This window comes from Sciurus vulgaris, assembly GCF_902686455.1.
Source record: "Sciurus vulgaris genome assembly, chromosome: 4".
NCBI classification, from domain to species: Eukaryota; Metazoa; Chordata; class Mammalia; order Rodentia; family Sciuridae; genus Sciurus; species Sciurus vulgaris.
Window position 1 is genome coordinate 146,793,239 of NC_136464.1, and position 72,089 is coordinate 146,865,327.

General features: G+C 40.6%; 1 protein-coding gene across 5 annotated transcripts; it reads left to right on the plus strand.

Moving 5' to 3' along the window:
* The first annotated feature begins 9,795 nt into the window (after nucleotides 1-9,795).
* On the plus strand, nucleotides 9,796-49,884 carry CYSLTR2 (cysteinyl leukotriene receptor 2). Of its 5 annotated transcripts, XM_079136547.1 has the most exons (4): nucleotides 9,844-9,916; nucleotides 18,183-18,237; nucleotides 42,496-42,525; nucleotides 47,686-49,884. In XM_079136547.1, the coding sequence occupies exons 3-4, from the start codon at nucleotides 42,509-42,511 to the stop codon at nucleotides 48,716-48,718; spliced, it is 1,050 nt and encodes a 349-aa protein (XP_078992673.1). In that variant the 5' UTR covers nucleotides 9,844-9,916; nucleotides 18,183-18,237; nucleotides 42,496-42,508; the 3' UTR covers nucleotides 48,719-49,884. The 5 variants fall into 5 exon arrangements, 4 of the variants coding, with proteins under 4 accessions (XP_078992674.1, XP_078992672.1, XP_078992673.1 ...); XM_079136546.1 differs by lacking the exon at nucleotides 18,183-18,237 and having other exon boundaries at nucleotides 9,804-9,916; XM_079136549.1 differs by lacking the exon at nucleotides 42,496-42,525 and having other exon boundaries at nucleotides 9,849-9,916.
* The last annotated feature ends 22,205 nt before the right edge of the window (nucleotides 49,885-72,089 follow it).

Sequence of the window (72,089 nt, forward strand, 5' to 3'; positions counted from 1 at the left end):
TTTATTTCTCTTCTGTGTCTCTCCTAATCATTGAAAGGGTACTCTCCAACTTAAAGATTCTAAATTAAATAACTGAAAACAGATGTCTCAGAAAAAGAACATTAGACAGGAATTATTATAGGATTTGTGCTTGTTTAGGTAATTTTGGGATAGAAGTCAAGGAAACAGGACTTTTTAGAAAACAAACGTGGTCATTGGTTCTTATAACAGATTCTGAAAATGAAGACCCAGATTCTGAAATTTTTACACCCAAGCAATTAAATATGTCCCAAATCTACCTGCCTTTTTTTCTGGACATGTGGGAGGCCTTTGTCCCCAAGTTACAGACTGCTTTGTAGTATTTATGCAGGTGCAGCCAAAGTGTTTACTCTAACATAGGTTTTTCTTTGGTTAGCTAAGAAGAAATTAAGGATGACGTGATTATCCATGACAACTCTGCTTAATGAACTTAAATTTAAAACTGGGCTTCCGGAGCAGAAGTTGTATAATTTGTGACTTTTTCCAGGCTCAGAGACAAATTTTGAATGGTCCTTTCCACTTGTGTAATCCCAGCTGTGGTTGTCATTGTGCACAAGGCAGGCAGTTCCCAGAGTCAGGTGCCCCTCCTTGGGTACTCTCTAGTAGCCTGTGCTTGCCTTGGAGATGTCTATGGATTCTTTTAGGGGAAACATGATCCACTGAAGGGGTGATTGTTTAGAACATCTGAAATTCTCTAACAATTATCCTGAATACACAGATAAGTTCATGTGGGGGCAGAGAGGAATAAGCCTAACTTCATCCAAGGACTGTCCTAGTGGGGAAGACTGGATTGGTAATGGGCATTTAAGAATCATCAATCACATACAACATCAATTTGGTATTGATTGTGGGCGATGTCACTTGAGATGGACAGATTCCTTTAGAGAAGTTGGAATGTCCGTCAGGGAAATGGAGTGACTGTTTTCTATTCCAAGGAAAGGCCAGATCTTTGTCCCCATTCCTGCAGGGTTAGGTTTGCTGATGGCAGAAGTCTTTGGTGGATGAGGGAGTCAATGTACAATGTTTATAAGATTGGCATCTGGGATTAATTATGTAAGAGAAACTTAAACATCAGAGGGATATAGAAGAAAATTTATCTTTTAAAGTACTTAACCCAGTTATTAAATTTCATCCACAATTCAAAAGTTATGTACTGTCTGAACAAAATGCACCAGAGAGTTTTGTTCTTTTCTTACCCTAAAGTGACTAAAGACCACGATGGGTCAAAAGTGGTAGGATAGAAGATAAGGGAGGTCATGTCAGTTAAGGGAGGTGACCCAGGTACAAAATAGGATCGGCACAGAGAAAATGAAAGAACAATGTGCTAACAAATTGGAAATTCTCTCTCTCTCATCTCTCTCTCGCTCTATCTCTCTCTCTCTCTCTCCTCTCTCTCTCTCTCCCTCTCTCTCTCTCTCTCTCTCGTGTAAAAGCTGTTTCTGTGGTCAGTGGGTTGCATGCTGTTTTGGACAGGAAGCGTCCTCTTCTGTAAATTAACAGCTTCTGAGGAATTTCTAAAAGTCTTAAGCTCAAGGACTCTTAGAAGAACAGGCTTCCAGTAGTTGGAGTGCATGTCATTTTAGCTGGAGACATGAATCCAAGATTAAACTACTGGAGGTTTTATAACAGTACCTTTATAACAGTACCCAGTGATGTTGTCCCATCAGGGTTGAAGGGCTTTTCTTTGTTATCCTTCCCAAAATAATAAACATCTGGGGTTCAGATCACACAGAGGCTGCTTTGGGGGATAGTTCAAAACTACAATTTCCCTGCAGTCTTCCCCTCAGATTATAACAGAATAGAATCAAGAAGTGGAAGAAATCCTGAATGCATGAGGCAGTCCCTTCTGTCCTCAGAAGGGGACCATGGGCTAGTTCTACAGGAGGCTGAACTCTCCAACGTCAGGCCAATGGAATACAGTGGCCCTAGGTCATTTGAGGACTTTAGAATTCCTTTAGTCCTCGTCACTTTTCTTGGTGTTTGTGGACGATAAGCACAGAGAAGTTTCTATGTGAAAGGTAAAACTTGACTGTTCTTTAAAATTACAGCAGTGAAATGCGTGCCTGCCTCTATTCCTGGACAGGAGAGTTGGAATTTCCCAAATTGAGAAAATAAAATGAAGCAAAACTTTTGCCATCATAGACATAACTCTAAGCTTTCTTTTCAGCAAAGAAAAGCCTGCGTACATTCTGAGAGACAATAACCAGAACATCTCCAGAGCCCTAGGGAGAAGTTCAAAGTGGTCTCCAGACTGTGGTCCTCACCTTCTACTTCTGCAACCTTAAACTGCAGTGGTGCCAGGCTAGCTCAGGCGCAGGTAAGGGCCACAGAGTCAAGCCCCAGACTCCGGGAGTTGGGTGGAGCAGGCTTGTGGCGAGCAGCCTGCAAACTCGTTTATTGCGGGAATAGCCATACATTTTATAGGTTTCGTGCCCAATCACAATGTGCCATGGGGGATCAGACCACCAGTCTCCTATACAGGTTCCCTTGGTAACACTAGGTCAACTTGGGGCAATTGTTTACTTTCCTAGGTGCCCAGAGTGGAATGCTCCTCTCCGCAAGTTTTCCCGAATGTGCGTGAATGTGCGAAGGTTTTCCTTTACACACTTGAGACAGTCACTGCTGTGAGCCAAGAACTAGGATTTCTCCCAACATTAAACGACTGTGCCAGCGTGAGCAGGGCATGCATGGGGACTTCCTTGGAAATAGCCTTTAGTGATCCCTTCAGTGTTGGGTTAAGATCATGGCCAGTTTATTTTTGCTGTTGTAGGAACATCATGAAGCAGTTTTGCTGAACTTTACTTTCATTGTGGCTCCCTCCTTAGGCAATGCCAAAGAAGCTCACGGTTCCTTAATTCATCGTCTATTTTAGAGGGTTTTTTGTAGTCTCATGAAACCTTTTTATTTTTAAAGTGTCTTGAATCCATGGACTGACATTTAAATTCATGTACCTTATATCAGTGTAAGTAGTTTTTCTTTTATCTTTTGTCAGCTGGCAAGCCTGTGTGAGGGCAATTGACTTAGCTGCTGGAACTTATTTTATTTCTAGGAAAAGCCATATTTCAAGGGTAAAGTCAATAATAGTATAACCTACTTGACAATTTCTACCTTTTCTTCTTTAGTATGAACCAGCAACAAACAAAGTTAAGTCAGAAATATCCAGAGAGACTCTAGACGTTTCCTGTAAGGTATGGACAGTTTCCTCACAGAGGTCCCAATCACGGACGGGCCTGCTTTTCTACAGATGGGGGATGAAGGATCACTGGGTTTAGAGTGTTGGCAGTGTGTGACAATGTTTCCTGAATAATGAAACTTATGGAAGACTGGGTGATTAGCTAAACAATCCAGAATCATCTTCCTTTTTTTTTTCCCTACTGGAGGTTAAACTAAGGGACACTCTACCACTGAGCTACATCCCCAACCCTTCAATAAAACAACAAAAAATTTTTTTTAGATAGGGTTTTGCTAAGTTGCCCAGGCAGGCCTTGAACTTGTGATCCTGCCTCAGCCTCCTGAGTGTCTGGAATTACAAGTGTGTACCACTGCACCCAGCTTGTAATAGTTTAGTAGTTACAAATATCAAAGAATACTTAGAAACTCAGTGTCCCCTTTGTCCTTCTTGTCATAGGATGAAGGAGAAAATCTTTGTTAGTGACCATTGTAGTAAACTCAAAGAAATATAGTTAAGGCTCCAAAGAGCTTGATTATTTGCTTTGGGAGCCTGAATTTATAAACAAAAGAATCAAGAATTTCTCAAGGGCACAAGATATATGGTATATGTTGTTTAGGGTCAAGAAATAACTATAGGCCACATTGTGAAGACACATGTTAACAATAGTTAACGGGAAGTTAACTTTTTTTTATTAAAGCAAGGAGTCTTTTAAAAAGCATGGAAAGTTAATGATTTTTTTTGTTGAGAAGGAATCTTTACTCACACAGGCATTAAAACAACTTAATCATTTTATATTAAAAAGACCCAAACTCTAATATTACTTTTTGTACATTATTCAGTAAAAACTGCAGTAAAGATTATAGTAATATGCCTTTACATGTATCCATTTAGGCATACACAGATATATAAGTAAACAAATAAGTAATGAATTTAAAGTGTTAACTACAGCTTTAAGATTAAATTTATTAAATAAATCAATGTGTGTCATATTAAATTTACTCTCTCTATAGTTTCAACTTTACTAAAGTTTCTAAATAACCAGAAAATCATATTTACTATCCTATATATTACTTGTATTTCTTTGTGTATTAGTCACCTTTCCGTTACTATAATGAAATACTTAAGGCAATTAACTTATAAAAGAGAAAAGGTTTATTTTGGTTCATGGCTTTGGTAGTTCCAGTCTCTGATCAAATGGCATCATACTTTTGGGCCTTAGAACATTATGAGAGGAGCACATGGAAGAGCAGACTGCACATCTCATCAGGCAGGAAGGAAAAAAAAAGAAGAAGAAGAGGCCAGGGTTGATAATCCCCTTCCAGGGCTGGTCCCCACTGACTTAAGGCTCCTCCACTAGTCTCTACCTCCTAGAAATCTGTGGCATCTTTCAATAGCCCTACCTTGGGGAAAAAGATTTTAACCTATGGACTTTAGGGGGTTACTATCCATATTCAAACCTTAGCACTCTGAATTAATCATCTATATTAATAAACATCTTTTTTTTTTTTTTTTTTTTTTACTGTGGGGGATTGAACCCAGGGCCTTCTGCTTGACAGGCAAGCACTCTGCGGACTGAGTTATATCCCAGCCCCTTAGTAATCATCTTTTACCCAAGTTGTCAACTTTCTTTTCTACACACACAGAGAAATTATTTAGATGATAAATGTCTACTGACATTTATTTCATATAATTTAAGCAATTTTGATATATAAACATATACTGTCATTCAAAGGCTTCTGCTTATTTTGTTAGTCTATTGCCATTTTCAGAAATAAAGGTAAAAATGATACTTAATGGTCAGTATTTGTATCTGTTCCTTATTTAGAAATCATCAAGGCATAACTTTTTTTTTTTTATTGTAAACAAATGGGATACATGTTGTTTCTCTGTTTGTACATGGGTGTAAAGGCATACCATTTGTGTAATCATAAATTTACATAGAGCAATGTTGTTTGATTCATTCTGTTATTTTTTCCCTTCCCCCCACCCCTCCACCCCTCTTTACCCTCTATACAGTAGTCCTTCCTCCATACTTGCCCCCCTCCCTAACCCTAACTCTAACCCTTCCCTCCCCCCCATTATGTGTCATCCTCCACTTATCAGCGATATATTCGTCCTTTGGCTTTTTGAGATCGGCCTATCTCACTTAGCATGATATTCTCCAATTTCATCCATTTGCCTGCAAATGTCATAATTTTATCATTCTTTATGGCTGAGTAATATTCCATTGTATATATATACCACAGTTTCTTTATCCATCATCAATTGAAGGGCATCTAGGTTGGTTCCACAGTCTGGCTATTGTGAATTGAGCAGCTATGAACTTGATGTGGCTGTATCTCTGTAGTATGCAGATTTTAAGTCCTTTGGGTATAGGCCAAGGAGTGGGATAGCTGGGTCAAATGGTGGTTCCATTCCAAGTTTTCTAAGGAATCTCCACACTGCTTTCCAGAGTGGCTGCACTAATTTGCAGCCCCACCAGCAGTGTATGAGTGTACCTTTCTCCCCACATCCTCGCCAACACCTGTTGTTGCTCGTATTCTTGAATCGCCATTCTAATTGGGGTGAGATGGAATCTTAGGGTGGTTTTGATTTGCATTTCTCTTATTACTAGAGATGTTGAACATTTTTCCATATGTTTGTTGATTGCTTGTAGATCTTCTTCTGTGAAGTGTCTATTCATTTCCTTAGCCCATTTGTTGACTGGACTGTTTGAATTCTTGGAGTAGAGTTTTTTGAGTTCTTTATAGATTCTGGAGATTAGTGGTCTATCTGAAGTATGATTGGCAAAGATATTCTCCTACTCTGTAGGCTCTTTCTTCGCATTGCTGATAGTTTCCTTTGCTGAGAGAAAGCTTTTTAGTTTGAATCTATCCCAGTGGTTGATTCTAGCTTTTATTTCTTGTGCTATGGGAGTCCTGTTAAGGAAGTCTGGTCCTAGACCAACAAGGTGAAGATTTGGACCTACTTTTTCTTCTATAATCTGCAGGGTCTCTGGTCTGATTCCGAGGTCCTTAATCCATTTTGAGTTTAGTTTCGTGCATGGTGAGAGATATGGGTTTAGTTTCATTCTGTTGCATATGGATTTCCAATTCTCCCAGCACCATTTGTTGAAGAGGCTATCTTTTCTCCATTGCATATTTTTGGCCCTTTGTAGTATGAGAAAATTGTATTTATTGGGTTTGTGTCCGTGTCCTCTATTCTGTACCATTGATCTACCTTTATTTTGGTACCAATACCATGCCGTTTTTGGTTACTATTGCTTTGTAGTAGAGTTGAAGATCTGGTATTGCAATACCCCCTGTTTCACTCTTCCTGCTAAGGATTGCTTTAGCTATTCTGGGTTTCTTATTCTTCCAGATGAATTTCATAATTGCTTGCTCTATTTCTGTAAGGTACAATTTTGGGATTTTAATTGGAATTGCATTGAATTTGTATAGCACTTTAGGTAGTATGGCCATTTTGACAATATTAATTCTTCCTATCCAAAAACATGGAAGATCTTTCCATCTTCTAAGGTGTTCTTTAATTTCTTTCTTTAGTGTTGTATAGTTTCATTGTAGAGGTTTTCACCTCTTTGTGAGATGATTCCCAAGTATTTTATTTTTTTCGAGGCTATTGTGAATGGGGTAGTTTTCCTAATTTCTCTTTCTGAAGATTCATCACTTATGTATAAAAATGCGTTGGATTTATGGGCATGATCTTGTAACCTGCTACTTTACTGAAATCACTTATGAGTTCTAAGAGTTTTCTGGTGGAATTTCCAGGTTCCTCTAAATATAAATCATGTCATCAGCGAACAGGGATAGTTTGAGTTCTTCTTTTCCAATTCGTATCCCTTAAATTTCTTTGGTTTGTCTAATTGCTCTGGCCACAGTCTCAAGAACGATGTTGAATAGAAGTGGTGAAAGAGGGCATCCCTGCCTTGTTCCAGTTTTTAGGGGGAATGCTTTCAGTTTTTCACCATTTAGAATGATATTAGCCATGGGCTTAGCATAAATGGCCTTTACAATGTTAAGGAATGTTCCCACTATCCCTATTTTTTCTAGTGTTTTGAGCATGAAGGGGTGCTGTATTTATCAAATGCTTTTTCTGCATCTATTGAAATAATCATGTGATTCTTGACTTTAAGTCTATTAATATGGTGAATTACTTTATTGATTTCCTGATGTTGAACCAACCTTGCATCCCTGGGATGAAACCCACTTGATCATGGTGCACTATCTTTTTAATATGTTTTTGTATGCGATTTGCTAAAATTTTGTTGAGAATTTTTGCGTCGATGTTCATAAGGATATTGGTCTGAAATTTTCTTTCCTTGATGAGTCTCTGTCTGGTTTAGGTATCAGTGTGATATTGGCTTCATAGAATGAGTTTGGGAGGGTTCCCTCCTCTTCTATTTTATGGAATACTTTGAGAAGTATTGGAAGGAGCTTCCTTAAAGGTTTTGTAGAACTCGGCTGAGAACCCATGGTCCCGGACTTTTCTTGTTGGTAGGCTTTTGATGACTTCTTCTATTTCAGTACTTGAAATTGGTCTATTTAAATTGTTTATGTCCTCCTCATTCAGTTTAGGCAATTCATATGTCTCTAGAACTGTTGATGTCTTCGAATTTTCTATTTGTTGGAGTATAGATTTTCAAAATAGCTTCTAATTATGTTTTGTATTTCCATCCTGTCTGTTGTGATATTTCCTTGTTCATTCCGAATTTTAGTGATTTGGGTTTTCTCTCGTCTTCTCTTTGTTAGTGTGGCTAAAGGTTTATCAATTTTGTTTATTTTTTCTAAGAACCAACTATTTATTTTGTCAATTTTTGTATTGTTTCTTTTGTTTCAATTTTGATATCTTGTCAAAAATCATTTGACTGAATTTATTTCTGGGTGCCCTATTCCAATTCATTGGCCTATGTATTGGTCATTATACCAAACCCACACTGTTTTGATTGCTGTTGTTTTGTAGTAATTTTTGAAATCAGTAAGTGTGAGACTTCCTGGCTATTATTGTTTTCCAAGGTTATTTTTGCTATTCAGAGGTCACTTTAGATTCCATATGAATTTTAAGATAGATTTTTCTATTTTTGCAAAAGACATTATTGGGACCTTGGACAGGAACTGCATTGAGTCTGTATATCAGTTTGTATAGTATTGACGTGTTAGCAATATTGAAGTTTTTCAATCCATGAATATAGGATGTCCTTCAGCATATTTGTGTGTCTTCCTTTAATTTCTTTCTGCAGTGTTTTGTAGTTTTTAGTGTATAAGTCTTTCACCTTTTGGTCAAGTTAGTTCCTAAGTATTTTATTCTTTTTGATGCTTTGTGAATCGAATCATTTTTCTTTAATTTTTTTTTTGGATTGATCATTGCTATATAGACGTAACGGATTTTGTGTGTACTTTTTGTACTCTGCATGTCTGCTTAATTTGTTTATTCAACAGTTTTGTGTGCATGTTCTTTAAGTTTTTCTACATAAAAGATGATAGGTACATAGATAATTTACTTATTTATTTCAAATTTGCTAATATTACTGCAGTTTTCTTTTTAAATTTTTTTCTCTGTGTGTGTGTGTGTGTGTGTGTGTACATTTGCACACACTAGATGTTGAACACAGGACTTTGTACATTGCAGGCAAGCGCTCTTCTGCTGAGCTACATCCTCAGTCCATTACTGCAGTTTTCTATCCAGGAAATTATAAGGGTTTGAATAGGGATAGGAATGGTGAGAAATGGATGGATTTGTGACACATTTCTTCAGGCAAAACAAATGGACTTTATTAGGTTGGATTTGGGCTGTGGGAAAAAGAGAGGAATTAAGAATGGCTTCTAAGTTTGTGGATGAATTAACTGTATGAATCATGTGGTACCATTTGCTTCAATGGGGGAAGATGGGGGAAATATAGGCCTGGGATGGGAAAAGAAAAGTTCTGTTTGGGTCATATTAAATTTGGCCATGGTTGTGGATAAAGCAAGAGAAGAAGTTGGAAGGAGGTCAGGAGACAGATCCCTGCAGAAAATTCACATTTGGAGAACTGGTGGAAAAAGAAGCATCAGATAGGCAAAAGAAGAAGCAATCTGAGCGGTAGAAAAGAACCAGGAACAAGAGGGAGAAAGTCCCAATAAAATATTCATGGTTAACTGTGCAAAGAAGAAGGAAAGGGAGATGAAGACTGAGAGGACATCCTACACGAGCAACAGGGAGGTGATCGGTCAGCTTGTCGGAGAATTTTCAGCAGAACGAGTAAGGCCTCCACTTGAGCGGAAGTGAGAAAGCACGTGGGCGATGGGAGTACTCTGCACGACACCACAGAGCCGTCCGTATGCAGAAGGCAGCCCTGGTGCCACGCCTGTCATGGAAACAAAGCTTTTAGGAGAACTAAAAGCCACTTAAAACCCCTGACTCTAGCCCATCTCATCCCCTGATCTCTTGTGAAAGACACTGATAAAAAGAGAAAGGAGAGTGAGAGGGAGAAAGAGACAGAGACAGAGACGGAGACACTCACTGAAAGCCTTCCCCTCTTAAGAAAGAAGCCATTGCCAACACCCACCCCAGCTCCCACAAAGCCCGGGTGACCCATTGGCCAAGGTTCCTTTTCTTGCTATTGGCTGACACAGCTCATAAGCACAATCTGCCGTTTCACTTTTCCTCCAAATGAGCAAGCTGAATTACTTGGAGGAGAAAGGCAGGAGAGAGACCGAAGGCAAGGAGCCCAGGACAGAAGCCTACGTACAGGTGGGCATTTTTACTGTTGCTTTGTTAATTCATTGTTCAGAATTGTGCCTGGATTATCACGTCTTCTTTTCTACTTTAAATGTTTTTTTTCTATCATATATGTGGTAGTTTAAAAATATTGAGAAAGTATAAAAAAGAGTAGAAGAAAACAAAAACCATCACCAAGATAAAGCATCTGTTGACATTTTGGGTTATTTCTTTCTGTTGTGTGTGGTGTGTTGTGGTGTGTGTGTGTGTTATTTCTTTCTGTGTGTGTGTGTGGTGTGTGTGTGTGTGTGTGTGTGCAGTTGGTGCATGGAGTTTGATGTTCAGGTTGTATCCATACAGTATGGATAAGTTTATGTTCATTTCTTTCAACACAGCTTTTATTTTATTCATGCTATGAATCTTCATAATCATAATTTTACATTGCTTCATACATTGCATTGAGATTTACCATACATTACCCAAACTTTCTTCTGTGTTTGGCCATTCAGCATCCTTCCTATTCTTCATAAATTGAATCATTTTATTCTAGAAGACGTGTTTATTTTTTCACTTGGATTCTTGCTTTTGGGGGAGAGGAGGTTTGCTTTGAGGATGTGTATTTCAGTAGTTTTGCTCAGAGGCACTCTGGGTGGAAGGGGTGGGGATGAGAGCTTGCAGTCTGTTCTCTGTGGGTCCCCAACAGTGTTTTTCAACTCTGGCTGCACATTCAGTCGGAATCACCTGAATCTGAGCAGATTAAAAAATTGCCCCCAGAACCACTGAAACTGAACCTTTGAGGATCAGTCTGTCCATCTGTAGTATCTTATCTTCCAAAAAAATTCCAAGGTGGTTATAATGAGTGGTCAGCAAAAGTTGACAAAGATTATTTGAAATATTTTCCGTCTTTGACACTTACCTGAGAGCAATATGTATTAAAAGAAAAGGATGCAATTTCAGGCAAGCTATGCAATCAATCCTCTCTTTCAATACGATTTAAAAAGCGTGAGTCACAGAGTTATTTTATGGGAAACAGAAGACTTGTAGAAATCTGTGTCTTTTATCTCAGGCACATCAACTCTCGAGATGAGCATCTAAAACTGAGAACTTTAATTTGCTAATGCTTTAAGGAGAGGAATTTGTTTCTCCTGCTTGGGAAGTTAGACGTTAGAGATATTGAGGCTCTAGAATGTCCAAAATGGATCAAAATTAAACCCAGGGTCTGCTAGTATCTGCTGAGGGAGTCAGGCTTCCTGTCTTTTGCAACCTTTTCATGAAGCACAGGGGGCATTTAATGATCAGTCAGTCATAGGCATACCTAAGGTGGAGCAAAGGCGGATGAGACTGGATTTGGAGGTGGGAGGTGGTTTATCAGGTTTTTCAGGAGCACAACACTTACCTTTTCTGGATCCCAGGTCCTCCGAAGGAAAGTGCAAAGAATTTATGTCAGTATTGTATTCTGGTTTCTCCCCTTGGGAACCAAGGGCAGACAGAAGACAGCTAGACTAAGTTGAAGCATTTACTACTGCTTTCCTAACCTACAGTAGGAATGCACATTTTTTGATTTATCTAAACTTGACCAATAACATGTTAATCAGATTTCTTCTTGTTTTCATTCAGCAGAGGGCAATAAATATTTAGTATCTTCTTTGATGAACATAAACGTTCACATAGTAATTTTCTGTTTAGAAACATGTTTACATACACCAGTTCTTTGGATCCATGAAATAGCCCTGAGTGCTGGAGGGCATAATTTTTATTTTAAAGGTGGTAGATATGAAGACCAGGGAGCACAGGATCTTTCCCAAGGTGGAACCAGCACTGGTGCAGAGGGCACAGGGCTCCTTTCTTATAACTTGAATAAAAGCTAGTGTAGTAAATGGATTACATATTGTTTTATCTATGTAGTTGGATAATCTTTAGTCTGTTAAATGACAACAATGATATTTATTAGTTGGCCAAGAAAGATGACATGACACAGTGACGAGAAAAACTGAAGTACAAAACAGCATTATAATATGTACCCATTTTTGTTTAAAAATAATTATGTATATTTGAAAAAGATGAAAGAAAGAATTCATAAAAATTTAGATGTGTCTAGTTGGTGTTAAAATTTAAGTTTATTTCAACTTGTGTTCCCTTGATTTTTTTTTTTTTAACCAGAAGCATGCACTATGTTTGTAATAAAAATACACTGAATAGAATTGTTTGTGTCTTTCTGGTTGGCTCATTCCAAATGAAATGGTCCCAACTTCTTTCACTTGGCCACACAGAAGCCCCTCTGTTAATTCTCTGAGTGCTGCACATTACTGATCACAGTATTGTCATGGTTAACTACCACTGGCTGAGCTCTTAGCCTGTGTCAGGATCTAAGTCAATCACTTCTCATTCATTTATGTCATTGATTCTCATTTCAGTCCTCTCTTGGCTGTTGACAGTTTTGAAATTCAGAAGGATGATGTAATAAGTGACCAAAAGGCAGAGCTGAGACTTGAACCCAGATCCCTTCTAATTAAGGAGCACATGTTTTCATTTATCATACCATCCTGCCTCCCATCCCCTGGGCTCCTTCCATCATGAATAAGACCTGTTTTGGAGGAGAGTGGGTGCGTTCGTACTCATTGCTATGTGTTGGGATCACCTTGTTTGTGTGTATTCCAGACTCAAGGGCCCCTCCTGCTTTTCTAGTTTGCCCTGCACAGCAAACATGAGAAACCCACTGGCCCCCAAAGCTCAGCCTGCAAGATAAAAGCCCCACAAGGGATTGTGCAATTACCCAGAGAACTCTGCTAATGCAATGGCCAAGATGGATAATGCAAAGAAAGGCAAGTGTTTCACTGTGGTTGCTCAGCTTTGCTAGAGAGGTTTTCACATCCTGTCAGAACCACCTGGTACTGTACAAATGCTTTGCTCCAGGCACTGACCACTTCCTTCTTTGTGCTGCAGTTACTTAGGAGCAGGCCTCATCCCTTCTACTGGACCATGTGTCTCTGCATGATACCCAGGACATGCATTCCACTGCGAGAAATGGGAGAGTGCAAATCAATTAATGCATCAGTGAAAGTGGACTTTTATTTACAGTTTATGTTCATGTTAATGCCTTAATGTTAAATTAAAATTGCGTTTTGAATTTTGTTAATCTCTTTCTATTGAGTGGCCCCTGGAAAACATGTAATCTTTGCTGACATCTAGAGGAAACCCTTTCCAATTGGATTGATGACTTGGTGGCAGTGTAGTGTGGCTTCTTTGACAAATAAGTCTAGTTATTAACTGAGGGGCTCATGATGAGGATCTAAGTAGTAACTTGAAGACAAAGAATTCCAAAATCAGCCAAATCCTTAGGAAGAAATGGAGGTAGACACAGAGATTTCTCCATCTTAGTACAAACTCCAAAGTCCTGAAGGGAGAAAGACTTCAACGAAATGTCGGGGAGCTGACCCCAAGAAGAACAAGGACGGAGGAAGAGAGGAGGGAAGGAAGTAGATATTTAAATCTCTACTTTAGAGATTTAAATATCAATTAAACAGGGAGAATTTAAAAGAACAGTGCTCACAATTATTTCATTCTGTTCATTGTTTTAAAAAGTTTTTTATTCGATCTTGAAAAATAGACTATTTCCCACCCAGCCTCCTCTCATGAGCCTGGAGAGATAGCATTTTCCATTGTCTGCATCTGGTACAGAAAACACAATGGTCTAAGGAGTTCCTGAAGATATCATAGGAACCCAGGGCCTTCACATGCTGGGTGACAGCTCTGCCCCTGAGCTACATCCCCGACCCCTCACAGATTCTTACAGCAAGTCAGGTTATTTCTTTTTTGAGTCTTGCCTTAATAATTCTGCTCTCTAGTAAATTCTCCAAGAGATTTGAAGGCAGCTCCCCTTTTTAGTTATAACAGGCACAAAATCCCTACTGGGAATGTGTTGGCCCAGAATCCGAAAGGCAATTTGCTCTCCTCAGAGATATAAATAGCATCACTTCTTACAGAATCGAGAACAGAACGCCATTTGGGTACCTTTTGTGGTTGCCCCCTGCCCTCATGCCATTGACCCTATATTCCTAGTTCCTAGATCTTAGAATTAAATTTCAGGAACAGAAAGTTTGTAAGGAAAAATGCACTAATAGCATTTCATTACCAAAAAAAAAAAGCAAGGGGGGATTTTTTTTTTCCTCCCAGAAAATATTCACTGTGAGACACACGTGAGAGGGTTGGCTAATGATTTCCTTGGCTTGCTCAGTGGTCGTTTATCTGAGCACCTTTATGAACTGCGTGCCAAGCTAGGGCTAATAGCAGTAGACCAGAGCACTTCTTGCCTGCAGTGGGGGAGTTTTCTGGGGTGGGGATAGACAGGAGGCAGCTGCTGTCCCTGGGAGAAATACTGGGAAGAAACTGTGGAGCTGCACCCAGTTAAGACCTAGAGGAGTCAAAGATGACTTTTTCTGGAAATGGTGTTTAGAAAGAAACTTGAGATTGGTAAAGGATAGCCGGGGCTGAGCTGGAGCTCAGAGAATGTAGGCAATAGAGACACCCGTCCCCAACCCGCCCCAAACCTCTGTCTTCTCTTGCACGTGTGTGCTCCGTATGCACACGTTGTTGTTTGAAGTTGTTGCCCATGTTGCCTTCGCTTGGTCCTCTCATTAACTCTGAGAGGCTGATTACTTGCTGATGATCCTGCAGGTCACAAACAGTTAAATTAGAAATTTGTTTCTAGTGAGATTTTTACTAAAGGTTTTGCATGATATTGCAATACCTCTATATAGTTTAGGAGACACATATGATGTTTAACAAACTACATTTGTAAATAATTCCTTTGCTCTAAGAAATTAATTTAATAGTGATATATAAAATGCCAAGGTGGGAGAGAAGAGAAAGAAATGAGTTTTACATTGAATAAGTGGCCTTTGGGAGGTCTCTGAGTCATGTCATTTCGGCACCAGGGTTATGGAAAGGGAGGGTCCTGATGCTGACTAACCCCAGAAGTTTATTGGAATAAGTTTTGTATGAATCAGTGCTGTGGTACTACAACGTAGTACCAGAGAAAAACTAACTATGAAGAAAAAAGGTTTATTGTGTTCGTACTTTTTGAGGTTTAAATTTCCAGATTGGGCAGCCCCATTGGTTTGGCCCCTGGTGTGGGCCATGGATGGCAGCACATTGTGGTGGGAGTATGTGTCAGAGCAGGCAGTCACTTCTGTAACCAGAGGGGAGAGAATTGGGGGGGTGGCCTGGAGTCTCACAATTCCCTTTCAAGGGCATGCCCCAGGACCTAAGAACAAGGCGCTTCCTCTTAAATGTCCAGAGTACCTCCCAACATAGCCACCCTGCAGACCAAGACTTCAGTTACAGGGGACCTTTGGGGAACATTCAAATTAAATGAATGATGACCAAACCCTACTGGCTTGCTGAGACAGCACTTGCTAATCTGTCCTTTCTTCGGTCTTGAAATCAGAACACTTGGGAATCAGAGACTGGGTTGTGGAATAATTCTGTAGCCTTACTTAGGTTAATAACAGATACCTCCAAGCATCCTCAGCATGTTTCATGGACTCATGTTGTATTAACCAAGGAGAGTAGAAGAAATTTATGAGAGCCAGAGAGAAGACAACTCTTCCTCAAAACAATGTTTTCTTTTTAAAGGAGGTCATATCTCCAAGGAGCTCACAGCTCTCCATATGTGTTTTCTTTGTACTGATTTTGTGTTTGTGTTTGTGGTTGAGTATGGATGAATATGGGAGAGAAGTTGGCATTTGAAGAATGATGGAGAGAAAACAAGGAACTAGCAAAACAGAGGTGGGATGAAGGATGGGGAGATATTGCCATAAGTTGTGTTCTAGAGGCATCTCAAGGCTCGTCACGTGCTTGGATGCCAACCTTCTGCCAGGATTCAGCTTCTGAGACAGCCCTGGGGAGTTTCTGGGAGCATTTGTCCCTTAATATAATGCAAGAAAGAATTTAGGTTGTGAAAAGACCCCAATTTTAAGGGACTAGTTCTCTGCAAATCTGCCTGATTCTTAGGCACCTTTTTGCCTAGGAAAATTCTCAAGAAAGGAACTTCAGTGGAGAATGTGCAAACGGACCAATCAGAACAATGAAGCAGGAAAGTTTGTCAGTAAAAGATACAAAAAAGGCAGCTATTTTTAAATTATCATCCAAACTAGGCGTTTTGGCCACACACATTTTCCATGTGGACCTCTGGCAGCACATGTCTTCTTGGGTATTTCTTCTTCCATCTGTCTATGTACAGTATATTTATGGTGGAAGATGCCATGTTACCACATATTCTATGGGCTGGGCAAAGTTCTTCTTTCAGTGGAAGAAGGCCACAGCCAGTACATGGTGTGCCAGCTCCACCAAGAAGCTGGGCCTAACATTCAAAGTTTGAGAAGCCACAGGAACCTTAAGCAGAACCCAGGCAAGGAAGGGTCTGGTGACTCTCAGGAGTTCTCATGGGTCAGAGAAAGTGCTCGAAAGAGAAGGAAGCAGATATAAGCTGAAGGGTACCTGTGGAAGAGTAATTGGGAGAAATCACTGAAGCTAAACAACCCAAGTTTAAGAAAACATTCTATTTGGAAAAACATATCCTATAACATGGTGTGCCTGGTCTTTAGAACTAAAATAGGAAACCAAGACAATGAAATTCAGAAGTTATATGTGTGTGTGCACACTTTCTCTGGACCTGCTAGAATTTAGTCAGGAGGAAAGTCAGACAAACCAACCAATAACCAAATTAGTACATTTCTGAACCTCCGTCCCACCTCAACCCTGGTGGATTCCTGAGGAGAAATTTGAGGAGAGAAGATGAAGCGGGTATGGGACATGGAATCCTCTACCATAATTAGATGAGTGCATTTGGTGCCCCACAGGGACACTGGTCTGTTGTGGCAATTGCCCACTAAAACTACTCCATTCTTCCTGAAAGGATTTGCTCAGATCTTTCCCCTAGTGGCAAACAGAGACTGCTCCTTAGGGGCTTCAAGCTACCCTGGAAATCTGTGCAATCCCATGAGTAACATGCCAAAATTTCTTTCTACTGAGCATCAGGGTGAATCAAGTCACAGTTTGGCTGGGATCCAAAAAGAGAGGATCTTTGAGTGTTAAGATTTCCAGGGCTGGGGATATCACTCCGTTGGTAGAGCACTTGCCTGGGTTCAATCCCCAGCACTGCAAACAAAACAAAACAAAACAAACCACTAGCCATTTTCCCAATGGGTCAAGGTGGCAACTTCATAGTCATGCAATGAGTGAAAGGAAATTGCATTTAGCAAGCAAAGGGGTCATTAGCCTGGGCCCATGAAGTGGCTTGTACTCTGGGTCTCTTTGAGTGTGACAGACCAGAGGAAGAAACAGAGCAGCAAAATTCCCCAAGGTGCTGAGTCCATGGAAACGGGGCTCTGTGTGGGTCACTCCCCTCTGGGAGCCCAAAGACCAGCTCAGTTCCTCATTCAAAAGATGTTGCAATCTCAGTAGTTTTTGTTTCTGTTTTTTTTTTAAATCTGTATTTCTGTTTTGGTCTCCAAGAACTCAATTCACTTTAACCCTTTGAAAAAATTCTGAAAGCAGAACTTCATTTCTGCTAGTCAGAAACACCTCCAAAGCACTGCATGTCTAAAATGACATTAGGGGCCTGTTACAGTTAAGTTCTGGGTTAGCAGCTTGGATTGCAAGAATAGATTCTCAATGATACTTTCCCTATTTGGGAGACTACATAACTCACACTCAGGGGCCTCTGGGGTTTTGAGGGACAAACGTGCTGTGGAATCTTCCCATCCAGATGGTTGCATTCTCTCTGCTGATTTTTGAACTGATTTTGTGAGTCTTTGCAATAACAATGGCTGACACTTATTGTGGAGATTTTTCTAAAGCTCTCTATTGTCCCAGGCTTTGGCCTAAGTGATATTTATATATCATCTCACTGCATCCTTACAACCAATCATCCTTTAAGCAAGAACTAGCATTATCATTATCTCCATTTCACTGTAGGAACTAAGGTACAGGGAGATAAAAATTACCTGCCTACTGTCATCAGATTAGTCAATGAAAGGACCTGGATTCCAAGTCCCCAGAGTGTGGTTTTTTCCCTGTTTCTCTCCTGCTGCTTCTGTGTGGCTGAGAACAACCACTCATGCCTTCCAAGAATGATTTTTCTCATTAAGTGATCTTTCAGTCCTGGCCTTTTTTTATATGAAGAAAGTTTTGCCTCCTCGGACTTTTCCTAAGTTCCAAATTTGAGGTTTAATAATCATAGTTACCACCATCGTGTGCCCACTGTGTGAGAGACATCACTGTCATTATGCATTTGCAGATGAGGAAACTGAGGCTCAGAGAAGACAAATCACTTGGCCAAGACTCCATGGCTAGTAAGTGGCAGATCTGACTCTATCACTTTCTACAAACTCTCTCTTCTGAACATTTCTATGGACTATAAAAGAATATCTTATTTGTAATTCCACAGTATACACTCTGTCTGGGAGCTAAAATCCAAGTTATGCTCTAAAGTTTTTGGATAAAATGAAGAGCATCATTGTGGGAAGAGTCCATGGATCTCAGGGTGGGTGATTGAAACAGAATCCTTGTACTGTGGAGAATTAAACCCACAATAGCAGGATGGTTATATTTAAGTCTGTGAGGATCTACTTGAAGGACTGTAGGATTGGTCATTATTTATGGCCAATAAATTTATGATTTATGACATCCCAGCCTGAATATATTTGATCTGTAAGTTCCAATGATTTTTCACAATGAAAACCAAGGGTATCTCACCCAAAGTGAGAGAGATTTTTGTCTGCCATTAAATCATGTGCAACATTTTATATAGAATTTGTGAGTAACAAATACTGTGCAACACTTGTTTTCTATGTTTGATAATATAAAATGATCCTCTTAAAGCTGAGGAAAGATGTTTAGTTTTTTTTATACCCACAGATAACACTTGATATTAAGCTCTTCTGAGCCTTCAATGAGAAACAAATTGGCAAGTCCAAAGTCACTGATAGATGGTACTTGGAAAGTCCGTCTGCCAGTCTTTATAGTTTGGGGACCACATGAGTCAGCTTGTATGTTTTGCACTGAGTTAACTAAATGCAGGGAAACAGGAAGATGGATGTCCTCAGTGGGTGTCTGGGCATCTGAAAAGGGGTAGGATCTTCATTATGGGTGATTTCTAAGTCCAGTTGTATATAACTTAGGTTTAAAATGGATAAAATTCAATTAAATAATTCTGGGTGACATTTTTGTTCTTTGATGATGACTTAATCTTGAAAAGCTGCTATCATGTTTTTATGCCTCCAAATTTTGTGCTCGCTTAATGGAAAATTATCCAAATTTCATAACCTTGCTTTTGTGGCCTACCTGGGTAACTTGTTTCCAGGTTTTGTTATTGGGTTTTTGTTTGACATTGTAATCTGGCTAATTGGAAATTTCACATTGATCTTTTTGCCCCCAAAGGTGTTTTCCTTCTTATTTCCATTATAGCTTGGTTTCATTTTTCTCATGTCAAATGTCCTCACTCTTCTGATTTTCACATCTCTAGAAACCAGCCTTTTCCACACCAAAGACCTATTTATTTTTATTTTTATTTATACCAGTATTAAAGATGCCATGCATTTTTAATTCATTTTATTTTTTACATTTACTAAAGTTATTTTGATGTGTCGTTTGTACCTTCTCGCTTCACCAGGTTTCCTCAGATATGTGCTTGGCAGAGAAGAGTATGCAAAATCAGTGACAGACTGACCCTTCCTCTCGAAAACCTGATAATCTTTAGAGAGCAGTGTGATGCATCTGCCTAATCAATATCTACCAAAGCACATGTAGAACTACTCTTAGGCTGCAGTAGTTTATTCATAAGTGTGATAAGAACATTAAAAAAGAGAGACCTATGGGACGTGTCAGTTGGCTAAAGTGAAGCACAGAAAGCAAGACAGATGTTGAAGAGGACTTGGGCCTAGTAAGAGTTAAGCACTTTGCAGGTTGGGAAGAGGGAGATGGAGAGGAGGGGAAGGCTAGAGACTGAAGAGAGTCCTCCAAAAGGCACATGGAGGAAGTGAAAATCCAGGTTTGAGCTGCCTGGTCTCGAGGAGCTGAGAAACAATGACTGTAAGGCCAACTTGTGGTCTTCAAAGTGCCTTTTTTTTTTTTTTTTTTTGCCGTGCTGGGGATTGAACCCAGGGCCTTGTGCTTGCGGGGCAGGGCACTCTACCAACTGAGCTATATCCCCCAGCCCTCAGGTGCTTTTTTCATGCCTCATTATGTCTTCCCTCTCACAGCCTTCTTAAGAGTATGGGGTCAACTGTTGTAACTCCAATCACGTACAACACCAAGAGTGGGAAGCTATGCTCCATGTACGTATAAATATGTCAAATACAATTCTACTATCATGTGTAACTGAAAACAACCGGGCAAGAACAACAACAGATTGGGGTCGGGGCCTTCACTGTCCCCATTTTATAGATAAACTTCCTCAAAGTGTCCTATCCAAGTTAGAAAATGGCAGACCAGGACCCATAATCTCTGTTCTCCTTTCTGCCACCCGTCACCTTGTTGTACAGCTCTCAGGTGTTCGGTGCGGACTCTCATCAGTGAGAATACAGGGACCCTGGGGCCAAGTGGTAGGAAGCCTTATATTTGGTTGAGGAATTTGCATTTGGTCTGATAGGCCAATTTCAGGTTCACCAGTGAAATTAAAATGTTTTTAATGAGTTTCAAAATATAGCAACTCCGTCAAGGTCAGGAGACAGAATCTAGGCATCAATAGACTGAGGTTAGGAATGATGACATATACCTGTGGATTAAAGGTTAGAATTGGAGGCCATAATTCTGCCCAAATTGATTAGACATGCGCAAGAAGAATTAAAGAAAATGCCTTATAATGGTTATTGGCTGAGCAGGAATCTATTTGAAAAGAAGGGTAAATTTAGTCCGACATTTTGGTAAAGGCAGAGCTCAAGGTAAGACTATACTAGACAGAAGTGTGAGAATAGCTCAGGTTAGAATTCAGGAAAGCCTCTTAAATTCTTCTGCCTCAACTTTCATCTTTATTTGTAAATTGAGATAATAATGCAAATCAGTCCTATCTCAAAAGATAGTCCAAGCAGAGCAAATGAGATAGCTGAGAAGAAATTCTTCAACAGCATAAAATGAAAAACAGAGTTATCAAAAGGGACATCTGGGAGTCAGAGAGATGGTGGCAAAGTCCCCAGGGTAGAAGGTAGTCCTTTGACCAGTAGTAGTTTAGCTACTGGTGGTGCACTCAGTGGGGACTGAGGCAGTCAGGGAAATGGAAAGCCTAAAGCTTCGGAAATCAGTAGGAGGAGGGGTCTCGAAGATGCAAGGAACCCAATTCCACGGCGATGATGAGGAAGGAATATGAGAAATGACTAGTACAGCTGGATACTGAGCAGGAACAAATGACCTTATCTAAGTCACAGGAGCCTCGGAGGAAGGCCTCATTGAGGTGGAAGGGATGGGGCAGGGCAGACATATTGTGTAGAAGAGGAATTAAGAAGAGGAAGATGGGAAAGAAATATTAACAGCAAGCCCACTGATTGAGGGGAGTCTTTAGTGTAAAAGGACAAGAAAGAAATGGGGACAGAATTTCAACCGGGTAAAACAGGTAAGAGGGGAAGAAACTAGCATTTGGTTGACCTCCTACTATGCAAAGCAAACACATTATTTCATTTAAAAAACCCCAACATAATCCTAAAGGACTAGCTTTATTAGCCTTATTTAGAGGACAAGTATGCTAAAGCTCAGAGGAGCAAGTTTCAACAGCTACAAGTGACGAGGGTTGGAGGTCTACTGGATTTCAAGTTACCCCCTGCAGGGTCTCAAGCAATTGTAATTCAAAGGTATTTCTGGAAAAACTCCCAGAAATAATAAGTTTTAAACTCCATGCCAGTAGAATTAGCATGATGAAATTTCACGTTGTTCCCCACTCCATCCTGTGTTGTTCATGAATCATCCCTTTGTCCAGCATATCCAAATTGTACACTCTACCTGCCGGTTAGTCACTTGTAGCCATCTCTGCTTCAGTTTGAGAGTTTTGCTTTGCAATGCTTGTGTTCAAAAGATTCTGCCTTTCACTTAGTAATGGCCCCAAAGTGCAAGAGTGAGTGATGTAAAGGAGGCAACCAGAGCATAAAACATGGAAAGACAGATTACGCTTCTATACTATGTGCCATTCTGCCGGGCACATAGAGAAACCAGGACATAGAAGTCTGGTCCTATCCATGGTTTCAGGCAGCTGTTGGGGATCTTGACATAGTCCCTACAGATAATGGGGGGACGACTATACATTCTAATCAATGGCTCAGGTGTGTGGTGTTGAAGAGAGAGGAGGAGAGATGAACAGAAGAAGAGACTGACCCCAACATGAGGGAGATGGCTTGAGCGATAAGAATCCAGGTGTACTCAGAGAGAAAGAAAGCATGCGTGCTTCCCTCCCTGGCCCAGACTCCCTCCAGCAGCACACCTTTTACAGCGGCCACAGGAACACCCTCTCCCCTCCCCACTGTGGGTACTTTCTCAACTGCTGCTCCTTTATCAGCTTCCTGTCATTGACTCTCCCCTCCTGATACATTTGTTGGCTAAATCATCTGTCGCTTTTAATCCCTATCGTCGACTCCTTTTTTTTTTTTTTTTTGCGGTGCTGGGGATCCAACCAGGGGCCTTGTGCTTGCAAGGCAAGCACTCTACCGACTGAGCTATCTCCCCAGCCCACTCACTCTCCTTAAAGCAGTCTTCCTCTGGCCCCCCTGCAGCAGTGCGTTCTTGATTCCCCTCTTACCGCTTGGCTAGTCTTTCCCATCCTCTTTCCTGCCTTTTGTTTCTCTCTACCTGTCCCTTAATGGTTGACGTTCCCGAAGGTCCTGTTCTTGACCCTCGTCCCTCTCTGTTTTCCCAGCCCTACGTGAGCTCGCTCACTCTTCTGACTTCAGCTCCCCCTAGTGCTGATGTTCCTACATCCATTAGGCTCACGTGCTCCTCCCGAGCTCCAGCCTGCAGTGGATCACGTCCCCTTATCTGTTACTAAAAGCTTCAAGTTCAGAATGCTCCAACCTGAACTCCTCATTTCTTCCCCCAATAGCACCTTTCATTACTTTTATTAATGAAAAGTACCATTCACCCCCCCCCACCAAATATCCAAGAAGACCCTTAACTCCCCTTTTCCCTGGATTTCCACATTTAGCCCATCCACAGTGGGGTCAGCTCACTCCTCTATACCTTTCAATCCGGTTTGGGGTAATTAACACCATCTTCCCTGGGCCATCACAAGGACATCCCTTCTCATCTCTCTGCATGCAGGCTGGCCTCCCTCAGACTTTCCTCCATCTGTGAATAAGAACCACTTATTTAAAGCACAGATCTGCCCTTGGGCAGGGAGACTGGGCACTTTGAAGTGGGGAGCAGAGCTGGTGACTGATGCAACCAGACAGCCAAGGGTCCTGATGTCAGTTCACTGGGAAGATTTTCAATGTGGACGTTAGCAATTCAGAGACAGTGGTCAAGCAGAAGACTCAGAATGTCATCTGGTAGCAACTAAGAGGCTTCTGACATGGAAAATATACCTTCTGACAGGTTAGATGCTGCTATCTTTTCGCCAGGGCTGCTCTACACAAAATTGCATCAGTAATTGCTTGTAAAATTGCTGGTGGGACTGCAAATTGGTACAACCACTCTGGAAAGTAGTATGGAAATTCCTCAGAAAACTTGGAAGGGAGCCACCATTTGACCCAGTTATCCCATTCCTCAGCCTATACCTGAAAGACTTAAAGCATACTACAGGTGACACAACCATATCAATGTTTATAGCAGCTTAATTCACAATAGCTAAGCTATGGAACCAATCTAGATGCCCTTCAACAGATAAATGGATAAGAAAATGTGGTACACATACCCAGTAGAATATTATTCAGTCATAAAGAAGAATGAATTAATGGCATTTGCCAGTAAATGGATGAAACTAGAGACTATCACGCTAAGTGAAATAAGCCAATTCCAAAAAAACTAAGGGCTGAAAGTTCTCCTTGATATGCAGATGCTGACTCACAACAGGCTATGTGGGGAGGTCACTAGTTGGACAGGGTGGAGTAGAGGGAAGAGAGAGAGAATGGGAATGGAAAAGACAGAATAAATCAGGCATAACTTTCATATGTTCATATATGAATGCACGACCAATATAACTCCACATCAGGTACAACCACAGAAATGGGAAGTTATTATTCATGTGTATATGATATGTCAAAATACACTCTAGTGCCATGTATAACTAAAAAGAACAAATTAAAAAAGTTCCTTGTAAAGATGATGCATACTGCACCAACATCCGTTCTCCAGAAGATTATCTGCTCTTGAGCAGATAATATACCAGATCAGGGCAGCTGAGTGTCTGATTCACCTTGCTTGCTGCTATTCAGAGTCAATGCGTTGCTGCTGTCTGTCTTGCGTCTGAGTGCTTTGGGTCTTCCAGGCTCTGGGCAGGACCCAGTCTGTACCTGAAGATGGGTATACCTGGTGGGTGCAAGGTGACTGTCCACAGACAGGGAGGACTCTGTGCCAAAGTCTAACAATCCCATGGGAATGCATCAAAGATATTTTTCATAAGTATAATAAAAATAATTTCTGTGTGGTTTTAAGCAGTTGTAGCTTTGCTACAACCAGGAAAATATGTAAAATATCAATGTAAGCTATTATTCTCATCAACTTTAAACTGGTCACTGAAAACCCATGTGTGGTTTTGCTTCATAACTCAAGTATGGAATCTCCACCTTCTGCTGCTGATCCCTGTTTCTTCTTTGTTGTTCAATTACAGTAAAGCTGCAGGAGAGGAAGTCTTAATTCTTTCTTTCTTTTCTTCTTCTTCTTCTTCTTCTTTTTTTCTTAATACTTTCTTGATCCCAAACCTCCCCTCTGCTCAATCCTGTCCCATGAGGCAGTGGAAATTATGCAACCCAATTATTTTCCAGATTCCCTTGAATATACATCTTCATAGATTTCTCAGAATCTGTTGCATACTGAATTGTCTGGCTGACTTTTATGGTCACATCTACTAGGGAGGTTTTCTTCCTTTTTATTAAAAATTTTTTTTTACTGACAAGGGAAAGGTTGCAGTGTGGCGTCGTCACATGTATTTACATGGACAGAAAAAAGAAAACAATGAAAACATCTTAAGGTTTCTCAAGAAAAAATGTCGGGCTAAATGTAGTTTTGAATCTGGGCTGGCCCTATTTTTGTAGGTGTCTTAAGCCTCATGATTTTTCTAGGAAGGGTGATTGTGTGTTTTCTCTCTTTAACTTTCCAGGGAATAAGATGATCTTGGTATCAACATCCTCAGTTTCTTCAGTCATCCTCTCCCTCCAACAGGGGCCTCTCCCTCCAACACGGGCTGCTGGGCAGCTGCCCATCACATACACCCTCACCCCATCCCACCCCACCCAGCCAGGCCCTGTGAGACCCAGCACCAACCCCAACTTCAGGCAGAGGAATCGAAACAACTCTGGGATTCAGTGTTACCCTCAGTGTTGATTTGGTTCAGATCTTGTGCCTTGATTCTAAAATTAAGCTCTTCTCTTGTCCTGAGATTTGGTTCCCAACTTATTGTGGGATATGGCCCTCCCTCCCAGCATCCCTGTCCTGAGCCTCTGTGCACAAGGCTTCACCTAACACCCATGCTCCTTAAGACTCAGGGTCACTTGCACTGACCAGGCCTCCCCCTGGGTTCACAGTCCTGGCTTGCACTGTGGCCTGGTGGTAAGGACCTTGCTACTGTGCAGAATAACCTGCTCAATTCTGTCTTCCTCCCAGGTGCTCAAGGAGTCCCTGCGACTGAAGTCTAGTGTGGGCTTCTATGTTCCCCTCAATTCTTTAGTGGACCAACCTCTTACCATATTTTTTGATGGCCTCTTATCTGTAGTCATACCTGCTGGATTTCATTCCCTGCCTATGCTGAAGGATTTTCTCCTAGGCACAGTAGCAGACAGTGTCCCAAAAGTTTGGCAACCCTCCTCCCAGGGGTGGAGTCCAGAGCTGGGCCCTCACTCTCCAGGTTTCCCTTCTCACTGTAACCCAAGTCCTTCTGGGCTTTAGATGGAACAAGTGGTGGTCTTCACGTTAAAGACTTGGAGACCTCGATTGCTTTCAAGTCTATTTCTACTTTTCCAGATTTCTTCTCAGCTTCTTAGATATAAGCTTCTAGTAGAATCCTGGTTCCAACATCAGGTTATTCTCTGGAAGGAATAGATCAGGGCCAAGGAGTGATGTCGTCTTGAGGGATTTTCATTATAAACATGCCAGAATAATATGAGAGTGATCAGTGTTCCTGTAGAGTGGGTCTTCTAATAGACACCAAGAGGAGTCTCCTTTTTAACCTCGTGTGAATGGGAGAGTTCATTTCGTCTCCTCATCCCTGGTGGCCACTGGGATGATGGAAGGTCAAAGTTAGATATCTCTACACTCTTCATGAGGTTGGGGCAATGAGGGAGCAGTTGCCTAGTGCCAAGTACCCAGTGTAGCACCTATGCTCTCTCATATAACACTTACTCCATGAAATAGATGTTATATAGCCTGTGGAGGGTTGAATCATGTTCCCCAAATGTTATGTTCAAGTCCTAACCCCAGAAACTATGAATGTGACTTTATTTGGAATAGGTTCTTTGCAGATGTAATGACAGGATGAGGTCATTCTGGGTGACATGAGCCCTGAGATCAACGTGGCGAGTGTTCTTAAGACAAGAGAAGACACAGAGGCACAGAGTACTCACAGAGGGAAGATGAAGTGAAGACACAGAAGGAAAGTTCCATGTGTTTAAGAGAGTCCGAGAGACTTGGGTGATACGTCTACTGGCTAAAGCAAGCCAAGGATGGCTGGAACTACCAGAAGCTTAGAAGAGGCAAGGAAGAATTCTTCTCTAGAGCCTTTGGAGGAAGCACATCTAGGCTTGCAACTTAATTTCAGACTAGTAGTCCCCAGAACTGGGAGAAAATAAAGTTCTGTTGGTTTGGCACCCAGTTTGAGGTACTTGCTAAGTAGCTCTAGGAACATAGTATAGTTTCCGTTTTACAAATGAAGTTAAGGGAAGTTCCAAAGTGCTAATTTAGCCAGGAGTAAGTGCTTAGAGTCCCTGATTCCAAACACTTGAACGCCACATGCCCCAACTCCCTTGCTGGTTGATCTGTCCTATCAGTAGGGGGTTCCCTTTCTCTTCCATCAAAAATCATACTCTAGATAAATTATATAATAACGTTAGCATTTCCCAAGTAAAGAGCGTATAGAGCATAGTCCTGCAAGTTGTTAGAATGTGCTAATGTGCAAAAAAGTTTTCACAGTAAAAAAATAGTTGGAGAGGGAAACTCTTATACAAATCTTTGTCTGTGGGATTCCAAAGAGCCTTTAAAATGCATTATGAATCTTTTAAGAGAGGGATATTAGAGCTGGCTATGTTTTCTCAAGCTGGGGTTGATTATGGAAGATTTTTCCTGTACAGAGCATCTCATGGGATCCATGTTCTGTGGAAGATACCTTGGAAAGTGCTCAATGAAAGGAAAAAAACCTCTCTCTTTTATTACATCATTTTCACACTGACCATGTTTGTGAGTTACATCTTCCCTAAAGAACAAATGAAAAACATTCTTTTTTTAAAAAATTTATTTTTTATTGTAAACAAATGGGATACATGTTGTTTCTGTTTGTACATGGGGTAACAGCATACCATTTGCGTAATCATACATTTACATAGGGTAATGATGTTTGATTCATTCTGTTATTTTTTTTTCCTTACCCCCTCTTGTTGCATCAGAAATACATTATAAACCATCTATTTTGCCTGGGTAAATTAATGGTGAACTGTACCCCTTTTGTTATTTTGGTCATTACGTGGATTTTTTAGGGTCAATGTCTCCTAGAGAAAGGCCATTAAGGACGCAACTATAATTGAACAAAGTGGGGTTTATGAACTTACATCCAGGGAGAAGGCGCACCATTGGTATAGTGAATTCTTATAATTTTATGTTGCCTAAGCATTCCTTTTAAATATAAGCTTAATTTATTCATACTCAAACCAGGACTCAGTCACCCTTGACACTGTCTCCAGATCTCCACTACATTCCCCAGGTCCTCAGTGTGGTCAATTCAGATAACTGCCTATGCAACCGCCTTGTGACCCTATAGGACAGCTTCCTATAGGACAGATGCTTTCTACTTGACTGACTTTGCTGACCACCATGTTCCATACGGACTGTGAAGATATGTCACGGTGACCACCTCAGTCTTAGTGTTGTTCCTGGAACTCATGTCTGCTTGCTTTAAATTCACCAGCTAGAATGCCCCACAGGAAGTCCAGGACCCAACAAAGACATTGGTTAGTGGGACCCTCTTTCTCTCCCTGCCTGCACTTCCTGAATTCCTTGTGCTTGACCTCCAGGGTCTATAGTGAGAAAAAAAAAAAATCTTTATTTCTCTTCTGTGTCTCTCCTAATCATTGAAAGGGTACTCTCCAACTTAAAGATTCTAAATTAAAATAACTGAAAACAGATGTCTCAGAAAAAGAACATTAGACAGGAATTATTATAGGATTTGTGCTTGTTTTAGGTAATTTTGGGATAGAAGTCAAGGAAACAGGACTTTTTAGAAAACAAACGTGGTCATTGGTTCTTATAACAGATTCTGAAAATGAAGACCCAGATTCTGAAATTTTTACACCCAAGCAATTAAAATATGTTCCCAAATCTACCTGCCTTTTTTTCTGGACATGTGGGAGGCCTTTGTCCCCAAGTTACAGACTGCTTTGTAGTATTTATGCAGGTGCAGCCAAAGTGTTTACTCTAACATAGGTTTTTCTTTGGTTAGCTAAGAAGAAATTAAGGATGACGTGATTATCCATGACAACTCTGCTTAATGAACTTAAATTTAAAACTGGGCTTCCGGAGCAGAAGTTGTATAATTTGTGACTTTTTCCAGGCTCAGAGACAAATTTTGAATGGTCCTTTCCACTTGTGTAATCCCAGCTGTGGTTGTCATTGTGCACAAGGCAGGCAGTTCCCAGAGTCAGGTGCCCCTCCTTGGTACTCTCTAGTAGCCTGTGCTTGCCTTGGAGATGTCTATGGATTCTTTTAGGGGAAACATGATCCACTGAAGGGGTGATTGTTTAGAACATCTGAAATTCTCTAACAATTATCCTGAATACACAGATAAGTTCATGTGGGGCAGAGAGGAATAAGCCTAACTTCATCCAAGGACTGTCCTAGTGGGGAAGACTGGATTGGTAATGGGCATTTAAGAATCATCAATCACAACAACATCAATTTGGTATTTGATTGTGGGCGATGTCACTTGAGATGGACAGATTCCTTTAGAGAAGTTGGAATGTCCGTCAGGGAAATGGAGTGACTGTTTTCTATCCAGGAAAGGCCAGATCTTTGTCCCCATTCCTGCAGGGTTAGGTTTGCTGATGGCAGAAGTCTTTGGTGGATGAGGAGTCAATGTACAATGTTTATAAGATTGGCATCTGGGATTAATTATGTAAGAGAAACTTAAACATCAGAGGGATATATAGAAGAAAATTTATCTTTTAAAGTACTTAACCCAGTTATTAAATTTCATCCACAATTCAAAAGTTATGTACTGTCTGAACAAAATGCACCAGAGAGTTTTGTTCTTTTCTTACCCTAAAGTGACTAAAGACCACGATGGGTCAAAAGTGGTAGGATGAAGATAAGGGAGGTCATGTCAGTTAAGGGAGGTGACCCAGGTACAAAAATAGGATCGGCACAGAGAAAATGAAAGAAACAATGTGCTAACAAATTGGAAATTCTCTCTCTCTCTCTCTCTCTCTCTCTCTCTCTCTCTCTCTCTCTCTCTCTCTCTCTCTCTCTCTCTCTCTCCCTCTCTCTCTCTCTCTCTCTCTCGTGTAAAAGCTGTTTCTGTGGTCAGTGGGTTGCATGCTGTTTTGGACAGGAAGCGTCCTCTTCTGTAAATTAACAGCTTCTGAGGAATTTCTAAAAGTCTTAAGCTCAAGGACTCTTAGAAGAACAGGCTTCCAGTAGTTGGAGTGCATGTCATTTTAGCTGGAGACATGAATCCAAGATTAAACTACTGGAGGTTTTATAACAGTACCTTTATAACAGTACCCAGTGATGTTGTCCCATCAGGGTTGAAGGGCTTTTCTTTGTTGTCCTTCCCAAAATAATAAACATCTGGGGTTCAGATCACACAGAGGCTGCTTTGGGGGATAGTTCAAAACTACAATTTCCCTGCAGTCTTCCCCTCAGATTATAACAGAATAGAATCAAGAAGTGGAAGAAATCCTGAATGCATGAGGCAGTCCCTTCTGTCCTCAGAAGGGGACCATGGGCTAGTTCTACAGGAGGCTGAACTCTCCAACGTCAGGCCAATGGAATACAGTGGCCCTAGGTCATTTGAGGACTTTAGAATTCCTTTAGTCCTCGTCACTTTTCTTGGTGTTTGTGGACGATAAGCACAGAGAAGTTTCTATGTGAAAGGTAAAACTTGACTGTTCTTTAAAATTGCAGCAGTGAAATGCGTGCCTGCCTCTATTCCTGGACAGGAGAGTTGGAATTTCCCAAATTGAGAAAATAAAATGAAGCAAAACTTTTGCCATCATAGACATAGCTCTAAGCTTTCTTTTCAGCAAAGAAAAGCCTGCGTACATTCTGAGAGACAATAACCAGAACATCTCCAGAGCCCTAGGGAGAAGTTCAAAGTGGTCTCCAGACTGTGGTCCTCACCTTCTACTTCTGCAACCTTAAATTGCAGTGGTGCCAGGCTAGCTCAGGCGCAGGTAAGGGCCACAGAGTCAAGCCCCAGACTCTGGGAGTTGGGTGGAAGCAGGCTTGTGGCGAGCAGCCTGCAAACTCGTTTATTGCGGGAATAGCCATACATTTTATAGGTTTCGTGCCCAATCACAATGTGCCATGGGGGATCAGACCACCAGTCTCCTATACAGGTTCCCTTGGTAACACTAGGTCAACTTGGGGCAGTTGTTTACTTTCCTAGGTGCCCAGAGTGGAATGCTCCTCTCCGCAGGTTTTCCCGAATGTGCGTGAATGTGTGAAGGTTTTCCTTTACACACTTGAGACAGTCACTGCTGTGAGCCAAGAACTAGGATTTCTCCCAACATTAAACGACTGTGCCAGCGTGAGCAGGGCATTCATGGGGACTTCCTTGGAAATAGCTTTTAGTGATCCCTTCAGTGTTGGGTTAAGATCATGGCCAGTTTATTTTTGCTGTTGTAGGAACATCATGAAGCAGTTTTACTGAACTTTACTTTCATTGTGGCTCCCTCCTTAGGCAATGCCAAAGAAGCTCACGGTTCCTTAATTCATCGTCTATTTTAGAGGGTTTTTTGTAGTCTCATGAAACCTTTTTATTTTTAAAGTGTCTTGAATCCATGGACTGACATTTAAATTCATGTACCTTATATCAGTGTAAGTAGTTTTTCTTTTATCTTTTGTCAGCTGGCAAGCCTGTGTGAGGGCAATTGACTTAGCTGCTGGAACTTATTTTATTTCTAGGAAAAGCCATATTTCAAGGGTAAAGTCAATAATAGTATAACCTACTTGACAATTTCTACCTTTTCTTCTTTAGTATGAACCAGCAACAAACAAAGTTAAGTCAGAAATATCCAGAGAGACTCTAGACGTTTCCTGTAAGGTATGGACAGTTTCCTCACAGAGGTCCCAATCACGGACGGGCCTGCTTTTCTACAGATGGGGGATGAAGGATCACTGGGTTTAGAGTGTTGGCAGTGTGTGACAATGTTTCCTGAATAATGAAACTTCATGGAAGACTGGGTGATTAGCTAAACAATCCAGAATCATCTTCCTTTTTCTTTTTCCCTACTGGAGGTTAAACTAAGGGACACTCTACCACTGAGCTACATCCCCAACCCTTCAATAAAACAACAAAAAAATTTTTTTTAGATAGGGTTTTGCTAAGTTGCCCAGGCAGGCCTTGAACTTGTGATCCTCCTGCCTCAGCCTCCTGAGTGTCTGGAATTACAAGTGTGTACCACTGCACCCAGCTTGTAATAGTTTAGTAGTTACAAATATCAAAGAATATTTAGAAATCTCAGTGTCCCCTTTGTCCTTCTTGTCATAGGATGAAGGAGAAAATCTTTGTTAGTGACCATTGTAGTAAACTCAAAGAAATATAGTTAAGGCTCCAAAGAGCTTGATTATTTGCTTTGGGAGCCTGAATTTATAAACAAAAGAATCAAGAATAGTTTCTCAAGGGCACAAGATATATGGTATATGTTGTTTAGGGTCAAGAAATAACTATAGGCCACATTGTGAAGACACACGTTAACAATAGTTAACGGGAAGTTAACTTTTATTTTTATTAAAGCAAGGAGTCTTTTAAAAAGCATGGAAAGTTAATGATTTTTTTTGTTGAGAAGGAATCTTTACTCACACAGGCATAAAACAACTTAATCATTTTATATTAAAAAGACCCAAACTCTAATATTACTTTTTGTACATTATTCAGTAATAAACTGCAGTAAAGATTATAGTAATATGCCTTTACATGTATCCATTTAGGCATACACAGATATATAAGTAAACAAATAAGTAATGAATTTAAAGTGTTAACTACAGCTTTAAGATTAAATTTATTAAATAAATCAATGTGTGTCATATTAAATTTACTCTCTCTATAGTTTCAACTTTACTAAAGTTTCTAAATAACCAGAAAATCATATTTACTATCCTATATATTACTTGTATTTCTTTGTGTATTAGTCACCTTTCCGTTACTATAATGAAATACTTAAGGCAATTAACTTATAAAAAGAGAAAAGGTTTATTTTGGTTCATGGCTTTGGTAGTTCCAGTCTCTGATCAAATGGCATCATACTTTTGGGCCTTAGAACATTATGAGAGGAGCACATGGAAGAGCAGACTGCACATCTCATCAGGCAGGAAGGAAAAAAAAAAGAAGAAGAAGAGGCCAGGGTTGATAATCCCCTTCCAGGGCTGGTCCCCACTGACTTAAGGCTCCTCCACTAGTCTCTACCTCCTAGAAATCTGTGGCATCTTTCAATAGCCCTACCTTGGGGAAAAAGATTTTAACCTATGGACTTTAGGGGGTTACTATCCATATTCAAACCTTAGCACTCTGAATTAATCATCTATATTAATAAACATCTTTTTTTTTTTTTTTTTTTTTTACTGTGTGGGGGATTGAACCCAGGGCCTTCTGCTTGACAGGCAAGCACTCTGCGGACTGAGTTATATCCCCAGCCCCTTAGTAATCATCTTTTACCCAAGTTGTCAACTTTCTTTTCTACACACACAGAGAAATTATTTAGATGATAAATGTCTACTGACATTTATTTCATATAATTTAAGCAATTTTGATATATAAACATATACTGTCATTCAAAGGCTTCTGCTTATTTTGTTTGTCTATTGCCATTTTCAGAAATAAAGGTAAAAATGATACTTAATGGTCAGTATTTGTATCTGTTCCTTATTTAGAAATCATCAAGGCATAACTTTTTTTTTTTTTATTGTAAACAAATGGGATACATGTTGTTTCTCTGTTTGTACATGGCGTAAAGGCATACCATTTGTGTAATCATAAATTTACATAGAGCAATGTTGTTTGATTCATTCTGTTATTTTTTCCCTTCCCCCCACCCCTCCCACCCCTCTTTACCCTCTATACAGTAGTTCCTTCCTCCATACTTGCCCCCCTCCCTAACCCTAACTCTAACCCTTCCCTCCCCCCCATTATGTGTCATCCTCCACTTATCAGCGATATCATTCGTCCTTTGGCTTTTTGAGATCGGCCTATCTCACTTAGCATGATATTCTCCAATTTCATCCATTTGCCTGCAAATGTCATAATTTTATCATTCTTTATGGCTGAGTAATATTCCATTGTATATATATACCACAGTTTCTTTATCCACTCATCAATTGAAGGGCATCTAGGTTGGTTCCACAGTCTGGCTATTGTGAATTGAGCAGCTATGAACATTGATGTGGCTGTATCTCTGTAGTATGCAGATTTTAAGTCCTTTGGGTATAGGCCAAGGAGTGGGATAGCTGGGTCAAATGGTGGTTCCATTCCAAGTTTTCTAAGGAATCTCCACACTGCTTTCCAGAGTGGCTGCACTAATTTGCAGCCCCACCAGCAGTGTATGAGTGTACCTTTCTCCCCACATCCTCGCCAACACCTGTTGTTGCTCGTATTCTTGATAATCGCCATTCTAATTGGGGTGAGATGGAATCTTAGGGTGGTTTTGATTTGCATTTCTCTTATTACTAGAGATGTTGAACATTTTTCCATATGTTTGTTGATTGCTTGTAGATCTTCTTCTGTGAAGTGTCTATTCATTTCCTTAGCCCATTTGTTGACTGGACTATTTGAATTCTTGGAGTAGAGTTTTTTGAGTTCTTTATAGATTCTGGAGATTAGTGCTCTATCTGAAGTATGATTGGCAAAGATATTCTCCTACTCTGTAGGCTCTTTCTTCGCATTGCTGATAGTTTCCTTTGCTGAGAGAAAGCTTTTTAGTTTGAATCTATCCCAGTGGTTGATTCTAGCTTTTATTTCTTGTGCTATGGGAGTCCTGTTAAGGAAGTCTGGTCCTAGACCAACAAGGTGAAGATTTGGACCTACTTTTTCTTCTATAATCTGCAGGGTCTCTGGTCTGATTCCGAGGTCCTTAATCCATTTTGAGTTTAGTTTCGTGCATGGTGAGAGATATGGGTTTAGTTTCATTCTGTTGCATATGGATTTCCAATTCTCCCAGCACCATTTGTTGAAGAGGCTATCTTTTCTCCATTGCATATTTTTGGCCCCTTTGTCGAGTATGAGAAAATTGTATTTATTTGGGTTTGTGTCCGTGTCCTCTATTCTGTACCATTGATCTACCTTTCTATTTTGGTACCAATACCATGCCGTTTTGGTTACTATTGCTTTGTAGTAGAGTTGAAGATCTGGTATTGCAATACCCCCTGTTTCACTCTTCCTGCTAAGGATTGCTTTAGCTATTCTGGGTTTCTTATTCTTCCAGATGAATTTCATAATTGCTTGCTCTATTTCTGTAAGGTACACAATTGGGATTTTAATTGGAATTGCATTGAATTTGTATAGCACTTTAGGTAGTATGGCCATTTTGACAATATTAATTCTTCCTATCCAAAAACATGGAAGATCTTTCCATCTTCTAAGGTGTTCTTTAATTTCTTTCTTTAGTGTTGTATAGTTCTCATTGTAGAGGTCTTTCACCTCTTTTGTGAGATTGATTCCCAAGTATTTTATTTTTTTCGAGGCTATTGTGAATGGGGTAGTTTTCCTAATTTCTCTTTCTGAAGATTCATCACTTATGTATAAAAATGCGTTGGATTTATGGGCATTGATCTTGTAACCTGCTACTTTACTGAAATCACTTATGAGTTCTAAGAGTTTTCTGGTGGAATTTCCAGGTTCCTCTAAATATATAATCATGTCATCAGCGAACAGGGATAGTTTGAGTTCTTCTTTTCCAATTCGTATCCCTTAAATTTCTTTGGTTTGTCTAATTGCTCTGGCCACAGTCTCAAGAACGATGTTGAATAGAAGTGGTGAAAGAGGGCATCCCTGCCTTGTTCCAGTTTTTAGGGGGAATGCTTTCAGTTTTTCACCATTTAGAATGATATTAGCCATGGGCTTAGCATAAATGGCCTTTACAATGTTAAGGAATGTTCCCACTATCCCTATTTTTTCTAGTGTTTTGAGCATGAAGGGGTGCTGTATTTTATCAAATGCTTTTTCTGCATCTATTGAAATAATCATGTGATTCTTGACTTTAAGTCTATTAATATGGTGAATTACATTTATTGATTTCCTGATGTTGAACCAACCTTGCATCCCTGGGATGAAACCCACTTGATCATGGTGCACTATCTTTTTAATATGTTTTTGTATGCGATTTGCTAAAATTTTGTTGAGAATTTTTGCGTCGATGTTCATTAAGGATATTGGTCTGAAATTTTCTTTCCTTGATGAGTCTCTGTCTGGTTTAGGTATCAGTGTGATATTGGCTTCATAGAATGAGTTTGGGAGGGTTCCCTCCTCTTCTATTTTATGGAATACTTTGAGAAGTATTGGAAGGAGCTCTTCCTTAAAGGTTTTGTAGAACTCGGCTGAGAACCCATCTGGTCCCGGACTTTTCTTTGTTGGTAGGCTTTTGATGACTTCTTCTATTTCAGTACTTGAAATTGGTCTATTTAAATTGTTTATGTCCTCCTCATTCAGTTTAGGCAATTCATATGTCTCTAGAAACCTGTTGATGTCTTCGAAATTTTCTATTTTGTTGGAGTATAGATTTTCAAAATAGCTTCTAATTATGTTTTGTATTTCCATCCTGTCTGTTGTGATATTTCCTTGTTCATTCCGAATTTTAGTGATTTGGGTTTTCTCTCGTCTTCTCTTTGTTAGTGTGGCTAAAGGTTTATCAATTTTGTTTATTTTTTCTAAGAACCAACTATTTATTTTGTCAATTTTTTGTATTGTTTCTTTTGTTTCAATTTCATTGATTTCAGCTCTGAGTTTAACTATTTCCAGTCTTCTACTACTTTTGGTGCTGTTCTGTTCTTCTTTTTCTAGGGCTTTGAGCTGTAGTGTTAGGTTGTTTGTTTGTTGAGTTTTATTTCTTTTATTAAATGCGCTCCATGAAATAAATTTCCCTCTAAGTACTGCTTTCATAGTGTCCCAGAGATTTTGATATGATGTTTCTTTGTTCTCATTTACCTCTAAGAATTTTTTAATTTCCTTCCTAATATCTTCTGTTATCCATTCATCATATAATAGCATATTGTTTAATCTCCAGATGTTGGAATAGTTTCTGTGTTTTACTCTTTCATTTATTTCTAACTTCAATCCATTATGATCTGATAGAATACATGCTAGTGTCTCTATCTTCTTGTATTTGCTAACATTAGCTTTGTGGCATAATATATGGTCTATTTTAGAGAAAGATCCATGTGCTGCTGAGAAGAAAGTGTATTCACTCTTGGTTGGATGGTATATTCTATAAATGTCCGTTAAGTCTAAATTATTGATTGTGTTATTGAGATCTATGGTTTCTTTGTTCAATTTTTGTCTGGAAGATCTGTCCAGTGGTGAGAGCGGCGTGTTAAAATCACCTAGTATTATTGTGTTGTGGTCTATTTGGTTTCTGAAATTGAGAAGGATTTGTTTGACATACATGGATGAGCCACTGTTTGGGGCATAGATGTTTATGATTGTTATATCTTGCTGATTTATGCTTCCCTTAAGCAGTATGAAATGACCTTCTTTATCCCTTCTGACTAACTTTGGCTTGAAGTCCACATTATCGGAAATGAGGATGGATACTCCAGCTTTTTTGCTGAGTCCATGTGCATGGTATGTTTTTCCCCATCCTTTCACCTTTAATCTATGGGTATCTTTTTCTATGAGGTGAGTCTCTTGCAGGCAACATATTGTTGGATCTTTCTTTTTAATCCAGTCTGCCAGTCTATGTCTTTTGATTGATGAATTCAGGCCATTAACATTCAGGGTTATTATAGAGAAATGATTTGGTTTCCCGGTCATTTGGTTCATTTTTAAAATTTTGTTTATTTATTTGTTTGACACAACTTGTTTCCTCCTTTATTTGACAATTCCTTTAGGATAATTCCTCCCTTTGCTGATTTGCTTCTTTGTTTTTCATCTCTTCCTCATGGAATATTTTGTTGAGAATGTTCTGTAATGCTGGCTTTCTTTTTGTAAATTCTTTTAGCTTTTGTTTATCATGGAAGGATTTTATTTCATTGTCAAATTTGAAGGTAAGTTTTGCTGGGTATAAGATTCTTGGTTGGCATCCATTTTCTTTCAGGGCTTGAAAAATGTTGTTCCAGGCCCTTCTAGCTTTTAGGGTCTGGATTGAAAAATCTGCTGATATGCGTATTGGTTTCCCCCTGAATGTAATTTGGTTCTTTTCTCTCACAGCCTTTAAAATTCTGTCTTTATTTTGTATGTTAGGTATTTTCATTATAATGTGCCTTGGTGTGGGTCTGTTGTAATTTTGTGTATTTGGAGTCCTATAAGCCTCTTGAACTTGATTTTCCATTTCATTCTTCAGATTTGGGAAATTTTCTGATATTATTTCATTGAATAGGTTGTTCATTCCTTTGGCTTGTTTCTCTAGACCTTCCTCAATCCCAATAATTCTTAAATTTGGCCTTTTCATGATATCCCATAGTTCTTGTAGATTCTGTTCATGATTTCTTACCATCTTCTCTGTTTGTTCAACTTTGTTTTCAAGGTTAAATATTTTGTCTTCAATGTCTGAGGTTCTGTCTTCCAGGTGTTCTATCCTATTGGATATGCTTTCTATGGAGTTCTTAATTTGGTTTATTGTTTCCTTCATGTCAAGGATTTCTGTTTGGTTTTTTTTCAATATCTCTAACTCTTTATTGAAATGATCTTTTGCTTCCTGTATTTGCTCTTTTAACTGTCGATTGGTGCGATCATTCAATGCTTGCATTTGCTCTTTCATCTCATCGTTTGCTTCTCTGATCATTTTAATTATGTACATTCTGAACTCCTTTTCTGTCATTTCTTCTGCTATGCTGTCATTGGGTTTTATTGATGTAACATCTAGATTTGTTTGCAGCATTTTCTTTCCTTGTTTTCTCATATTGTTCAGGTATCAGTGGACCGCTGAGATATTGCAGATTTCCACTGTTGATTTACAATGTCCCTGAAGATTTCTATATATATCCCCTCTTAGCCTTCAGTAGGCTGAAGTCTTGGAGGAAGTTGATAATGCGGTGCTCCACAAGGAAGCTGCCTCTCTAGGAGTGGTGGCCTTCAGGTGGGGTATATTCCCTGCTAGTGGGCAGAGGTGCCTCCACTTGTTGACCAATGGTCATCCAAAGGGGACCTAGGCTGTGGGCTGAGGCAAGGCCTGTTTGGGCCTGTGTCTCTGGTTTTACCGTCCTTGTGGGGAAACCTCACCCGGCAGGGAAGACTCACCCAGTGGGGAGGTCTCGCTGGTCAGTTTCTTCCTAGAGGTTCCCCTCAATTTACAGCTACTGCCTGGGCTGGGCTGCCTTCCTCTGCAAAGTTTCCAGGGGCCCGGCCCTACCTCCTGGGCCTGGGAGCCTCACCCTTCGCTGATGAATCTCCTTAGGCTGCCCCTCCTCAGAGAATTTGCCCGCAGGCCTGGAACCTTCGCTCCGCCCTAAGCCTGTCTCTGTGCGGCTCTTCCACCCAGAAGCCTCCTAGATCCTGGGACCCTGCTCTGCACCTAATCGCCTGGCTGCGTGGCCCCTCCTCTGAGCAGCCACCTGTGGCCCCGAACAATCGCTCTGAGTCCCAGAGACCCGCCACAGGCCTCTTCCTCCAGACAGCCACGCAGTATGCCGGTGCGGTCACTAGGAGTCCAAGAAACTCACTTCGTGCCTCCTCCTCCCACCAACCACCCGTAGCCCGGGGCAATCAATCACTCCGAGTCGAAGTGACCCTCCCCGTTCCTCCTCCTTCTCCAGATAACCCCCCGGGTGTTCAGGAGCAGTCCCTGTGAGTGGCTCTGAATCCACGTGACCCGCTGCACGGGTCCTCTGGGCACCGCCCGGAGCTCAGGTGCGGCCACTCAAGACCAAGCGTCCCACCACGCTTCTCCTCCAGGCAGCCCCCCTGTGTTCAGGAGCTGTCACTTTAAGACCAAACAACTCACCACTCGCCTTCTCCTCTGAGCAGCCGCCTGGAGCGCTAATGCAGTCACTGCGAGTCCAAAGGACCCGCCGCGCTCCTCCTCCTCCTTCTCCTACTCCTCCAGGCAGACCCCGGGGTTCAGAAGTGGTCAGAGTCCAAACAGCTCGCCGCGCAGCTTCTCCTCTGGCAACCGCCTGTAGCTCTGGTGCAGTCTCTCCGAATCCAAGTGGCCACGCTCCTCTCCTCCTCCTCAGGGCAGGCCCCGGTGTCCTGAGTCCACACAGTTCTCCTCGCCACTCTTCCCCTGGGCAGCCGCCGGAGCCCCAGTGGCTGCTCCGAGTCCCAGCGCTGTGCCGAGCGGCCTCCTTTACGGTGCTCCCAGCTGTCCGAGTTCACTGCTGCAGCGGGGGGAGGGGCGTCTCGCTGGCAGTTCTACTTCACAAAGTTTCCTGCGTTCCGGGACCCCCGTCCCATCCGGGATGCCCCCCCAGGGGGTGAGAGTCACCCGGCTGCTTTGAGTTGGTCCCAAGCGTCTCAATATCTCCTCTTTTGAATCCTGAGTCCTGGAGCAACATGAAATGCCGCCACCCTCTAGGCCGCCTTCTTGAAAACCTCCAAGGCATAACTTTTTAATTAACCTTTTGTCTAAAGTCTTAAAGTTAGTTAAGGATCAGGACATTAGAAGTTTAGCTAATTCATTTAATCCTTATGATTTGTAACATTGTAAGAAATTCATAAACTTAAACCTTTAAAAGGCATTCTTTATTATCAATATAATTTTATATGTATAATATTAAGTCTTAAACAAGTTATGAAAATAGTAGAATCATACAACCAATGTAGGAAATCCAGTTTAGTCAAAAGAATTTCAACCCTGGCCTTATCCAAATCAAAATATTATGCTGATATTCATTTTCACATTCATTTTCTGAATACTGTAACTCATGCTAAAAATTTATTCTTCTTTTAACTTGAAGATCGTGACTTTTTGTCTTTTCTTACAGTAATGAAGACTATCACACAAATATACTTTCAGGGTCCACAAAAAGACACAAAGTTTAATACTCTTTTTTTTTTTTTTAATCAGACAATTTAACTGTTTATCTGGATCTTCTTACAATGTACACATAAAAAGTGCACGAGGCCCTAGGTTCAATCCCCAGCACTGCCAAAAAAAAAAAAAAAGTGAAAGTCTTTTTGGTAAGGTAATCATTAATTATCTAGGACAAGAGAAAAGAGGGGAAGCAGAATAGAGAAAAAGGAAAAGAGGAGTCTGCTTCAGATGAATACGAAAATTAGCAACTGAAAAAGCTTAATCATACTCCCTCTGAAAAAAGAGGGAATAAAGTCATATAGAGAAAAAAAAATTCAAAATAACACAAAAAAAGTTACATATTACAACTGATTTAAGTTCTTGGCAATTTTATCAATTAACATAATTGACAAGTCAGCACTTGATCCCCAAAGAATGAACTCAAAGGATGGCCACTGTATCTCCAACTCTAGAAAAAAGAATCTCTCATGGTAAACAAGACGATTTTCTCATGAAGGGTTCCTTACTTTTTGTTTGAAAGTACCTCTCACGTAAATAATCTTTATGTTAGAATTCTCCAAAGTGGCCATTGCAATTCTAGATTGTCTCTGGTGAAATTGTACCTGTCAGAGGGAGAGCCACATGTACATCAGTGTGACAGTGAGGAAACTGAAGGAAGAGGTATCTGGCCTGGAGGAGGGGCAGTTTTGGGTTCAGCTGAGCCCACAAACGCTGCAATGCTTTGTAAAGATGTCGCCGGTTGGACCTTGTGTCTCTAGAATTTGGGCAAAGGTCAGTTGTCTCCTATCAAGGGCTAAAAAATGAAATAAAGTAGTTCTCACAGTCACAAAGATAAGGCAGAGGAAGTTCTTAAAGTTTTGAAATGACGACGCAAAGTTTATCCAAAGGACATTTTGTGCAAAGAATGCCAGTCTTCTGAACTTCCAGGTCTGGGGGTCAGACGGATGACAGACTTACGAGGCTTTTGCTTGTCCATTCCTTATAGATTTTCCCTCTTACAGACAAACAACATTCAAGACAATAGATCATTAAACAGAACGCTAGAAAACAAATTTTCCAACTTACCAGATTTACAAAGTCTGATCAGATAACTAACGCTTTCAGAAGATTTATTCCTAGGGAGGAAAAAAAGACACACCACTGAAGGTTCTCAAGGACGTGTTAGAGTTTCCCCCAACACATGTTAGAACTCCTTTCAGGGTGGACTTCTCTCAGCCAGGGGCAGGGGTCTCAGATGTCTGCACCGAGTAGACACTTATTCCAGGCAGCAAGACTTCGGGTGGATCTTGGTGAAACTCCATCCTGTTCCCCAGCCCAGGACCCTGAAACACCCTTGTAATTGAACAACTGCCTTCATCACTAATTTCCACAGGCCCCTGAGGGCCTTCTCCCACTTCCCTGAGATCACCTCTGCAGCTGTGGAGTGTGGACAGGCCAGGATGGGAGGTGGGGTGTGGGAATAGTGTGTGGGGGAAGGAGGACCTTGTGGATCTAAGCAATTTCCTAAACAAAACAACTCTGGAGCCGTTCTTTTTAGATGAAATTCTGCAACTATCCCAGGATATTCTGTTCAAACCATACTTAAACTTTAAATTGTAATTAATCTTTCCTTTTTGAAATAATTATAGATTCCTATACAGGCATAAGAAATAACACAGAGATTGCTTACACCCTTTCTCCCAATGGGAACTGCTTGCAAAACCATAAACATAACAAGGAGAATACTGACATTAATACAATTAATGATACAGAACATTTCCATCACTATAAAGATTCCTCGGACTGCCCTTTCATAGCCACACCCACTTTCTTCCCACCCTCGTGCCTTCTCAGTCCCTGGCTAATCTTCTCATTTCTATAATTTTGTTATTCCAGGAATGTTGTACAAATGGACTCATACTGCAGGTAATCTTTTGAGATTATTTTTTTCACATAATATAATTCCTTGGAGATTTATCCTAGTTATTTTATGTAGCAATAGTTCTCTTTTCATCCCTGAGTAATACGCTATGGTATATATGTAGCACAGTTTGTTAGTTGTTGAAGGATAGCTGGGTATTTCTAGTTTGGGGCTACTACACGTAAAGCTGCCGTAATCACTCATAGACAGGTTTTCATTTGAAAATAACTTTCACTTCTCTGGGGTAAGTGCCGAGGACACAATTAGTGGATTATATGGCAGTTGCATGTTTAGTATAAAGTAACTGCTGAACTGCTTTCCAAAATGACGGTATGTATCATTTTACATTATCACCAGTAATATGTGAGTGATCCAGTTTCTCTGTGTATTGTGGTGTTGATATTTTATATTTCAGCCATTCTAACAGGTTTGTGGTGATATTTTATTGTGATGTTAGTTTATATTTCCGTAACGTTTAGAGATATCAATTTTTAATGTGCTTGTCCATTATGTGTATATTCTCTGAAGGGTCTGTTTGTGTCTTTGTACATTTTCTAATTGTATTTTTTTAACTGTTAAGCTTTGAGAGTTCTTCATATATTCTAGATCATCCTTTGTTAGATATGTGGTTTGCAAATATTCTCATACTATCTGTAGCCTGTGTTTGTGTCCCCTTAACAGGATCTTTTGCAGAGCAAAAAATTTTTATCTTGACCAAGTCCAATTTATCAATTTTTCCATTTATAGATCATGTTTTTGGTGTCTGCCTAGCTTTAGATCCCAAACATTTTCTCCTGTTTTTTCTAAATATTTTATAATTTGACATTTTGCATTAAGTGCATATTTCATCTTAATCTTTGTTTAAGGTGTGAGGTTTAGTGCAAGATTCATTCATTGCTTATGGATATCCAGTTGCTCAGCACATTTGAAAGGCTCTCTTCCCTCCAGTTAATTGCCTCTTTCATCTTTATAAAAAATAAGCTGGGCGTATTTGTGTGAGTGCATTTCTGGGATTTCTACTCTGTTCTATTGATCTTTGTGTCTATTTTTCAGCCAGTACAACATAGTCTTTATTACTATACCTATAAAATAAGTCCTGAAATTGGGTGGAGGGATTCTTTTTGCTTTATTCTTCTTTTTCAAAATATTTTAGCTGTTCTAGTTCCTTTGCCTTTCCATGAAAATTTTAGAATAATCTTGTCCATTTCTAAAAAAAAAAAAAAAAAAAAAAAAAAAAAAAAAATCTGACTGGAATTTTATTGAGATTTGCATTAGTTCTTTCTATCAATTTGGAGAGGGCTGACATCTTTATTCTGCTGAGTCTTCCAATCCATGAACATGGCTGCTTCTCTGTTCCTTTAGAACTTTGCTTTCTTTCCTCAGCATTTTGTAGTTTTCAGCATTAAAGTCCTGTACAAGCCTTGTAAGATTCATACTAAGCATTTCACCTGATTTTTGAGTGAGTAGAAAGGGATTGCATTTGTGGACTGGGATTGTGGCTCGGTAGTGGAGCGCTTGCCTGCATGTGTGAGGCACTGGGTTCGATTCTCAGCACCACATAAAAATAAATAAATAAAATAAAGGTCCGTCAACAACTAAAAAAAAAATTTTTTTTTAAAAGGGATTACATTTGTAATTTCCATGGGTATATGTGTTCCCTTTTGGTATATGGGAAGATAATTAATTCTTTTATTTTTTTTCTTTTTTTTTTGCAATGCTGGGGATTGAACCCAGGGCCTTGTGCTTCCAAGGTAAGTACTCTACTAACTGAGCTATATTCCCAGCCTGACAATTAATTCTTGTATGTTTCTCTTGAATTTTGCAATTTTGCTGAATTCACTTATTAGTTCTAGAAGATGTGTGTGTGTGTGTGCATGTATGTGTGTGTCTATGCAGGTGTTTTATAGATTCCTTGAGATTTTTTCTATATACAATTTTGTCATCTGAAGCTAGAGGGTATTTTATTTCTTCCTTTCTGATTTGTGTGACATTTATTTACTTTTTGCCTTATTTCACCAGTTAGAATTTACAGCACTTTAGTGAATAAGAGCAATGAGCATGGACATCCTTGTATTGTTCCTAATCTTAGGAGAAGCCTTCAGTCTTTTGACATTATCTTTAGGATTTTTAAAATATTTTTTCCTCAAGTTGAGGAAATTCTTCTCTATTACTATGTTTCTAAGAGTTTTGACCATAAATGGCTATTGAATGTTGCCATATGCTTTTTGTATTAATATATGATCAATGTAGTTTTTCTTCTTTAGCCAATTAATATGGACTACCTGACTGGTTTTGAATATTGAATCAGTTTTGCGTCCATGGAATAAATCCTATTTAGTCATGGTGAATAATTCTTTTTATACAGTGATAGATTTTATTTGTTAATATTTTGCTAAGTGTATTTTGCATCTATATTCATACAGGATATTGACATGTAGCCTTTTATTTTATATTGTCTTTGTGTGGTTCTGGTATCAGAGTAATAAAATAAATAGGAAGTATACTCTGTTTTCTGGAAGAGAATGTATAGAATTGATGTTAATCCTTATTTAAATAGTTGATAGAGTTCTTTTGTGAAATCATCTGGACCTAGAGATTTCTTTTTTGAAAGAATTAAAGAAAAATTTTAATCTCCTTAATAGTTATTGAGCAATTCAAATCATCAATTTCACATTGGGTACGTTGGGACAGTTTGTATTTTAGGAGGAATTAGTCCATCTCATTTAAGTTGTCAATTTATGTAGAGTTGTTCAGAGTATTGTGTTGTCATTCTTTTAATGTCTAGGGTCTGTTTAGGATACTCTCTGTTTCATATAATGGTAATTTGCTGTTGCTCTGGTTTTTTTTCCAGACTTTCAAGAGGTTTGCCAATTGTATTGGTCTTTTAAAACAACCCTTATTTCATTGATTTTCTCTATTATTTTTGTTTCTAGTTTCATGACTTCTGCTCTTCATTTCCTCCTTACTTTGGGTTTATTTTGTTGGTGGTAGTTTTTGTTTGTTTTGTTTTTTTTTAATGTTTTTTATGATTTTCTTTTTAGTTTTTTTTTTTTGTTGTTGTTGTTGTTGTTTTGATTTTGGTACCAGAGATTGAACCCAGGTGCACTTAACCACAGAGCCACATCCTCAGTCCTTTATTTTTTATATATTTTATTTTGAGACAGGGTCTCACTAAATTGCTTAGGGCCTTGCTAAGTTGCCGCGGTTAGCTTGAGGTGGAGCTTACATTATTGATTTGAGACTTTTTATTTTATAACACATATCTTTAGAATTATATGGTTTCCTCTCAGCATCACTTTACTGTCTCACCAATTTTGTTATGTTGCACTTTCATTTTCATTCAGTTGAATATTATTTAGCTTCTGTTGAGACTTCCTGCAAAGAAAGACATTAAAGGGATATGAATAGGAGAAGAAGCGCTCAAACTATCTCTGTTTGCCTTGAGACTTCCTCTTTGATCCATGGATTCTTTAGAAATGCCTCATTTAGTTTCCAGGTGTTCGGAGATTTTACTCCTTTCTGCTGCTGATTTCTGGCTTATTCCATTGTGGTTAGAGAACCCATTCTATATGATTTCCATTTCTTTAAATCTGCTGAAGATTTGTTTTGTATTCCAAGATGTGGTTTATCCTGGTGTACGCTCTGAGGTCACTTGAAGAGAATATGCATCCTTCTCTTGTTGGATGACATCTTCTCTAAATGTCAAATAGATTCTGGTGGTTAGGGTGTTCTTCGTTTTTTCTTGCAGAGTTTTTTTCTATTTTCTCTATCAATTGTTGGGTGAAAGCCTTGAGGTCACAAACTATAATTGTGGATTTGTTCATCTCTGACTTCCACCAGTTTTGCTCGATATATTTTGCAAACTCTTGTTTGATTACTACCCGTTTGGAACTTGTGAGTCTTATTGGTGAACAATGCTCTTATCATTATATAATGCTCCTCTTTGTCTCTGATAATTTGCTTTGCTCTCTAGTTCACTTTTCTAACTTTCTTTGATTTGAATGATATGTTTTTTCCTTTCTTTTACTTTCAACCTTCCAATACTGCCATTTAAGATGAATTTCTTGTAGAGAGTAGACAGTTGGGTCTTACTTTTTTTTATATTCTAGTCAGTCAATTTCTCCATTAATTGTTAGACCATTTATATTTAATATAATTATTGAACATTGGGGATAAATTTGCCATTGTTTCATTTGTGTTATTTTTTTCCTGCCTTTATGTTGGTTACTTGAAATCTTTTGTAATTCCCTTTTTATTTATCTGTAGTGTTTTTGAGTGTATCTCTTCATACAGCTTTTGACTTGATGATATACATATCACATTATGCAAACAGTCTATTAACACCATCATTTTATCTGTTCAGATGATTTGAGGAAACTTTACCTTCTTTATGTCTCTTTAGTTTCCCTCAAGTATAATATAGTTATCTTAAATAATTCCTCTGCATCCATCTAAAACCATATGAGAGTATTAATAGTTTTTTGTTTCAAACCCTGAATATGATTTGGACTCATAAAGAGACTCCCCTTCTCTTTATGAGTATTTATGCTGTGTTTACCCATATTTTGCCTGATGTGTTCTTTTACTTTTTCTTATTGTCCTGAGGTTTTTTTTTTTTTTTTTTATCAATTCCCTCCTGTTTAAAGGACTACCTTTAGTCTTTCTTTTAGGGTAGGGGTCTGGTAGTTAACAAAACAAAACAAATTCCTTAGTTTTCCACCATCTGAGAAGTCCCTATCTCCCCTTCATGACTGAGAAATATTTTTGTTTGATACAGAATCCTAGTCTGGAGGATCTTTTAAGCACTTGAGAAATGCCTTTTGCCTTTCATAGTTTCTGATGAGAAATCTGCTGTCCAGGAGATTTAGGCTGCAGTATCGAAGGAAGGTACTCATATCAACATGAGCACGAGGTCAGGAGTTCCCCAAGTATCAGGCTTCAGTCAAATAAATTATTGGTTCTTCTCTATACTATAAATTAAGAAATTCATCATAAAATATAATGCAGCCTATTGTAAAGACAGACCAATATTTTCCAATTCAAGTTTCAAGGAAAATCTACTATTTCTCTCTGTTTCATGAAAACCAGGAAAGATATAATCAGTGAGTAAGAAGGAAAAAGAAATGCATAAAGTAACTTTTTGTGTCTGTTTCTTTTTCACACAGCTGGGAAAGAAAACTCATGTCCTTGTTTCTGTTCAGCTCCACATCAGAAATGGAACCAAATGAAACCTTCAGCTTCAGGAACTGCACAATTGAAAACTTCAAGAGAGAATTTTACCCAATCACATACCTGATTATATTTGTCTGGGGAGCCTTGGGAAATGGCTTGTCCATATACGTTTTTCTGCAGACTTATAAGAAAGCCACATCTGTGAATGTCTTCATGCTCAACCTGGCCATCTCAGATCTCCTATTCATAAGTACTCTGCCTTTCAGGGCTGACTACTATTTCAGAGGCTCCAACTGGATATTTGGGGACCTGACCTGCAGAATTATGTCATACTCCTTATATGTCAACATGTACACCAGCATTTATTTCCTGACTGTGCTGAGTGTTGTGCGTTTCCTGGCTACTGCTTACCCCTTTCGGCTTCTCCATGTCACCAGCATCAGGAGTGCTTGGATCCTATGTGGGATCATATGGCTCTTTATCATGGCTTCCTCAGTGATGCTGCTGAAGAGAGGCTCTGAGCAGAAGGGCAACCTCATAGCATGCTTGGAGCTGGATCCCCAAAAAATTAATAAGCTGCTGATCATGAACCACATTGCCTTGGTGATAGGCTTCCTGGTGCCGTTCTTCACACTCAGCGTCTGTTACCTGCTGATCATCCGGGTCCTGTCAAAGGTGGAGCTCCCAGAATCGAGTCTGCAGGCTTCTCACAAGAAGGCGGTGACCACCATCATCATCACCTTGATCATCTTCCTCCTGTGTTTCCTGCCTTATCACTCACTGAGGACCCTCCACCTGGTCACTTGGAATGTGAATTCATGTGGAGACAGGCTGCACAAAGCTGTGGTTATCACACTGGCCTTGGCGGCAGCCAATAGCTGCCTCAATCCTTTTCTCTATTACTTTGCTGGGGAGAATTTCAAGGATAAGTTAAGGGCTGTATTCAGAAAAGATCATCTGCAGAAGGCAAAAACGAAGCGCAGCTTTCCTATTTGTGTGTGGCTGAAAACAGAAACGAGGGTGTAAGTTGTTAGATGAGGCTCGTTCATGGACCTTTGTGTCCACCTTTCTTCACTCAGTCTCCAAATGACTTTGTAATTACATCACCCTTGACAAATGTTATTGACCATGGCTTTTGTTAACAAGACCTACTTAGGACATTTCATTGGGTGTATTTTCAGTGGCTGAGTCTAAATGAGGGATATAGGAGGAGAAACCCCCTAGTAGAGTCTTGCATGCTGAAATGTCGGACTGGAGGAAAAAATGTCAAGCACAGTGGATCCTGCTTTTCATCAAATTCTGAACAGGATCTCTGGCCCACCAGGCATTATAAATTCTTAATTTTAAGACATCTCAAACTTCCCCAGCATATCCAGCTCCTCTTCCCTATTAATCCCTGAGATACAGCCCATTAACAAATATACCAGAGAAGAAGCCCTTCCCTAAGAATTTGGGCAAAGAGACTGGGCACAGTGGTGCATGCCTGTAATTCCAGAGGCTCCGGAGGCTGAGGCAGGATCACGAGTTCAAAGCCAGCCTCAGTAACTTAGCTAGGCCCTAAGCAACTCAGTGAGACCCTGTCTCTAAAGAAAATACAAAAAGGGCTGAGGATGTGGCTCAGTAGTTAAGTGCTTCTGAGTTCAATCCCAGTTACCAGGAAAAAAAAAGGGGGAATTCAGGCAAAGATATCGTGAAGAGAAAGCCTTCCCTGTAACAAAGCAATTACCAAGGCCCTAAACAAGGACAGTGAGAGAAAAAAGGAGAGAAGGATTGAGGTCGGAGAGAGCCGATGATAAGTAGGGGAAAGAGGGATTTCATTTGGCCCTGGGGAAGGGCTCTAGCACACCCAGAATGTTTCCTTGACCTCTTTCTTGCCCTGGGGTTAGGAAGGGCAGAAGGAGTGGGAGGGGGATCTGGGCACTGCGGGGATCAGGCATGGAATAGGGGAGAAGGTGGGGTCATGACACGTATCTCTGTGTTACTTTGAGACCTGGGTTTGGACTTATGTCACTGCAGTCATTACTTCTGCCAGGAGTTCCCTGGGGTGGGAGCCAGAGTAAAGGAGGTGATGCTAAGGGTTTGGGTTGGGCACTCCAGGAAGGGTGGAGTGGAAAGCCAGGCACCCCTGGAGTCCTGTTTACACTTCAGCAGAACCTGGGCAGAGGGGAAAGAAAAGCACTGGATGTGGGAGGAGATCCAGGCTAAGGATCCTACCAACACGACAGGGTACTGCCGACCGCTGAGCGCCCTCCCTGCGCCGGGCAGACTGTGCTGGGCATTTCACCTTCATTGGCCCCACAAAACATCACACGTGGTTCTGGGCCAGTTTTCATTTCACAGATGAAGAAATGGGAGCTCGGAGACTTTGAGAAGTGTGTCTAAGTTTAAACAGCTAGTGAGAGTTTTGAAACCCTCCCTGCAGAAGGGTTGACCGGTGCTCCACCCACTGGACCCTTACAAACCTCCAGGGACACTGTTTGAAAGACTGAATAAGAGCTCCCCTCTCCCACCAGGAATATGCTCCTCCTCATTCTCACGAGAAAATGAAGGTTTTTCTCTTTGGAGTTGATCCCTGGCACAGTGGAAGGCTGGAGGGAGCTGACGTTCTGAAGCTCTGAGGGACTAAGGCAGGCTTCATGCTAAGTGAGGACCCCAGTGTCCTTCCCTAATTTGGCTACCAGAATGAGGACAGACAGATGCCTGTCAAGACAGGACCCTGGAGCTTCTGCCTGTAGGGAAACTACTCTATCCTAGAAAAAAGGCTGACAGATGTTGGGAATCCTCCAGCCTAAAAGCTGGGCATTTACCCTATTTTCCACCTGAAGTGAAGGTGAAGCCCGCCATGCAGTGAATCTCTTCCACTCACAAGAGCATCACATCATCCGGTTATAACATCACTCCTGATCATGAACAGCCATCAATGACCACTGCCCATTTGAGGAAACAAATAAATGAGAGAGTAGATAGAGGCCTTTTCAGAATGAAAGGCCTCAACATTTTTATCATCCTTGCATTTTTATCAGAAAGCAACTGGAAGATAGGATAAGAGGTTAAATCTAGAGAAAGGAAAACATGGATGCTAAGAAAGAAGGAATCTGACTCTAAAGAAAGGGGAAGAGAATTCCCAGATGTGCATGTGCAGCAGGGTTAGAAAGCAACTCAGACAGGTCAGAGGAGGAATCCAGGAAGGGTAGATCCAAGAAAAACAAGAAGCCAATTGACCCACACCCATTGAGAGGGGACTCTGCTTCTTTTGGAGAGCTTCGGGTGAACTAGTGATAATTATACAGAAGACAATGAATCTAGAGAAAAAGAAACTTGTATCAGAGAAAGGAAGTAACCATAGTACACTACATGGCTCAGCTGTGAATAATATTTCCATAGAGAGTATTATGCATATAGAAATAATGTGATATCACTTTTTTTTCAGGAAATAGGGGAGATGATGTACATGTGTGAGACACAGGTCTAAGAAACCTGAGTTCCCATCTTTCAGCAGAGAGGAAGTATCCCAAATAAAGCTGGAAAATGATAAACAGCTGCAGAGCATGTTATTTAGCAATAGGAGGTAAATACCAGAAACAGCAGCAAGAAGAATAGACAGAGATTGTCTCTAGATAGAAGTTGGGTGTGGCCAAGGAAGTGGGGATTTCTGTGTTCCTTCTAAAACCTGTTTAACTGTCTGTGAATGTGTGTTGCTGAAATAAAATTTAAAAAATTAAGTTAAATTACATTTTAAAATTCAAAGTAGTTCTTAGTTTTTTAGTTTTTTTTTTTTTTTTTTTTTTTTTTTTTTAAGGAATGAGAATACAAAGATCACCAGAAATGGAGACTGAATACAGATAGGAGAAAAGAGAGAGAAGGGGGGGGGGGAGGGAGAGAGAGAGAGAGAGGGAGGCTTAATAAATTATTAGCTTTCCTTTTCCCCAAGACTTTTCCTTTTTCCAATCAGGGAGAAGTCTCTGATTTGGTAAAGAATATTGCCCCTGGGAAAGAGAACAAACCCAGAAGTCTTTATTTCAGAAAGTGAAGGCCAAGAGATTCCTGGGGTTTTAGATATAGCTCTTTTGGTTTGAGAGATTAGATAGCTCCTCAAGCAAACATACAAATTGCTCAACTGGGAGAAAGGAAGTTTGTTGTGCAAACTTTGGCAGAATTATGATTCCAGAAGTGTCCTTTTTCAACGGGGACCTAAGAGGCAAGTGCCAGTTATATTCTGTAACTATGCTAAAGAAACAATTCTCTGTTTTAGATTTAATCATTACAATTTATTCTCAAGTAGAGATGAAGTTATCGTGACCAAAAATGGGTTAGGAGAGGAGATTGGCAGAGGTTGATGACTTTCTGTAGAGAATTCACTTGCCTTTTCTTTTGGTAGCTGGGATTGAACTCAGGGGTGCTTAACCACTGAGCAACATCCCCAGCCCTTTTCTGTATTTAATTTTGAGACAGGGTGTCACTGAATTGTTTAGGGCCTCACTAAGTTGCTGAGGTTGGCTTTGAACTCGTGATCCTCCAGCCTCAGACTCCAGAGCTGCTGGGATTACAGATGTTTGCCACTGTGCCCTGCTCACTTTTCTTTTTAGAAAAGAGTTTGGAAATAGAGACCCAGCAGGGGAGAATGAGGAGGTGGGGAGATGAGAGAGCTTCACTTCAAGGACATTTCATCCACAGAAGATGGGGCAATTACTCAGGGCTAATAAAAGCCACAAGGATAGCTCATTTTATATAATAATTGGTAATTATTTTGTTATCTTATTTCAATATCCTCTAAATCCTGAGAGTGTGGGAAATTAGCAAGATGATTTTTCCAAAATAGAAAATTTGAGCACCTGAGAAAGGAGGACTTAGTAATAGAAATGCCTCCCTAAAAGAATAATGGCTAAGTGAAATAAGCCACTCCCCAAAACCAAAGCCCAAATGTTTTCCCTGATAAGTGGATGATGATATATAATGGGGGTGGCAGGGTGGGAGGTGAGAGAAGAATGGGGGAACTTTAGATTACATAGAGGGAAATGAGAGGGGGGAGGGGGCAGGGGTATGAAAGATGGTGGAATGAGACAGACTTCATTACCCTATGTACACGTATGATTACATGAATGGTATGAATCTACATTGTGCACAACCATAGAAATGAAAAGATGTACCCCATTTGTGTACAATGAATCAAAATGTAGTTTGTAAAAATAAAAAAAATAATTAAAAAAAAAAGCCACAAGGAGAAACACAATGAAAAAGGGCTTATTACAATGTTGATAAATATTTTGGCACACTAATAATTGGAGTGTAGCAGTGGCATAAGAATCCACAGAGAGATGAAGGAAACACAGCCTGAAAACAGAGACTGATTTACATGGGGAGTTGGAAAGGCCTGTGAAAGGTTAGTTGCATGATGTGCTGAGGAGGCTGAACTCCAAGCCCAGGGATCTCCAGTCTCCACCCACTAAGACTCTGTATCCCAAGCGTGGGGTAGACACAGTGGGACCCACTGGACATAAAGAGAACCTGCAGAATGGCTTCATGGACCAGGATGGAACTGTGGCTGATGACCAGAGAAGCCTTCCTGATGAACTGGCTCTTGCGGGACCTCAGTACCTTTGCATATCCCTCAAGTTAGGGAATATCTAACTGTTGTATAACTTTCAAGTTGGGGAACACTTGTAATGCATAAGACTGAATTTGCCATTAGCCTGATGGGATGGGTGCTTAACATCTGATATAAATTAATGTTCTTAAAATTAAGTATGATGCTATGGAGTTGTTTTGACTACAAGTTTCCACTCATTGTTTTTTTTTTTTAAACTTGATACACTTTTTTTAAACCTTTATTTTATTTATTTATTTTTTATGTGGTGCCAAGCATCAAACCCAGTACTTCACACATACCTGGCGAGTGCTCTATCACTGAGCCATAACCCCAGCGCCATTCATTTATTTCATTCACAAGATATTTCATACAGACAAAAATGTGTAAATAGGAATAAAATTGTTGTTTCTGTTCTTACTCCCTGGACTGAGAAATAAAATATTAGTACTGCCATGATCATTTCCTTATTTCTGATCTCAGAGATCAACACCCATATGAATTGCATGCTAATGATTCTTTTGCTTCTATTTATCATTTTATCACATAAAAGTATTCCATGCAAAAATATTTAACTTTGAATATTTTTGCACATTTTAGAAACGGAATAATATAGAAACCATTTTTTCCTTACTCATCTTTTGAGATTTAGTCCAGGTGCTGCTGCTTAGATGACTAGCACAATTTAATTATCCACACTTCAGTTAATGGAGATTTGGGTTATTGTCCATATTTTGCACTAGGAATGATGTGCCTATGAATATTCTTATACATGTCTCTCAGTACATGCATATAAAATATTCTCCAGATCATATACTGAGGAATGTCTCTGTGACCAACATTTTCTGAGTAATACTCTTTTCTCAAGTGGTTTTACCAATTCACACCCCTGTCAGGAGTGTATGTGAACTCCCATGTATCTACCTCCTTGGAAGTGTTTGAGATGTCAGATTTTTTAACCTGTTTAAACATAGGGGTTTCATATGACTTTCAAATAAAGAAAATTTAAGGAGTTAACCATGAATAAATCTTCACTCACTAAAGACAATTACAAAGTTTGTACTCTTGGCTAAAGAAAATTGGTAACAGGTGGGCAGTCCAAATTCAAGAAAAAGCAGTGAGCAAAGACAGGGATAAATATGGGTGTAAATTCAGAATTCCAGGTTGCTAGCCAGGATCACTCTCCTCTGCTGCTTGTTGCTGACATTCCTTGAATAACAGCAGGTAGGATTTATTAATGTCAGGCTCTTTTCTAAAAAGCATGTGTGCATTTTTCAGGTAATAGAATGAATGGAAATGAGCATCCTTTAGAGATGAGGATACTGAGTCATAGAGAGGTAGCCTGCAGTAACTTGCCAAATCACACATGCAGTTAATAGAACCAGTATTGAAACCCAGCCAGTATGTTCCAGAGCTCACATTCCTACCGACTACACTTCACTCTTACACTCTTATCCCCTGCACTAAACTGTCATGTGATACTGCCTCACAGATGAGGTCTTCCCCTGCTCCCCCAAATCCCTGTTTGGCATTATGATTTTCTCTTTGTCTTTTGTGTTGTGAAATAATACCAAGATGTGTTGAGGTATAGGTTTCTATTTTATTAACCTAATTTGGATTCAGCTGTGACTAATTCATTTTTTTCATTTCTATTTTGCATTTTTTATTTCTATTATAGTTGTCCCCCCATACCTGCAGGTTCTGCATCCATGGATTCAACCAACTGCAGATGGAAAATATTTGAAAAAAATGTATACCTGTAGTAAACATATACAGGTTTTCTTCTTGTTATTCCCTAAACATTACAGGATAACTATTTATACATTTACATTATTTTGGTGTCATAAGTAATCCAGAGATTATTTGAAATAGGAGGGAAGAATTGTATAGGTTATGTGCAAATACTACACTATTTTAAATAAGGGACTTGAACATTTGCAGATTTTAGTGCCAGTGGAGAGTACTGGAATCAATTCCCCAAGGATACAGAGAGATGATTGCATTTGACTTTTCATTTCTAGAAATGCATGTCTAACTAATTAATTGGGAATTGAACCCAGGGGTACTTTGACACAGAGCTACATCCTCAATACTTTTTATTTTTTTTTATTTTGAGACAGGGCCCCACGAAGTTGCTGAGGGTCTTGCTAGGTTGCTGGAGTTGGCCTCAAATTTGTAGTCTTCCTGTCTCAACCTCCCAAGTCCCTGGAATTATAGGCCTGTGCCTAGTAAAATGTGCTTATTTTATACTTTGGATCTAATTATTCCACCATGAAGTCTCTGACAGTCTGATCCTACTGTCTATCCTTTCTGCTGTCTCTCACCCATGGTGATGTGGTATGTTTTGTGATTTTTTTAAAACTATGGGCCTCCGTTCTTTAGAACTTCCTTCGTGGGATTTTCAAGGTGTATCTCAACTTTCCTTGAGAGAGGTTTTGCATTTATATCTATCATGTTTTTGGTGTTTTAGGATGCATTAGAATGTGATCCTGGGGCCACACATTAAATCAGATTCCACACTTGATTTTGTAAAAAAAATGCCACTTTGAAAGTGTGAATTCTAGCTTTAACTTTTCCCATGATCAAGATTATGCTCAAAACATTTCATTGCTGCTCCTTTGGTACACAGATCTGTTTCTTTCAGCCCATTATGCTGAGCGTGAAGGCTTCTATTTCAGTTTTATTCAGGAGGTGTAACAGATTTTGTCCAAAAAATGGACACCATCGTGTCCTTCTCTAACCTATAAATGCATTCTGTTCCTCACATCAGGAAGAATCTACAAGGGAGGTAGTGGGAACTAAAACTGATCAAATTATGTCATATGCATGTGTGAACATGCCTCAATGGAACCCATTAATCTGTATGATAAATATGCATCAATAAAAATTTAAAAAGTAGAATTAAGTTCCTGTTCTCTTGAATATGGGGTGAGCCTGATTACTTGTTTGGCCAATAAGATGCAGCAAAAGTGACTTTTGTGGCTAGAACAACAAGCCATGAGGTTTCTGCCTGGGTCCCTTGAAACTAGCTTGTAGGTTGCTCCCTCTTGGAATTCAACCACCATTCACCGATATGACCAAGCTACCTGGAGAGGCAATGTGAAGATGCTTTGATTGATGCCCCCAGCTGAGCTTCCAGTCAATAGCCAGCACTACAGCCTGCCTGGTGAGTGAACCCTTGCAGGAAGATGGCCAATCCTTTAGATGACTCGAACCCCAATTTCCATCTGGTTGCAATAACAAAACAGGTCCCATGTGAGGACTTCCCCAGGAAGCCCTATCCCCTCTTATGTTAATAAAGACAAGCAGTAACACTGAAGAGCCTGTGGTGTAAAATGTCACCATGGTCAAGACTCCGGTGCTGTAACTGGGTGAGGAGTCTGAGCAGGCCCCTGTCAACCATAGAGGAATATATTGTTGACTGAGACCATTGAGTACACAACAGGTTCTATTAGACTTTCATCTTGGGTGGGACTAGACTTTATCCCTAGGTTTCCTCACCCCAAGAAGTCATCAAAACGGCAACACCAATTCAGTAGAGTTTAGAAAATACAGTGAACGTGTTTCTTGGCCCTCTCTTTCTCAGGGTTCAAACTTTTACTTTGTTTTTGATGTTTCTGGGGCTTTTCCCTTTATTCTATACTTTATAGCATAATGCACTTAAGGTTATATAGTTTTTAATCAAGTCTGAATTTAAAGGAATATCATCATACTATTAGAAATGAAAGCGTTTAGCTTCTTTGTGGGAAAGTTATTTATTTTTATTTATTAATTTTAAAATTATTTATTAAGGTTATGAATTACTTGGAATTTTACTATGAACTTGGTATGAACTTGTGACATTTCCCAGTGAGAAGGTATGTCTCCACTCACTCTTCTATCCTCTCCCATCCAGCTGTTTCTCACTGCCCTTAAACTGGCTTTGCCAAAGGCACCAACAATCACCATGTTTTTCAAATCTAATGATCTGTTCTTATTCTCAACTTACATGATTTCTGTTGCATTAAATACAGTTGATCACTATTTACTCTTGTTATACTTTATTTTTGTGAGTTTTGTGATGCTACAATCTGGTTTTTCTCCCCAAATCTCTGGATACTACTCCAAATGGACTTTGGTTTAGGCACACACACACACACGTGTGTGTGTGTGTGTGTGTGTGTGTGTGTGTTAGTCCATTCATCAACAAGGACCACAGGCTGGATCTGAATCCATTTCTTGGAAATCCATGCTCTTCTTACATTTTGCTGCTCTCCATTTTGGTGGAACCAGAGATTCTAGGAACAGTTTTTTTTTGTTTTTTTTTTTTTTTTTCCCAAGAATTTCACCACCCTTGGTTTGTCCTCTCTGCAAACCTGGATATCTGGATATATTGGTAACAGCTGGTTTATAGTTCCAACAAAGGCTGTGCCTCCCCTGCAGCCTCTTCCTTTGCCAACCTCATTTACCTGGTCAATTTCCCCAGACACTCCCAAAATCTACACTTCATTCCTACTTATTCAGACGAAGTCTTTTTTTGGCTACAAAGTAGAGAAATTCCAAGGCAAAATTTCAAGGGAAATCTTCATAATTTTATTGAAATGAATGTATAAAAGAGAAGAACTACCATTCAATTGAATCTCGTGAATTATTTTATGGGGCAATCTCCAAATACATGTCAGGAACAATCCTTGCCACCTTGAGGCAGTAAAGATGAAGGAGTAGCAAAGGACTTGAAATACACATGTAAAACACCAAGATGTAATTCAGGACGCCATGGGTGTTACACACCTGGTGCACGCAAAACACCACTGGAGCAAAGAGGAAGGTTCTAGTTCCAGTGAGGGTTTTGTGGAAAGTAGGCTATCATCATACACCACACACAGACATTTCCGTCAGGGACAGACCACATCTATATGAGAATAGTCCCCAACATTATATCTCCTTAGTGACACTGCAGCCATCTCAATTTGTGTACGTAAGCTCTAGGACATTTGCACAACTATGAGAATGCCTAGTGACGTACTTCCCAGAATGCATCCAGTCCTTTCCTTAAGTGATGCATGATTGTATTTGGCTTAACCCTTAAAGAAAGGGTAAGAATTAGCAAGTCCAGATTGAAGAAAGGAAAAAAAGAGTGGCATTTCAGTTGAGGGACATGGATGAAGTCCTAAATGAAATCTAGTGCTTTTTGGCAATTGTGATTTTGCTGATATGGACTAGTGGGGTACAGGTTCCTGTAGGGAGAGTAAGAGCTCACAGAGGCAGCAAGAACAGGTGGGGTAGGGTCATGGAGTGTAGGAATGTCATGCCAAGGGGCATGCTGCCGTCAGGAGTCAATGAGGACCCACGGAAGACTTGTGAGCTGTTTATGAAGAACATCAGTTCAGAAGCAACATAGACTTGCAATATTAATATTGAACCATGTCCTAAGGTGAAACGGAATTTATTCTTGATTATCTTCAATGGCGTATGACTCATTCTCTCTTCTGCTGTGCTAGGGAGGAAGAGCACAAATTAATCTTATTAGGTTTGTCTGCAAGGAAATGACTTACAGCTCTGAGCACAGAAGCTATTCTCTTTGAAAAGCTGTGACTCCCTTCCCAGTCCTCAGCGTGCCTTGGGTTGGCGACATTTCCGGTTTGGGTTGAAAAAACAGCAACAAAACCTACACCTCGAAATTCTCATTGAATATATTTATGATCTGGCTTAATCATCTGTTTTTGAAAAAGTGTGATGGTTAATTATGTGTGTCAATTTGACTGGGCCTAGGACCCAGTCAAGGTATCTGGTTAAATGTTATTTCCTGTGTGTCTGTGAGATTGTTTCTGGAAGAGATTGGCATTTTAATCAGTGGCTGGGCAAAGCTTATGACCCTTCTCAGTGAGGAGTGGGCACCATTCAATCCAATGAGGGCCTGAACAGAATAAAAGAGGCAAAGTAAGGAAGAACTGTGCTCTCTACCCAACGACTTGAGCTGGGACCCTGGTCTTCTGCCCTCAAGCTGGTGTTCCTGGTTCTCAGGCCTTTGGACTTTCATTAAAACTGTGCCAGGAGCTCTCCTGGTCTCCAGATAGCAGACAGCAGATCATGGAACTGCGCAGCCTCCAAACTACTAACATGAGTTAGTTCCTTGCAATACATTTCTTTCTATATAATTAGATACAGATAGAGATATGTGTATACATTTATCCTATTGGTTCTGTTTCTCAGGAGAATCCTGACAGATGCAAAAAGTTCCACTAGTAACTCAGATGGGCTCTTTCAGAAACTCACAGATCCCCAACTACTCTCTTTGAAAGTAAAATTATTTTTAATACACAATTCTCCATTTCAAGTTTAATATCCTCTGAAATAGTTTCTAAACACCTGAGTTCTATTTCAAGAAAAAAATATAAATCTAAAAACACAGTTGCTTACAAGGAAAGAGTGTTTTGAGGAGGGGTCAAATGAATGGACAGACAGCCTAACCTCTAACATTTCCCAGGTGTGACCTTGAGCAAGGACATTGCTCTCTGCCCTTGCGTTTGTTTGCATCAGTAACCTGGGCATAAAAATACTCGCCCCACTTTTCAAAATAGTCAAGAGGACAAAATGCATTATGGAAAACGCTGATAAAACCCTACAAAAATGCAAGCTCTTGAATCGAATGTGACTTGATATTTTGTATACATAGGGTTTTTATTACTCAAGTTACATTGTAAATACCTTTGGGAAGCTTGCCACACAAATGGAGTTGCCAGTGAAACTTAGAGCAAATAAGTAATTTGTGTTTAGAATCGTTCCCTAATTTATTTGTTCTTTGCATTTTAATTTTGTTATTTTGAGTGGAAATAGCACATATTGAACGCTCCTACTTAAGAGACTGCAACGATGCTGCTGAACCTGACGCGAGGGTGGGCAGAAGGGAGCTCAGAAGGCAGCGCTGGCCCTCGCGAGGAGGGAGAAGCAGGCCTGCTGGAACTTCTCCAGGGGGCCCCTTGGGGCTCCTGGAACAAATGACTTTAATCCTCTCTGCGTAAGGAGTGATGTCAAGGAAGCTGAGCCCGTTATGACTCAGAACACTCTGGGTCTCCTTAACCTTCTCTCAAATGCAGACATCTATAAACAGCTTCTTACATCAATATATTGATGTAACTTTCAGAAAGATGAGAAGCAAGCCATAGTCTCAAAAGAGAAAGGTTGGACTATTGCAGCTCTGTGCTAGGAATTTTAAGTAACCCAAACTTGGTTGAGCTCAGCCCCAACCATTGACTCTTTAGGGGTGTCTGAAATTCATCACCTTAAATCAAAGGCTGGCATTTTATTTTGTATTGGTTTGTTTTCATTTTGGCATGAAGCTTTAAGAAGGAGAAATCCATAGAATTGGGAGGACTAAGCTGTGGGTCACATGAAATGAATAAAGCGAAGGTTCTGGAAGCAGCTTAATGTGGCAGGAGACCAGAGGCTCCCTGTTGGGAAGACTTACCTCTGACCTCAGGCTTCAGAGTTCTCAGGCAGGGGTGGCAATGCCTCTAGTCTCCATTTTTCATTTCAAAAAACTGCAAAGACTAAAATCTGCCTCATTGTGTTATGAATATTAATATTACGAGACAACATAGGTAAAGGTAACTAGTAAAGTCAAGGGCACAGAGTAGGCACTCATGAATCTTGCTCATTTTAGAGAGAAGTTCAGAAGTATATGTTATAAGAATGCAAGAGAGAAATACAGTAGGGAACCAAAAAAATCCCCTGCTCAGTGTAATGTGTGTGTGTGTGTGTGTGTGTGTGTGTGTGTGTCTACTTGCCTATCTGTCTGTCTATGGGGTCAGTTGTAGATCAGAGGGGAAACACTTCTCAACTCAGAATGCAAGTTTCCAGACAGAGAGGCTTTGAGTCTATTTGGACAGTGCTGTACAGAAAGCTGCTTCAATAGTTCTAGCTCTTTTCCTTGCATATCTACTTCTGGCACCTGTGTTAAGTCAGTCAGAGGTTTAGTCAAAACACGGGATCACATGCAAAGAAATACAGCCTGTAAACCAGTGACTAACACCAATTCGAATATCATATGACATTCCTTCATGAAAATGCCTAAATAGAAATTGTTTTCTTAACTTATATAAAAACATTTCTCCTGATCTCCTGTGTCATTATCTCTCACACTTCTGGCAATACCCCAGGATCTCTCTATATCCCCCTAATCAGCTCTTACCTCCTTCACCTTTTATTGGTAATGCATAATAAGTATTAAGCTTATGCACACGCTTATTAAATGCTTGGCATTTCTCTGAACATTAAACAATACTCTGAAACTACTTACATAGCCAATAAATCAAAATACATGAATGAATAAAGCAAATTTCCCTAAGTCAACATTGCAATCCTAATCTAACGCTTCCAAATGTTCAACTACAGTCACAAATATATTATTGTTTCATAAATGTTTTCACACCATAAGAGATAATACTTAGGGTACTGTAACTATTACCAAAATCAGTACATTTTCATTAAGTGAATAGCAAGATTGTTACTATTATGAAAAATTCCTTGCTTTAAAATGCTATATTCCCAAAATGTTGTCACAACTATTTTATACCCATATATTATTATTGAGAAAACTCTCCCACAAGTAATACACATTTACCGTTATATCCTTCTTGGCACAATGTACTATGAAAAATGATGTCAGTGATCATTTGCTGAATTGAATTTTATATTTGGAGCTTCCCCCAAAGCATAGGAATCATTTTTCCCATGTTTTTAGACAAATAATAGAGGCATAAACAATTTAAGGCATCTTGAGTTTCCTCAATCTGTCTGTAAACACAACTGCTCACCCTGGAAGTCAAAGGGAACCTTTCTTCCCAACTTGTGGAGGAGGTAGGACAGGGCCAGGCTTGCTAGAGGCCAGTGATGCGAGAAGAAACAGAACACAGAAGGGAGTCTATTCTTCCTAGGTTGCTACCATGAAACACCACAATCTGAGTGGTTTCAACAACAGACTTATTTTCTCACAATTGTGGTGTCTGGATATCTAAGATCAGGGTGCTGTCAGGCTTGGTTTCTGATGAGGCCTCAGCCTGGCTTGGAGCTGATATCTTCTCACTGTGTCCTCACATGATCTCTCCCCTGTGGGCATCCTGAGAGAGAGAGAGAAGGAGAGCGAGAGCTCTCTAATTATGACATCGGTGCTAGGATTAGGGATTTGCTCTGAGAAATTCATTTAACCTTCATCACTTCACTAATGTCTCTGTCTCCAAATTCAGTTGCATTGGAAGTTAGGCTTCAAAATATGAATTTGGGAGACACACTTAAGTGTGGTGCAGCAATACATTGGAGGTAGATCCCTTGATGGCAGCATGACCTTATTGATTGGTTTTCTGTAACCGTGACAAAATACCTGAGACAATCAACTTACAAGGACAAAAGGTTTATTTTAGCTCATGGTTTTAGGGTTTCAGTCACTTGGTCATGATGCTTTGGGCCTGTGGCAGCACAGTACATCAAGGTGGTGGGAGTGCATGTGGGAGAAGGCCTGTTTACCTTATGGTGGCTGGTAAGCAAAACAGTGAGACAGGAAGGGGCTAGACCCCAGGAGTCTCCTAGTGACCTAACTTTCTTCCATGAGGCCCTATGTTCTAAATTTTCCTCCACCTTCCAACAGCATCACCCTGGGAGCCTAGCCTTCAGAACCTAGAGACATTCAAAATCCAAACTATAGCAATGACCTTCCTCCATTCAGTGGTTCTGGGGTCCTCTTGATGGCTGATTCCTCACCTCTCCTGGGTTGCACTAACTTAGAATGTCTACAAATAATAAGCAAGGTGTCAGGGAGTTTGTCCTGGTATTCTTGACAGCATGACCTTTGCTTGTCAGTTAGTTTGCAAGTAAACTGAACTGAACACAAACGCCAAGAGAACCCAAGTCTTTGTTTTGCCCAGCTTCAAAACTGAAATATCTTGGGCTGGGGCTGTGGCTCTGGGTAGAGTGCTTGCCTAGCATGTGTGAAGCACTGAGTTCCATGCTCAGCACCACATACATATAAATAAAATAAAGGTCCACTGACAACTAAAAAAATATTTTTAAAAACCTGAACTATCTCTTATGATAATTCTTTGAAGACGCAGCATGTGACAAAGATAAGAGATTTCAGTTTGGAATCAGAAGTCCTGGGTTCAAATCCTAACTGCCAACGGTGTCTCACAAACCCCCAGGTGACTGCCCCTCCCCTTCCCTCCTTCTCCCTCCCTCCAGCAGAGCTGGTTTCCTGCTTTTACTCAAAACCAGGGACGCACTTCCACCTCAGCGACTTCTCGAGGGCTATTTCCCCTGCCTAGAAGGCTCTTCCTCAGATATTCATTGGGACCACTCCCTTTTTGTACTTAATGCTTTACTTAAATATTACCCCTTCCAGAAAGTTCTCCCCTGACTATACCTCCACCAAACTCTCTCCACAGCTTCCTTTTCCTTTACAACCTTGACCACCATCTGACACCATTGTTTGTGGTTTTAATATACTGCAAACTCCACACAGGCAGGTTCATCAGTTTCCTCCGTCGCTGCGTTCCATGCCTGGAATAGTCCCTCAAACAAGAAGGCACTCAATAAATAATCTGAATAAACTGAATGAATGACTCTGAGCAAATGGGGCACTTAACCTCAATTTCTCCCCTCAACTTGGCTCCTCCTTACTCAGGTCCTGCTGTGGTGAGTTTCTGGCCTGTGTCTATCCTCAGGGGGCCCTAACATCTCAGGCAGAGCCCAGAGGTGCCACTGGCCTGCAGCTTCTCCAGTCATGCCAGTGCTCAGCTTTAGATGGTCAGCGAGGGACTGGACTGCTGTAGGTAAGAGATGCCAGAAAGGCCAGCTTTTCTGAAATCGCTTCTCTCATAATCATATAGATAGTAAGCGTGAGAAGGCCTGGATGTGAGGAAGTTCTGATCTGCTAACACCTTAAAGGCTCAGAACAAAATAAGGAACGGCAGGGAAGTGGCGTTGAAGGAGAAGGGGTGGGCCAAAGACAAAGCACAAGGAAAGCTTTGTCCAGTCCATATCTGCCTAAGATAAAAGTGTTTCTGGGATGGAGGTAGAAGACGGCCGATGAAGCACAGTAGTCCGAATGAGCCCACTGACAGTGCAGAAAGGAAGCCATGGGAAGCTCTATGGGACAAGCCTTGTTTACGGCTTTCTCCCTAGTGCCTCGGGCAGTTCCTCAGGTACTCCATCCATGGGAAGGTGCATTGGAAGGGTGCATTGTAGGTGTGTGTTGGGGGGTGAGACCTAGTCAAGGCAGCACACAGGAAAGTAAAGGAACAGGGACAGCATCAATTGAAGCAGCTATTTTAAAGACACATCAGTGATGAGGTAGAAAGTCAGGCAGCGATGGGGTCACAAGTTGGGGGAACCTGGGCATGGTATTTAATTCCTTTTGTGCCTTATTTTGCTCATCTGAAAAAAAATTGTGGGTTCTGATGTGGTGGCACATGTCTGTAATCCCTGCAACTTGGGAGGCTGAGGCAGGAGGATTGTAAGTTTAAGGCGAACCACAGCAACTTAGGCCCTAAGTAACTTGGTGAGACCTTGAGCACCTAGGCACTGCTCCAAAGCAGTGGCTCTGCTGGTCACATGCACCCCTCTGAAGAGGACCTTGGGAAGCCCTGGTGCCTCCCGCACACCACAGTTGTGCTGGGCAGCCTCAGAATGATTCAGCCTCACTGCAGATACACAGGCCTCAGCAGGGTGCACTGGTTCCTTAACACAAGATTCATCAGGCTCAGATACCTGCTGGGGAGAAGATGGAAGCACAATAAATGCACCTCATCATCAAAAGCAGGAAAGAAAGGAAGCAATAGGAAAGTCATCGAATGGCAGGTTTTATGTTTATTGGAAATAAAGTGTTTGGTGCACCAACTGCTCTCTGAGAGACTTCTTGACTTTGCATGATGGGATAGAAACCTTGGCATACATTATGTCAGGCTTGTTCCAACTGTGTAATGTCTGATTCATTTAGTTGATTACTGAATTTGCCATCAGGTTCTCAGCATGCTAAGTAAAATCTCTCATACTCTCATCTCGGACATTTTATCCAAAGGCCAGCGTACCTCCTGGATCCTCCTCCTTTTTTATGCCGTACTTGCCACCTAGAAACTTGGCATGAAAAGCTGTTGCAGCCTGGCCTCAACTTTCCACTTACAAACCCACAGGAAACTTTGTAATCACTACAGCTTATTCAGTGCTTAGGTCAAAACGTTTTTGTAATACAGTAAGAGGTCATTTGCACTTTTCACTTCCATTCTTTCATGAGGTTTTTAGAGCCCATTTGATGTGAGATTTCACTACAGCTGAATGCAGAAACAGATATACAAATCCAGGTGTCCTCCAATAAACCAGGCATTAAAGAGATCTGCAAAAATGGAAAACACTATCACTCCTCTCTTTTTATTTTGAAAATATAGTTTTTGTTAAAAAAAAAAGTTAAAAAACAAAAAGCATGTTTTTGTTAGCATGTGATAGACTTTTTTCTTTTGCAAACCAAATAAGTGTTTTAATTAGAATTTTCATTGAAAGTAAATTTTAGTTTCTAATGCATAAATTGACCAATAGAACTTAGATGAACAGAAGATCTTTGGTTCCTCTATAATTTTTAAGAGTATAAAGAGGTCTTAATACCTAAATGATTGTAAATTGCTGACCTACTTTGCCTGAGATCACATAATCGCCCTTTCTGTGCATTCTCTTTGGTCTTCAGAACAGACCTGTAAGATACAGCCTGTGATCTACAGCTTACAGAAGACAAAACGGAGACTCAGAGAACACCCACATCTCTGTTGAGAGACAAAACTCGGGTGGGACACGCCCTCTTTCTCAGCTATATCCGTTTTTTCTGCACAGCTTCCTTAACAACATCCATTGTGGCAAAAGGAAATTTCATATATGAGAGAAAAAACTACAATTAGAAATTTTGCAAGAGGCAAACGTCTCTCCTACGCTCTCTTAACAATATTCTGTGTTACTTGGTCTAGGAAAGAAAAGCATTTAGTTCAAAAAGAGGTATCTCCACTCCTGGCTCAGCCCTGGGCACTAGCTCTGGTCTTTGCAGTCTGCACTGCACTGGGTACCCTGGAAAGACTGGGGCGTTGCTTCTGCACAGCGCCCTCTGCTGGCCACTCTCTGTCCAGCCGCTGATGGGTCCTGCCTGGCCACTCAAATGCAGCGCTCCTTCCTGGGGACAGCCGCCAAGCACCATGCGCGCATCTTACCAGGGCTTGGCGATCCCCTTGGCCGCAACCAGGCTTTTATACCAGAACACGAGGTCGCCGTCAACTGCTAACCGTCCCCAGGAACCGGCCCTGGTTTGCAGCTCCATTCATTCATTTATTTATTTATCTATCTATCTATCTATCTATCTATCTATCTATCTATCTATCTATCTATCTATTTATTTATTTATTTATTTATTTCTGCATCGTTTTTCGCACTAATAACTGCCCTTCCCTATTCTAGTTATTGGAGGAGGAAGCTGGCAGGAGATTTTTGGACTCACACAAACCGAGGTGTGTATCCATACTCTCTGCCATGTAGCTCAGCAAGTTACTTAACATTTTGAACAGACCACTCTGGTCTGTTCGGAAATGAAAATGCTAATATTTACCTTACTAGGATTATCAGGAACCTGAAGTGAGACATAATGGAAGAACTTGGCACAAGGCTTAACGGTGCTGGTTTCTGGTCCCCCTTTTCCTCTGGACCTGGAGAGGAGCCAGCCCACTGCAAAAGGAGTCATGGCCACCACGGATGACTTTGGGCTGCAAGAATCTTTCCCACAACCCTGGCTTCCTCCCAGTCCTTAGCCATTCAGCTCCCACCACTGGGAGACACTCGGCATGAAGTTGAAGGAAGGAAGTTATGGTCTTCTCTCTCGAGGAGCTAACATTTCAGTGCTGTGGCTCCCAACCCTTTCAAGAACATTTCTGGGATGGATCATTCTTCCCTTAAAAGACTTGTTAAAAATATTATATTTTTTAGAGCACTTTTAGGTTCACAGCAAAACTGAGTAGAAAGCACAGAAAATTCCCATACACGCCCAGATTCCTCTACTATCACCATCCTTCAACAGAGTGGTACATTGGTTACAATTCATGAACCTACATTGACACATCGTTATCTCCCAAAGTCCATAGTTTACAACAGGATTCATTTCTATGTTCTACATTTTATGGGCTTGGACAAGTATACAGCGGTACATTTCCACCATTAAGACTTTCTAAAATGCTAAACTGGATTTTTTTTCTTGAAGGATATGCTCCACCATTTTAGTCCAGATAAATCCCCATGGGGGAAATGGGGAGCATGGTGGGTAAGTTCTCTCCAGACTGATAGAGTCATCGAGCCTGTGACTCATCAGAGGGACATGGACATAGGAAGGCCAGCTTTGGTTGTCCCTTAAGGTGCCTCCTGCTTCAGTTAGGTGTATTTCTAGGATACTCAGAGATTTTTCAAGGAAGGGGCTCTACTGTAGGCAAAACATTGTCCCCCACACCCCCATGTCCATGTCTTAATCTCCAGAACCTTACATGCCAAAAAGAGTCTTGTCAGTATGATTAAATTTAGAAATTTGAGATGAGATGGTTCTGGATTATCTAAGGGGACAACGTAGTCACAAGGTCCTTTTAAGTAACCTTGGGAACTGTGAGAGGCAGAGAAGGAGATGGGATGACAGAAGCAAGAGACAAAGTCCGTCAGAGATTTGAAGATGTCGGGCTCTTGGCTTTGAATATGGAGAAGGGGGCCAAGAGCCAAGAAATAAGCAGCCTCTAGAAGCTAGAAAGGTCAGGGAAATTGATTCTCCCCAAGAATCTCTAAAAAGGAACATAGTCCTGCCAATATCTGTTGTTTAGCCCAGTGAGACAAGAATTGGACTCCTGACCTCCAGAAGTAAGAATGAATTTGCATTATTTTCAGTCACTAAGATTGTGGTTATTTGTTTCAGCAGCCATAGGAAACTAATACAGGCTCAGAGAAGGATATGCCTCTTGGGGCTCAGTGCATTCCCAGCTGGCCAGAAGAAGATCCAGTGGTGAGAAGCAGGAGCCCTGCTGATGGAGCTTTTGGGGCAGCAGCAAAGGATGTCTGCTAAGCTGTGCCAGGGTCACTGAAGACCTCAGCATGGTCACTGAGGCTAAGGGTGACTCATAACTGGGTTGGTCATGAGTATGACCAGTATGGTTCACTGTGGTGGCCACAAATGAGGAATTGTGATGTCAATGACCTCAGGCCATGCAGAGACTACCAGGTGACAATGGAGCAATGAATGCTATAGTTGGGGGGGGGGGGGTCAGCAAGGAGGCCAAAGGGATGGGAGGGACCCTGGAGTTCTCAGAGAGGTGACAGAGGACCAGAGTGAGGACTCAGGAGGAGACAGGGCTTTATTGGCCATTGCCAAAGGATTTAGGTAGACGCAGAAACAAAGGTCAACATCAACAAAGCATTTCCTGCATGCTGGGAGTTGTGCTAACCCAGTGCCCTCTTTATCCCATTAAGTCTCACAACTCTCAGAGACAGATTGTTCTTATTCTTACCTCACTGGTAAAGAAACTGAAATTTTCAAAGATCAGTTTTGCCCATGTGCAAAAATGAGCTCAGACTCGGGTTTGTCTACTTAATACCTCCTATCTTTTGTTTTAAATCAACTATTACAGAATGAACATTACCTTAGGTGAGAGTGAGACTTGTATTCAAATAGAGTCCTACTGCCCAGTGGTCACTTCGCCCCTGTAGGCCTTTGTTTCTCATTTGAACAATAGAGGAATTAATCTCTTTAGAGAGATTGGGAGCCCCAAGAGTCTGCTTTTGAACCCTGGTTCAGCCACTGATAAGCTGTGCGACTTGAAGCAGCATGTTTAATCTCTCCAGACCTCAGTTTACTCATCTGTGTACAATGAGGTGAGTGGTCTTTGTTTTGTTTATTGTGCCCGTAGCTTGTCGTGAGGTCAGGGCACGGCCTACTTGTACAGTACTGGCTCGCAGACAGTGTTGTAGTAGACCTGGAACAGGACTAAGAGGAGTTAGAGAGGCCTGGATTAACCCTGGGACCCTGGGTTGTTCAGTTCTTGTCATGCTGTCTTTGTCCTTGGTGGGTAGGAAGCAGCTCCAGGCAGAGACCTGACTGAGGATTCCCGGAAGCGGGGGCAGGAGGGCCTCTGTGGATGGGTGGGTGTCGTGTCTGGTTACTGGGAAGGCCTGGGGCTGCGGGGTCCCTCAAAGGACACAAAGAAAATCAGAATCTGCTGTTCTAAACAGGCGGAGCCCTGCTCAGACAGCCTGCCAGAAGCCAGCACCAGGGGGAGCTGTGTGAGCATTCCAGCTTCCTGTTCTCCATTTTGGATCCAGAGACTTTGAGCAGAGGCACCTAAGACAAATTCTGTAGATTTTGGCTCCCATTCCTTGCTGGAGTATGTTGGAGCCAGAAATTAGCTATTCATTATCATTAATACGATTCTCATAAACTTGGATTTTTACATTTCAGCGATCCTCAAAATGAGGCACCTGTGGCATTGAAATTATTGTTTTCCTTATGTAAGGGTTTATTTATCACATTATCCTATTTGAAATGGTTATTCTCATTCCTCAAATTGAATTTAATTAATTTTCATATTTCAAGAGCTTGATAGTTGCTAAGCGTATCCACTTGGCCAATAGCTCCCTAAAACAATCTGTTTTTCCCTCTTGCATTTATTTGCATCCTAAAAGGCTATATTTACTTCTCTAGAGTAAAACTGCTCTGTATGCCAGGCTGCATTAACAAATTCTCTAGAGGGAAGAGAATTTACTAGTAAAACACAGCCCAAGAATTTGTGGCAAACAGATGAAAACTAAGAACCGTATTTGAGCTGATTGCAGAGTAGAAGGCAAAAAGCTTTCTCTGCAGGAGACATGCCTTTTCTTTGGATTTGGGTAGGGGTCTAGTCTGCTGAACCCCAGAGCAAAAGCAGTTGCAAACAGCCTTTACCTGCAGACAACTTCAAAGCTGCTTTCCACTCCATGGAACCTAAACATGACTCGTTTGTCCAAGGAAACCTGCAGATGGCAGAAAACATGTTTTCTGGTCGCTTTAGAGGAAGCCCAGGTCTGGGCATGTTTTCATGATGTTTTGGCCATTTCAGATCTCCTGTTCCGGATGTGTTAGACAGCTTTTCATCACCATAACCAAGATGCCGCACAAGAACAACCTAGAGGAGGAAGGTTTATTTTGGCTCATGGTTTCAGAGGTTCCATCCCTGAACTGGCTGACTCCGTCACTTTGGGCCTGAGGTGAGGCACAGCATCATGGCAGAGGGTATGGTGGAGGAAGGCAGCTAACCTCATGGTGGCCAGGAAGCAAGAGAGAGAAAGGAAGTGGCCATAGGAATTGAGAAATCCTTCCAGGGCACACACCCCCAGTGACTCACCTCCTCCAGCCACCCAGCTATCACCCCATCAGTCCATTCAATCCAGGATGGGCTGATTAGGTTACAACTCTCATGATCCAAACATTTCACCTCCAAATATTCCTGAGTTAACACAGGAACTTTTGAGGGAGATCTCACACCCCAAACCTAACGCAGGGAATGTGTCCTTCAGGGCTGACTGACCTCAGACTCCATCTGGGTACTTGAGGACCTGGCCTGAGTAACCATGTTTTATTTTTTATACATCAACATATACAGGAGCCTTTATTTCCTGATTGACCCAAGAGTAGGGCTAGAAAGTGCTTCAAACCAAAAGGACAAATCTATTGCCAGATTTATGTGATACATAGACTATCACACAAAATATATTAGCCTCTGAAATCTAGTGTCTATTTACACATGCACACTAACAGAGAGCGGGCAGAAGGGGCAATTTCCTTATAGCTCAAGCAAGACTCTACCACCCACACCCAGTACTGTGATCAGTGAAGTTAAAATTGTAAACCAATATTATTTTTATATTTACTCTGTGCTTGCCAGTTTCTACCAAAACCGAGTATCGATACAGACTTTCCCAGGTTCCACATGCATTTTTTCATCTCATTCTCACAACGGTCTGGCTTTAAAGCAAGAGGCGTAAGGTTCAGAGTATAAGCGATGTGCCAGAGATCGGGGAGCACGTGAAATAGGCAGAGCTGGAGTCAGCTGGCAAAGGTTGCCGAGGAACGCCTGCTGTGTCTCCAGTTTGATTACATCTTTGGGGAGCTCAAAAATATTGAGAATTTGTGATAGTTGGAAAAAGACTGATTATCATCTTAAAAGATGACTGTGCCTTGCCCTAGGCACTGTCTCCGGAACTTCTGTGTGCTTCGCAGGGAATCTTTATGCCCTTCCTTAGAGCTCAGTAGCACAGTTCTTTTTTAAAAACATTTTTTAAATTTTTTTTTATTTTTACAGACTGCATTTGGATTCATTGTACACAAATGGAGTACTTCTTTTCGTTTCTATGGTTGTGCACGATGTAGATTCATACCATTTGTGTAATCATACATGTACATGGGGTAATGATGTCTGTCTCATTCCACCATTTTTCATACCCCCCCTTATTTCCCTCTATGTAATCTAACGTTCTTCCATTCTTTTCTCACCCCCTATCCTCCACCCCCATTATATATTATCATCCACTTATCAGGGAAAACATTGGGCCTTTGGTTTTTTTGGGATTGGCTTATTTCACTTAGCATGATATTCTCCAGTTCCATCCATTTATCTGCAAATGCCATATTATTCTTCTTTATGGCTGAATAATATTCCATTGTGTATATATACCACAGTTTCTTTATCCATTCATCTGTTGAAGGATAGGTTGGTTAATATTTTTTAGTTGTCAATGGACCCTTATTTTACC